Source organism: Miscanthus floridulus, chromosome 9, assembly GCF_019320115.1.
Source record: "Miscanthus floridulus cultivar M001 chromosome 9, ASM1932011v1, whole genome shotgun sequence".
NCBI lineage: Eukaryota > Viridiplantae > Streptophyta > Magnoliopsida > Poales > Poaceae > Miscanthus > Miscanthus floridulus.
In genome coordinates, this window is record NC_089588.1 from 78,017,652 (window position 1) to 78,089,740 (window position 72,089).

The following is a 72,089-nucleotide window of genomic DNA, read 5'->3' on the forward strand; positions in this document are numbered from 1 at the left end:
TTTGTCAATGGGTTGTCATCAATTACCAAAAAGAGAAGATTGAAAGCCCTAGTTTGGTTTTAGATAATTGATGAAACCTAGGGACTAATCATTGTGCCAAGTGCGTAGACATGAAATGATAAGTCCCATGCCAAGTGGTGGAGCCTAGAGAAGGATCATGGTGATGATGGTGTTGACCACAAGATGATCAAGGGCTCAACTTGGAAAAGAAGAAAGAAAAAAACAAAAATGGACTCAAGGCAAAGGTATATGTGATAGGGCCACTTTTGTTTTGCACTCAAGACACCATAGAGGGTTTGAGTGACTTAGGATCAATAGTCGTACTATGAAGAGGGGAATTTCACGGTTAAAACGGTTATCAAGTGCCACTAAGTGAATTCATATGAGCATATGCATTAGGACCTAGTGTGAGCTAACATAACCCTTGAAAATATTTGTGAAAATATGCTAATACGCGTGCACAAGGTGATACACTTGGTGGTTAGCATATTTGAGTAGGGTTTGAGAAGGTGGCGAAGTCGCGTAAGTGTTTTTCGCTGAAAAACACTGACTGGACGCTGGTCACGCTGTGACCGGACGCTAGGCGCGTCAGGTCACGTATGACCGGACGCGTCCGGTCACTATTTCTGTGTGAAAACCCCTTACTGGACTCGACCGGACCCTGGGTTGGCCGCGTCCGGTCATGTCTTCAGGCGCGTCCAGTCACGGCTTCGACTGCGCACTGACTAACTTCGCAACCGTTGAAGATCCACGCGCAGTATTCGAACAAGGACACGTAGCGCCCATCCGTGTGCTTGGCGCACAGCTTCCGGACGCTGAGGTTGCGTCCGATCCACCCGACCGACGTGTCTGGTCGCCCCGAGGCAGGCACATTGTTGGGCCTAACGGCTCTATTCTTTGCGGACACTTATAAATAGTTGGTGGCCGGCTCTTCGGGATCTCTCTTAACATTTTGATCATCTTGACATCCTCTTGAGCTGAGCATACTCCCTCCCACTCATCTCCCTTGCTTGGTTGCTATTTCAAAGTGAGATTGAGTGATTCCAAGTGCATTTGCTTGAGTGCTTGCATCTAGTGGCACTTGGGGATCGTTGTGCCTACTGATTTCTTGTTTCTCTTGGTGGTTGCCGCCACCTAGACGGCTTGGAGCAGCGGAGGAGTTGTGGCAAGAGTTGGTGAATGTTCTTGGCCACCTCCCGGTGATTGTGAGGGGTTCTTGTGCCTTTTCCGGCGGAGTGCCAAAGGCAACTCTAGTGGATTGCTCGTGTCTTTGAGCTACCTCACTTGCGGGTAGATTCTTGTGGTGTCCACGGGTTGGACGAGGTTCGTGCTACACCTCTTAGCTGCTAAACCACCAAATGTTGGTCGACACAACAGGGGCGTAGCGTGCCGGCAAGCATGTGAACCTCGGAAGAAAAATACTTATGTCTCTTGCTATTTGGTATTCTCCCGGTTTATTGATTGGTTATCATCTTGGTGATTGGTTCATCCTCTACGCGGCAGTATAACAATTTTGACTTCTCCATTATTTTCTCACAAACTAGTTATAGCAAGCTCTTTAGAGTAGCTAGTTTTGAGAGCTTGCTTTGTATCATAAGTTCTTCTAGTGAAGCTCTTTAGTGTAGAAATGTTGAGAGCTCTTAGTGAGTAGCAACTTAGCTCTTGTGTGTGCTTAGTGCTTATAGCAACTAGAATTATTTGGATAGGTGGCTTGCAACCCTTGTAGAGCTAGAGCAAAATTTCATTACGCTATTTGTCTTATTAATCAAATTGCTCTAGTAATTTTACAGATTTTTATTAGCCTTTTCAAACCCCACCTCCCACCGCCGGTCCGTCCGCACGTCGTCCTCACCTCTCACGTCCTCCCTCCTCCGTTCACCCTCCCCTTCATTCCCCCAGGCCACCGCGCGAGGGCGACGAGGCGCGGGAGCGGGGGCAAGCCCGTGGACGACCTCGCCGCGGGGCGCCTCGCGTTCTTCGCCGCCGTCACTGACTTCACAGACGACTCCGCTCCCGCTACCGCCGGGATGCCGCCTGTAGACGCTGGGCTAGACGACGTCACCTCGCCTCCGCTGGTCCTGTCCAGACTCCCGACTCTGGCTCGAGAGTGGGCTTGCGGCTCCGTGGGCTCGCCCGCGAGCTCCCCATCGGGGCCGCCGTCGCCATCGCCGGCGAGCCCCTTCCCCTGCAGCGAGACGTTGGCGACGGCGCCGCAGGCGTCGCACGCGACGTCCTCGAACCAGCCCGACTGCGGCGACGCGCAGGGGTCGAGGCCTGGCGCCCACGACGGGAGCAGGCGGCCCATCGGGTCCAGCACAGCCCCCAGCGCCAGCAGCGCGCGCACCTCGCCGTCGTCCGCCGCACGCGCCTCGTTCGGGCCTAGGGCGAGGACGAGGAGGAAGGCGGTGAGCACGACGAGGCGGGAGGAGGCCATCACCCCGGCCGGCGGCGCGCGCCCTGTTGCGCGTGTGAGAGCTGGGACAGGGACAGGCCGGCGCTCTCCGTCTCGACGGCGGCCTCCTCCTCCGGTGGGAGAGCGCAGTGGTGCGGACGGCCTGCTTCAGTGGGAGGTCGCGGAGGATGGCGTCCATCGGTGGGGAGAGGCTCCCGCTCCCGCGGCGTGCGCCAGCTGCGGTGTGGATGGCCGCGCCGAGGAAGGAGCACGGGCGGCGCGCCGTGGCGAGGAGGACGACGAGGGCGAGCGCCGGCAGCGACGGCGCGGTCGGGGTAGCGCGGGCCTCGAGCTCGGTGGCGGCCATGGCCGTGGTGGAGTACGCCACTGGGGTGTTCGATAAAAATGTAAGCCTACCGAATGACAGTGCAGAGTTGCCATATCCATTTGGGCTACGAACCAAATAAAATCTCAGTTGAACCGGGCTAGCATTGTAGCCGTGCTCGGGCTTGCCAGGGCCAGGACAGCGAGCCGTGCTAGGCAGGGGCACCCTCCCAAACAGACCCCAGGTTTCCCAAGAGCACACCAAGACTTCTTCCATGAACCGGAGCGTCAGGTTCTTGATTCTGCGTAAGCCACGCACAGACTCAAGCAGAGACTTGATGAGCCCTCCGGTATCCAAAAAAGAAATCTCGAGCATCCTCAGCTCCTTCAATTTGCCCAGCTCCACGGTGAACCATGGGGTCATGATCACTTCTTCCACCACCAGCTCTTGCAGGGACGTCAGGTTCTCCATCTCAGACCGCCACGGATCATTCGTGCCACGCAGGCTCATCAGCATGCTTAACTCGCCGACAGTCTCTGGTAGTTCCTCCAAGTCGGTGTCCCTGACGTCCAGTACCAACAGATGCATGAGATCCCCTATTTCAATTGGGAGCTCAGCAACACGGGTGCCTTTCAATCCTAGGTACCTCAGCTGACATAGCTTCCCCAAGTGCTTGAGGTAACATCCTCCTATGACATCACAGCCTTCCAGCGCTAGCACACGTAGAGTACGGATGCTCACAAGCTGTGCCATTATGCTAATAGGACATTTAGGGCTGTTTGGTTTGCCGCCGTAGCATGCCTCGATAGGTGTGGCGCCACCGAAGCTTTTCCCGTCTGCCCGTGGCTCGCCACAACAACAGCGCCGAAGGTGAGGCGATGAATTCCGGCGCCACAGTTGTGGCGTGTTTTTGTGCTGGGAGCAGTGGTGGCAGCCACACCTTTGACCGGAACCAAACACCAGCCGCAGTCTGTGGCGTAGCGCACTCAGCACGGAACCATACACCAGCCTAGCTCTCAGTGGCTGCCGCAGGTGTGGTGTGGCGGACGGCGGCGGGCAACCAAACAGCCCCTTAGTGACATTGAGTGACCTCAGTTTAGCCATGCCATCAACCAAGTCATTGTTTTTATCTTGGTTGCTGCCTTCGTGCAAGGCTAGCCGGCGGACACCACTGCTCCTTGGAGAAGAGCAATCTCGGTGCTCTCGATCCAATATTTTAACAAAAAGTTTTCTTCGGTTGCCAGGGTGCGGATGAGATCCAGCACCATATCATGGACACGGCAACCATCCATGGGGTCATCCTCATCGTCCTTCATTGGCTGGATCATGCTTTTATTTATTAGCTGGGTGAAGTATCTCTCACCAACCTCGAACGGGCATTTTCCATTCTCTTCATTGAGAAAACCTTCGGCTACCCACATCCATATCAAAGTATTCTTCTATCCAGTGATCTTCAGGAAATATGCTTAGGTGCAACAGGCAAGTCTTTAGGTATGAAGGTAGATCATAGTAACTAAATGATAGTATATTCCTTGTGTTCTGAACTGTTCCATTTTGATCTTTAGACCTAAATCCAATCTTCCACAGGCCTGCCAACCAACAAACTAGCTATTGTGATTATAGACAATGGTATGCCGCCACATTTCTTTAAGATCTTTTCAGTTGCCTCATCCAATAGACTATCAGCTGGACCTTTGTATTTGTCACCACTTATTCTCAATTTCTCATGAAGAATAACTTTTTTGAGTTGTCATCGGAAAGTGGTTTCATGACCTAAACATCGCCAACTTCATTGGCAACTTCAGAAATGCGAGTTGTTGTGATTACTCTGCTACCACAATTGTTATCCACCAAAGCACATTTAATTAATTCCCATGTTGATGTCTCCCATATGTCATCAATAACAATCAAATACCTATTGGCATGGAAATAAATGGTGCATAAATTAGCTAAACCATCTAGAGTATATTAAAAAAAAACATTGAAACATGCCAGAATTAGAAACCAAAAATGCATAATCGATCATTAGCTCAATGAAGGCAAACATATCCTGTGGGTCAAATTTATCATCTCTATGGTGCGCCCATACAACCTCACTTATAGTTTGAACCATAATATAATAGCATGAAAAATTCCTTCTTAATGCAATGTCGTGGGGGTGATCTTTCCCCCGACGTCTAGTTTTTTCTGAATTCTCAAAATAAATTATGTCTGTAAGACCATTCTGACATTTTTCTACTCCCAAATTATGTTTGTCGTTTCCGATTGGATTATAATTCTTTTTTATCTGTTCCCATGACTAGCGTGAAGACATATAGAAGGCCTTAAATAATACGAATAAAAATGATAAGACACTGACGCACTGTTAGTAACTGAAACAATTACTCATCAGCATAGCAGTCAGATCAATAAAAGCGTTCAAATTCGGTGCCAAAATTAGATGCGTACCTCCTTTTGCCAAGATATTCCCGGAGCTCATTGATGAGCTGCCAATCACTCAGTGATTCTATGTCAAGTCCCATGTACTTGTGCTTGTGAAGTCCAATTAGGATGTTCTTGAAAGCTTTCTTGATGTTAGATTCTCGACCCGCTCGAACAAACGCAGTACGCTGAAAGTCCTTTTCTAGTGTGTCAAATACAGCTTTGGCAAGAGTAGTCTTGCCTAATCCACCGAATCCAACAATAGAGACCATCTTGAGCTTCTTATATATTGATAGCATCATCTCGATTGAACAACCTCTTGATTAGATCATTACTTGTCTCGGCAATACCAATTAGATTAGTCACCTCCTGGTACAATGCAAAGATGCGAGGGTCGACAGTTGGGTGCTGAGCAGCAACATCGTCAATCTTGTACCTATCATGTCATTCCTTCACCTCCTTAACTTGGACCTTGACATCTTTGATTTCATTGGCTATGCTGTGGCAAATCTTTAGCTTGGACAATGATTTGCAGCATCTCAGGATGAGCCCCTTGAAATCATGTTTCTTTTTTGGCTCAAGAACATCGACACGAAGCATGAAGGTATCAACAATGTCCTCAATGTCATAGGACAGCTCCCTAACGTCCCTTGCCCAGATCTTGACAAGCTCATCACGCTGGGCTAGCGGCACGTTGGAGACTCTCTTAAGGCTAACTTGCATGCACTCGAACTCAGACAAAAGGAACCTGATTCCCTCCTTCACACTCTTCTGCAGATTGTCTCCTCCTTAAGAAGCATACCTAGCTTAGGGAGGAGCCTTGTGATCGCACCCGTGGCGAACTCCATGTCAAATGGACCACTGCTTCCCAATCTCTGTCTCCTCTCCTCTCTGGCACTTATATATAACAAAACCAGTATTGCTAGTTTGCTACCAGTGGTAGTAGCAAACGAGTTGACATAAGAAAATTTCCAAGTGCTCTGCTCCTCCTCTCTACCTCCCCTTCATCCCCTCCTCCCCGCCCCTGACAGAATCAACCTCATAGCATGCTCCCAGGCCAACGCATCTGTAGAACAATCAGAAGAAAAAAGTTCAAATAATCCAGAAAAACTTTGACTTATAAACATTGAATCTGGTTCTTAAAGAAAACAAATCTATTCCGAAGAAATCCGAAAAAACTTTACTTATAGCAGTCGAAATGGATCATCTTGGTGCGCTAACACTATTCTTGCTCCAGTTGCAGAAGTATATACAAACCTGATTAAGATTTGAGGGCACTCCTTGCTCCTTCCTAGCTCCTATGCCTGCTTCCCATCTGATCCCCTTTGCTCAGCGTACTCCAGCTGCTCCTCTGTTCTGCAACTCGTCTGGAAATGGACCACGGAGACGCAGCGGACCAGCGGTGGATCAGGGACAATCATGAACGGATCGCTTGAGAGGTGATGGGAATTAACGGTGGGATGGTTGGATGCATCGTCAGGTCAGTAGATGGTGCTGGATCTGGTGGCAGAATGCTAGACGTTGGCCAGCGGTGTTTATTGGTGCTGGAACAAATAAATAAACCAGATCACATCTGGTGCCATGAGAGCTAGTATTTCACATGAAACTTTGAACTTTCAACACAAGCCGGAAACTTAAAAGTGATCCAGAAACATGCACCCAATTCAGAAACTTTCAAATCAATCCACAGCGACGTTTGAGTCAATTTAATTACAGAAACTTTACCTGGGCTGTGGGCTCCGGCGCGGCTACGATCCACGACGACCTCCTGCTCGGCGCGTCGCAGTACGGCTTCACGGCGACTCAACGCCGCGCTCGCACCGTCGACTTCGCCGTCGTCGTCGTCGCTGCGGGTAGGAAAAGGGGTAGGGATCGCTGGGGTCGGATCCCGTTGCAGCTAAGCGCCGAAAGTTGAGTCAGAGGCAAAAAGGAAGTAAACTTGTATGGAGCACGTACGGCGGGCTAGAGCAGGTTGACTCGAGTACCTGGGGGCTTGAGCGGGTCATTATTACTCGCGGAGTACTTACCGTCTTCTAAATTATACTGTTTTGACTATTCATTTATTTCATATTGTAATAACAAAATTTATAATTATGGAATATATCTGATAATAGCAACTTTACACAATAGTTAAAAGTTATATCATCTTCCTATTACTAATTAGAGACCTCAACAGAGACACGGCACCATCTTAATCCTAACTGGACAGGACGTGTTAGGAAATAAACAAATTCTAAAAATTTTCACAATAAAACATCCGGCATTTAATTTGGTACACTCGAATCATCATCGTTGATAATAGCATGTGGATTTATTGCAATGTTAAAAAACTTATACACCTCTGTCATTATAAAAAAAAATACATAAAATAACCCCTAATTTTGCGTCTAAATGACCCATCTTTGTCATTACCGCATTATGTAAGATAATTCAATATAACCCCCTAAATTTGTATATAAATTACACAGATCTGCCATTATGATAAATAATTCAAAATAACCACTTACAATTGCATCTAAATCACACACTTTTGTCATTATAAAACATAATTTAAAATAACCTCATAATGTTGCATCTAAATTACCCATCTTTTCCATTATGACTTTGTATCTAAATTACCCACATCTACCATTACGGAAGATAATTTAAAATACCCCTAATGATTTTATAAATTACACACCTTTGTCATTAATAATATAAAGTAACCTTCTAAGTTTGCATTCAACCTACCCATATATGTCATTGTGTGTGAAAGTATTACTTTTATATTTGTATCTATACCTCAATTGTTATAAAAAAAATCCCTCAAATCTACATTAAAATATTAATATATGGTATTACTAAAAATAAATTATAATAATATTCACAAAGTATGGTACGTATATATATTTCTAAATCATAGACTTCTACAACCGCGAAATTAAATAACCATAATGCTATGTTTCATCATATATACCAAGTAAACATGTACATTCTTTTTAATAATAAAATACATCTTGAACAAAAGATTAAAAAAAATACGATTTTCTACTTAACATGTGCAAAAATTTGGAACAACTCCATTAAAAGTTGAAAGCCAAACTATAAATTCATGAAGTCACAGAAAGGGATACAACATGAGTTTATGTCTTAAGATTAGGTTTCAACTAAATACATATCACTCAAGAAAAAGACAATAACTTAAATTCTAACTAGAGGTCCCCAATGGAGCCTCCATGTCAATCCGCACGAGACTCAATAGGAAAATAATAGATAGATCCTAGAGAATCTCGTAAAAATCAGAAACATTTCACCCCTTCACGGCTCTGACGGTGGCTAAGCTCTATATGCACCATGTTCATCATCTTCGTGGCCTTCCTCAGTCGACAATATCGGACCGTGACCAGGTATTTACCAGTCACCTCTGGCAGTTCGTCTTGCTGGTGTGACTCCGGATGGACAGACTGAAAGGGTAAATCAGTGCATGGAAACCTTTATCAGATGCTTTGTCAGTGTGTCCTTCCAAATGGATCGAATGGATTTACTTAGCTGAATTATGGCACAATACTACCTGGCATTTAGCTCTGGGATTCTCTCCCTTTTATGTCTTGTATGGCCATCAGACAAGACGCTTTGGCATTTCTGATATCTCAGCGTGTACTTTGGTATTGCTGATATCTCAGCGTGTCAGCCTGCTCCTTTAGATGATTGGTTCTAGGAGAAGACTACGATTACGAAGACTACAATTACTGCTCTTATTCAGCAACATCAAGTTCACGCCCAGCAACGCATGAAGAAGGCCCAGGCAGATAAGTCACGCACTGAACGCCAATTTGCAGTTGGTGGTTGGGTCTATTTGAAGCTCCAACCATAAATTCAGACGTCATTAGCCCCTTGAGCAAACCAAAAGTTTGCCTTCAAGTTCTTTGGAGCGCTTTAGATCCTTTCCAAAATCGGTGTGGTTGCCTACAAACTGTAATTACCTGAGAACTCTCTAATCCATCCTGTGTTTCACGTGTCTCAACTGAAGCAAGCAGTGCCCACGTCTCACACAGTTAAGGCTGGACGAAAAACTCGAAGCTCGTTAGCTCGCTCGGCTTGTGGCTGGCTCGACTCGGCTTGGCTCGGCTCGTTAAGATAACGAGCCGAGCCGAGCCAAGATTTTAGCTCGTTAGCTATAACGAGCCAACTCGAGCCAGCTCGCGAGCTAAACGAGCCAAGCTTCCAGGAAAAAAAGTATTATTTAAGGTAGTTAGATGCATGAATACTATAGTATTTTATTATACTTGTATATATATTAGCGCATATTAATTTTTTTATTCGATTTAAGGTTGTTAGATTCATTTCTTTTGTATTATTATTATTCTCAAACTTTAGATAAATGCAAATATTATATTTTGTGTATTTTTTATACCTGGCTCGCGAGCTTAACGAGCCAGCTCAAGCTTTTAACGAGCCGAGCCGAGCTGGCTTTCTAGCTCGTTAGGATAACGAGCCGAGCCGAGCTAGCTCGTTATCTTAACGAGCCAGAACAAGCCGAGCCAAAACGAGCCGAGCCGGCTCGTTATCCAGCCTTACACACAGTGGTGCAATTACCTCCTCAACTCGATGGTCTGCAAGTTCCTGTCAAGATTCTGCAACGCCGTCTATTTACAATGGGGTGGATGTTTCTCGGCAGGTCTTGATTCAGTGGTCTGGGCTGCCCGTCTCCTTGGCCACATGGGAGGATGTCAAGGCGCTGAAGCAACGTCTTGGGAACAAGCAGCTTCTCTTCCAAGGGGGGGAGGGGGTCATCACTGATGGATATACAGCAACTGAAGATGGCGCGGCCACTGTAGCAGGTCCGGCAACTGGACAGGGCGTGACAGCTGCAGAATATGGTCCTCACGGCTCCAAGCGACCAGCTCAGCCCAGCGGCCCTTATGTGGGGCTCGATTGGCAGTAGAGCATGTATAGGATTGCTACCTTGTGCTGAGTAATACTTTTTCTTTTCTTTTTTTGAAACTTTGTGCTGAGTAATACTTTAAGAGAGGAGAGAGTTGGAGTGAAGGACAAGAAAAAACAGAAAAGACAACTCTACTCGAATCTGCCTTCCTCGGTTCTACCGCTCTCCTTTCAGTTCTTCCTGCGTTCTCTGATCTTCCCTCCGATATATTCTTCTAGCAGTGAGCCAGTCTTGGGTCCAGATCATTGTAATGCCGGTGTGATTGTATCAACCCATCGGGCCGCAATCTGTACCCGTGCATCTAGGGCGTAGCTACGTGCTCACATTGGGATCGGTTCAGTTGGCCCTGGTGGTTAATCCAATATAGTTCCTCTTTAACAGCAAATTATTTTTCTAAGTAGATATTACAGCATGATTGACCTCAATACGATCGTATGATTGACCCGAGACCCCGGTGACGAAAAACAATCATGTGGTATATAAACCAACGCCCCTGTAACTGAAGGGGTGTCGATGATGAACTGAATAACCACCTTCCTGGTTTCCTCTTCTTCAACCTCTGAATTCCCTTTTCTTCTCTGCGTCTCTCTGAAGTCCTTCACTCTACCAATTTCTATCATCTCAATCTGATCCGGATTGTGACAAAGGAGCACATAGGCTACAGGTTCATTGGTTCTTGTCCACCTCAGGGGACGTAAGGGTGCAGAGTTGCAGGAGCAAGTGGAGGCTACTAATGCTCACTGGTGGTTGGGGTGATAACCCCGCGTCAGGCTCCAAGTACCCAACTGATGCATGTCGACGGCACTCTGACGGCAGGTGTGAGTGCCCCGATAGTCGACAAGGAAGAGCGCCGGGTCCTCATCACTGCGCTGTACCTGCCTCGTCGCCGGGCATCCCTGAGAGTGGCGATGGGTGCACCGATAGTAGGCCCTGCAGTGTTTTTTACAATGCATATCAGGTCGAGTTTTTATGTTGTGACGAATCTTGCCTTGTAACGAAAATTAATTTTGGCTGCAAATTCAGAGCTACATTGGCAAAAAAAAAATTGCATCACCAATCCAACCCCTTACATCTGAAAAATTGTACCATATTGATCCCATTCCCTCCCATTATCCTATCTGTGAAGTGGAGGCTGGTCAACTTGGAATAAGCGAAGGCCATAATTTCACAAAGGACAGCCACGACCACGATATGAAAATCCCAGAGCAGAAGCAAATGACGTTGATCGACGTGTAATTTGGGCTATGAAAAGAAAAGAAAAACCAAAACCAACCTTGGGTGCTTCGCTCCAAGAATCTCCTTCTGGGCGTACTTCCTCCAGCTGTAGCCATCATCAAGGTCCCTCACCTGAAGCTTCTGGTGCTCCATAATCTTCCTGCAAATCACAGAATAAATTTTGCAAAGAAAACGTGAATAGCTCATCTACACTGCAATAGAAAATATGTGCCCATTGACTCTGTTGCAGGAAGGTCTCATGCATCTGATGGAAGGGAAATGACCCAATTCACACATTAGGGCCTGTTCGTTTGGTCCCAAAACCCAAGGGGATTGGGAGGGATTGAGGGAGATTAAATCCCCTATAAGTCAAAATCTTCCTCAACCCCCTTCAATTCCTCTGATTTTGAAAACAAACGAACAAAGGGTGCTCACCTTCTCTTCATGTGTCTGGTAGCCAGGTCGGCATAATCATTGAGCTCACTTGAAGTCAGGTGTGTGGCTTCGTAAACCTGGCCTTCCGTCGTTGTTGTCTCTGTCCTCTGAATGCAGGTGTGGGTGTTGTGGTAGATGACGTCAAAGAGTGTCAGGTCCCCATCGCTGGGCTGCATCTGCTTCGTCGCCATGCATCCCTCGGATTGGTGGTGCATACACCGGTAGTACAACCTGGAAATGTCCCACGATTCAGATTGGCCACAGCTTTTATGCTGTAACTGCAAACCTTATCACAAGAATAAGAGAGATTTTGATTGTGAATGTAGGGAAAAATCGTGTCCATTCCATCTGAAAAATTGTAGTACTGTTGGTATTATCCTTAGGCCAATCATTTGGGGATAGAACAAAATCTCAAAATTCACAAAAGCCGGCAACATTGGGACCCCAAAGTAGAAGCGAAATAGTTGGAACAAATGCGAAGAAGACATGTGCAGATTGAGCTCTGAAAAGAAAAGAAAAAAGGGCAGCCCTAGTGCACGTAGCTCCCGCTTGCGCAGGTCAGGGAAAGGGTCCGACCACTTGGGTCTTTTGTACGCAGCCTTTCCCTGCATTTCTGCAAGAGGCCGTTTCCAACCTCTGAAAAGAAAAGAAAAGAAAAACCAACCGTGGATACTTGGCCCCAGGAATCTCCTTCTGGCTATACATGTTCCAGATGTGGCCATCATCAACAAGGGTCTCCATGCTCCCTGCTGAACTCAACCGCACCATGCTGTATATACAGAGGTAGCGGAGCTCTGCCATCCTTGCAAGGACTTCCCAGTCCTGTGCTTCCACAGCTAGCAATTTAAGGCGTAGGTTGGAGAGATGCGGGACGTGCGCCGATTTCACCCACGCTGGCAGCCGAGCCATGCAGACGCCTTCCATCACAAACTGGGAGAGCTGCGGTGGTGGCACCCAGCCATCCCAGGAGCTCACCAAGACTTCTGGCCAGAACCGGAGCGTCAAATTCTGGATTCTGCGCAGTCCACGCAGAGAGTCGAGCAGAGAATCCATGCGCTCTCCAGTCTCCAAAAATGAAATCTCGAGCACCCTCAGCTCCGTCAGTTTTCCCAGATCGACAGTGAACCATGGAGGCATGACCACTTTTCCAAGCACCAGTTCTTGCAGGGCCGTTAGGTTCCCAAACCTGGGTAGCCGCAGATTATTTGTGCCATCATGGATGCGCAGGCTCATCAGCTTGCTGAGCTCGCCAATAGTCTCTGGCAGTTCTTCCAAGCCAGTATTCCTGACATCCAATGCTAACAGGTTTACGAGATCCCCTATCTCCCTTGGAAGCTCCGCAACATGTGTGTCTTTCAATCCTAGGTACCTCAACTGACGTAACTGCCCAAGATGATTGAGGTTGCAGCCTCCTGTGATATCACAGCCTTCCAGTGCAAGCACGCGTAGAATCTGGAAGTGCACAAGCTGTGGCATCATACTAATAGGGCATTTAATGGCATTGAATGACCTCAGCTTTGCCATGACGTCGGTCAAGTTTTTATCTGTATATTGTTTGCTCCCCTTGTGCAATGCTAGCCTACGGATAATACTACTGCGTGGAGAAGAGCAATCTTGAAACTCACCATCCAATACTTTTACAAAGTTTTGTTCGGTTGCCAAACTGCGGATGAGGTCCAGCACCATATCATGGATACGGCATCCATCCACAGCATTGTCCTCATCACCCTTCATTGGCTGGATCATGCTTTTGTTTATCAGTTCGGTGAAGTATCTCTCGCCAACCTCGAATGCATCCTTTCCTTGCTCCCCGTTGAGAAAACCTTCAGCTACCCACATCCATATCAAAGAATTCTTCTCAATCCAGTGATCTTCCGGAAATATGCTTAGGTGCAGCAGACAAGTCTTTAGGTACGAAGGTAGATCGTAGTAGCTAAATGACAATATAGTCCTTGTGTTCTGGACTGCTCCAGTTTGATCTTTAGGACCAAAACCAATAGAGTCATACACCATGGACCAATCCTCAATGGGTTTGTCAACCAACAAACTAGCTATTGTAATTATAGACAATGGTACGCCACCACATTTCTTTAGGATCTTTTTCATTGCTTCATCCAATTGAGTGTCTACTTGACCCTTGCGTTCATCACCTTGAGAAAGTGGGTCATCAAATATTCTTGTGTAGAATAACCTTTTCGAGTTGTCATCGGAAAGTGTATCCATGACATAAACATCACCGACTTCATTGGCAACATCAGAAATGCGAGTTGTTGTGATTACTCTACTTCCAAGATTACTATCGACCAAAGCACATTTAATCAGCTTCCATGTTGATGTCTCCCATATATCATCAATAACAATCAAATACCTATTGGCATGGAAATGAAAGGGTCATGGATTTATAAAAAAATGACAAGAGAGAGCTAGGAATGTGGTTGTGCAACCCCCCACACACACACACCCACCCCACCCCCACACTGTAGAAGGTCCCCGATATTTTCTAAGATTTTGTACAGGACACGTTCAGTGTTAAAGGGTGCGATGTGTTAAGTGTCCTACATCCCATGAACTCTGTAATAAGAAATACAATAATACAAAGGGAAAGGAAACAGAATGTTCATGCTTCTACTGTTAACATCAAGGGAGGTTTCCTCATCCTTTGATCATTCATTTATTTTATATTATATTATCTATGATTATAAACTTATGATTATTGTATACTACATTTGATTATAAATCTAATAGTATGAGGTTTGTATTACAATAGTTAAAAATTGTTGACCAGATTATTGGTCAAAGATTATAAAGTTTGACTCTTAACATATGCGAAATGTCTTATAAACTGGACCGGAGGGAGTACTTGAGAACAAATCATGGTTATTCCCTCTTTCGCGAACTCTCTTAAGCAAACTCTGGAATTGATCTGATTCCTTTCTCTCTTCCTAAATGATGTGCCATACATCTAAAATTGAGCATGGAACAAAATTCAGCAATGGATTTGGGCCTGAAGGTGTAGCAACGGGGGCTCAGTTCCGGCATTTGTGGTAGGTGCTCTGATGTCGTCACAGCAGGCATGGGAGTTGGGAGCCACCATAGAGGCAGGGGACACCATGGACTGGGGATCTCATGCCATACCAGCAAGGTGGAGCTCCTTCGATGCTCTTCTTGGGAATCGGTTCATGATTGGTCTGAGAAGTAGCTGGTTCTTGTTCCTTTTGAAATCTAATTTTATGAAGGTTCATGTATTCTGAAATCTGAAGAATGCTCTATGCCATTTCAATCCTAGGAGGATACGAGGACAGTGGAGGTTCATGGCAGCGATTTAGCGGTGCACCGTGCGCATGACAGCGGATACTAGGAACGCGGCAACGAAGATGAAGCAGAAGGACAAGTCGCCAGTGAGGCGATGGAGGAGCAAGGAAGCCATGGTGGTCTGGCTAATAGGCTGCAGTTGAACCATAAAATCCACTTAATCCACCTGATCCACACCCACGACCCATCTAGCAACTCCTTTCACGGGTGGGTTGAAAAATCCATCGGAACCATGTAAACCCACCCATGCACAGGCCTACAACTACCACAATAGCACAATTATCTTACAATAACTAATTGGATGCACTTAAAGGGCCACTGAGGTAATCTGCACAAGACACGATCATAAAATTTCTCATAAAAATAAGTTACCCACTTTAACTAACTCAAGATATACATTCAACATATGCGTAATATTGCAGACCATATATAAATGGATGCAAGAAACGTTGAGCATGTCAATTTCCATGTCAAACACATAGCTGAAGCTTATGTTTCAGCTAAACACATGTCAGACACATGGAGGCTCAATGCAAAGGGAAAAATTATGAATAAGGACAGAAAAGTATATAAAATAATCAGTAAGTGAAGTCTATTACAATCGGATGAAGATTGTGTTAGAATATGAGCAAAAAAAACTGATGAAACTGAATGCCAAGTAATTAATAATTAAGTCTATTGGAACCGGGTGAAGATAAGAAAGTATCCATATGGGCATTCGGTATTGTGTTAGAATTAATAAATAAGAGAGCAAAGACAATCAATTTTGACTAGTTGTCATCAGCCCATGGGCCGTGCTGCAGCACAAGTAGATGGACAAGTAGTAATTCAAACAAAACACTCGTCAACATAGTATACAATATCAATAATAGCATTTCAATTTGGTGGGTTTTGCATCCGTACCTCCTGTTGTCAAGATATTCCCTGAGCTCATTAATGAGCTGCCAATCACTCAGTGCTTCTGAGTCAAATCCCATGTACTTGTGCTTGTCAAGTCCAATTAGGATGTTCTTCAAGACTTTCTTGATGTCAGATTCTCGGCCCACTGGAACAAAAGCAGTACACTCAAATTGCTTTTCAAGTATGTCAAATACTGCTTTGGCAAGTGTAGTCTTGCCTAATCCTCCGAATCCAACAATGGAGACCATCTTGAGCTTTCTATTGGTAAAATCATCTCCATTGAACAACCTGTTGATTAGATTATTGGTTGTATTGGTAATGCCAACGAGAGTGGTTATCTCATCAAACAATGTAAAGATGCGAGGGTCGACAGTAGGGTGCTGAGCAACGACGCCGTCAATCCTGTACCTATCATGTCGATCCTTCACCTCCACAACTTGACTCTTGATATCTTTGATTTCATTGGCTAATGTGTGACGAAGCTTTACCTTGGACAATGATGTGCAGCACCACTGGATTAACCCCATGAAATCGTGTTTCGTTTTGGGCTCAAGGCCATAAATGCGAAGCATGAAGGTGTCGACGATGTCCTCTATGTCATAGGATAGCTCCCTAACGTCACTAGCCCAGATGTTGACAATCTCATCAAGCTGATCTTGTGGCACGCTAGAGACCTTCTTAAGGCTAACTTGCATGTACTTGAGCTCATCCATAAGGAACCTGATTCCCTCTTCAAATTCTTTTGTAGATCGTACTCCTCCTTGAGCAGCGTTCCTAGCTTGGGGAGGAGCATGCCGATTGCCCCCGTGGCAATATCCATGACAAATGAATTGCTCCCGCTCCCCTAGTAAATTTCTTTCCTCCTGCTAAGGACTACCAGTAGCAGCAAATGAGCTGCGATAACACAAAAACGAATCTGGAGCGCTCCTGCTCCTCCTCTCCACGTCCCCTTCATCCCCCTCCATGGCACCGCACGGCATGCTCCCAAGCCTGAAGCATCTGTGGAAAAATCAGAACAAAAAGTTTCAATAATTCATATAAACTTTTGATTCCAAGAAAAAAAAATCTGTCGATTCAATTTCTTTACAGAAAATTGCCCTAGTAGCACTCAAAATGGACTGTTTTGCTGCGCGAACATTATATTGATCAAATCCCCTCGTCCCACCAGTCTGCCACTCTGATATGTGATTCTTCAACCTCTAGCTCCTATGCTCTGCATCCCATCCGCTCCCCTTTCTACCCCGGGTGCTCGGTGCTCCTGTGCTGTTCCACTCCCGGCCCCCCTCCTCCGACTCAGATCTACCCATCCTCTTCATTCCCAACGTCAGTGCAACCCATCCTCTGCTAATTTCAGCCTGGATCTGGCGCATCGCACCATGAATAGCCGCCGTCCCCCCAAGCTCCTCCGCACATCGCTGACTTCATCGGGAGAGAGAGAAGTGATGGGGCTAAAGGTAGGATGATTCGGTGCATGGATCTGGTGGTATTTACGCAAACTTGAAAACAATAGTGGTCCCAAAAAAAACTTTAGATTCGCAAATTTCCAAATCAACAAAAACAGATTATTCAAATCCACCCACAAGAATGTCCATATCATTTTCCAAAAGAAAATAAAAAAAATTCAGGTCCACCCACCTTAGCTCCGCGGTGGCTACACGATGGCCTCCTTGCCGGAGGATGTTTGAGGAGGCCGAGGAGTGGAAAGTCTGGAGGAGTGGAGGGGAGCGGAGCGGTGGCGCAGGGTGGATTCAGCCTTGGACCTCGGGTCGCTGAGAGTGAAGTTGCGTTGACTATACATGGCCATGCAGCCGTGGCCCGTTGGCACGGCATGGTATTTTAGATTTTTAGCCCGCACGACCACGACACGGCCCGGTGTTGTGCGGGCCCGGGCCACCCGGGCTGTGCTGGGGCTGCACCCCACACGTGGACGGGCACGGCACAGCCCGTTAAAATCATCTAGGCCCGATAGAGGCCCGTAAGTATATATAAAAGTGCTTCTATGTTCTAACTGGCCCTAATTTCTAATTTCACATCCAGCCATCCACTCAAAAGCTTCAGTTTGATTTTGGTTAATTGATGAAACCTATTGGACTAACTCTTGGCTAAGTGTGTTGATTAGTAAAGGTAGTCCAAGCCAAGTTGTGAAGCAAAGTGATGATCATGATGGTGGATGGTGAAGGCTACAAGTAGATGAATCAAGTGCTCACACTTGGAAAAAGAAGAAAGAGAAAAACAAAAGAGATCAAGGCAAAGGTATAATTTGATAGGGCTCTTTTGTTTTGACACTCAAGACACCATAGAGGATGTGAGTGTGTTTAGGATAAATAGTCATACTATGGAGAGGGGAGAATCTCGGTTAAAGCGGTTATCAAGTGCCACTAGGTGGAATCATACATGCATTTACATTAGGACCTAGTGTGTTAACTTAACACCCTTGAAAACGCTTCTAAAAATATGCTAACACACATGCACAAAAAGTGATACACATTGTGTTAGCACTTGGGGGCAAGGGTGAAGAGCTTGGAGATGAAACTCCACCGGCGGAGCCACCGACGCCCTATACAGAAAAGACGGGGTTTTTCACAGAGTGCACCGGACGCTGGTCCCCGGAGGTGATCGGACGCGTCTGGTGCTTAACCCTAGTGAAAGGTCCTTGTTTAGTTTTGGTAATTGAGTGACAACTTAGGTGGACTAATTGTGTTTATATGAGATACACAGGTGATTAGTCCACAGGTACATGTGTGTGAGCAACATATGCCATGAAGGTGAAAATGGCTTGGAGATGTTGCAAAGCTCACACATGTGATGATGAAGGAGCTTAAATGCACATGAGACATGACATTGAGTCATGTGATCAAGGTGGAGAAGATCAAGACAAGACTTGGCTTGATGGACCGGTTGCAAGCGTGAAGGGCAAGTCGAAGGCTTTGGAGTGATGGACCGCGTGGCGGTGAAGCTTGAGCAAGACTTGGCGCCGATGGACGATGGCAACGGTGAAGAGCAAGTAAAGTCAAGATCGATGAACCAATATGATCATGTGATGATATGAAGTGGATCATATCATTGTTGATCGTGTTTGGTGCATGTGTTGCATCAACATTGGTGGAGATGGAATGGAATGCGCAAGGCAAAGGTATAACCTAGGGCATTTCATTTCACCGGTCATAGGTGTGTAGAGAAGTTTATGACCGGGTTTAGGATAGATGGTCGTACTATCAAGAGGGGCAAACTTGTTTGCATATCAGTCATCTAGTGCCACTCGAGTGATCTAACTTTGCATTGTCGCTAGGATCGAGTGGCGTGGCAAGTTGAGTGGCTAACATCCTTTGGGAAATGATTGTGAAAATGCTAACACACATACACATGGTGGTGTACACTTGGTGGTGTTGGCACATTTACAAAGGCGGTGGTGTTTGCAGGGGTGAGATGGGTTTGGGTTCGGCGCTTTCGGGAAAATGGAATGCCTATTTTCTATTGCGCCGGATGCAAATTCTTATGGTTAGCACACTTGAGCAAGGGTGAAGAGAATGGAGAAGATGCTGGCGTCGGTCAACTGACCGGACGCTGGATCTGAATGCACCGGACGCTGGCAGGCTGCGTCCGGTCGCGCTGACTTGGAGTGTAGCAGTAGCTGGAGAGTGACCGGACGCTGGCTGCGTCCGATCGCGTTCGACCGGACGCGTCCGGTCATGCTCGGGAGCTTACTGGAAACGACCGGACGCTGAGGGTCCAGCGTCCGGTCAGTTGAAGCTAGAGCGTCCGGTCAGGTCAAGTGACCATTGGAATCGGGACACGTGGTCGTCTGTGGGCGACCGGACGCTGAGGTCCAGCGTCCGGTCAACGCGACCGGAGCGTCCGGTCGGCCCGACCGTTGCCCAGTGAAGGGGTAACGGCTAGTTTAGCCCTTGGGGCTATAAATAGAAGTGGCCTTCGGCCATGGCCGGTGCTGAGCACCTCAAGGGACTTAGTGTCCATGCTTGTGAGTGCTTGGGAGCCCTTCATCACACATATACTTGATAGTGATCATTCGATTGTGTGAGTGAGCGATTCTAGTGCGATTGCATCGTGAGGTTGCATCGAGTGGCACTAGGTGATCGAGTTGCAAGCCGGTGGTGCTTGTTACTCTTGGAGGTTGCCACCTCCTAGACGGCTTGGTGGTGGTCTCCGTCGAAGCGCGCAAGAAGCTTGTGCGGCGCTCCGGAGAAGTGCTTGTGAGGGGCATTGTGCTCGCCCCGCGGGAGTCGCGAAGAGCAACTTTAGTAAAGCGTGTCATTGAGCTACCCTCACTCAAGGGGTAGGTTCTTGCGGCGCCCGACGTGCGGGCTTAGCGGGTGATGCTAATTAGCCGCCGAACCACCAAGTGAGCGGTCGACACAATGGGGACTAGCGTGTTGGCAAACACGTGAACCTCGGGAGAAAAATCATCGTGTCAACCTTGTTCTTCCCGTTGGTTTGCATCCCTATTACACAAGCTTGTCATTACTTTTATACATATTAAGCTTGTGTAGTTGCTCTTGTAATTAGATAGCTTGAGAAGCTTGCTAATTACCTTCTTGCTTGTGTAGCATAGAAGTAGCTCCCTTGCGTGGCTAATTTGGTTTTAGTAACCTTGTTAGTCACATTGCTTAGTTTGTGTAGCTAAGTATTTGCGCTCTCTAATTAGGCATTGGTTGCCTTGTTATTGAGCATTGCTAGTGAGCTTAGTTAGCTTTGTGCTTTTGCTTACTAGCATGTGTAGGAGCTCCCTTGTCGCTTAAAGTACTAGTGGCATAGGTTTGTGTAACCTTGCTCCTAGAATTGTTTAGGAGAGCTCTAGCTAGCCCGGCACCTTTGTTGTATAATTGTTATCTTTGCAAGGTGCTAGCGAACATATATAGTGGGGTATAGTCTTGGCTAGACCGATAGTTTTAATTCCGCATTTGTATCGGTTAGCCGACGCGATTAAGTTTTAGAAAAGACTATTCACCCCCCCCCCTCTAGTCCGCCATCTCGACCCTTCACCTAGGTGTGCGGACTCTGGGCGAGTCCGGTCTTGTGTGACCGGACGCGTCCGGTGCCTCGAGGAGCTCTCGAGGAGCCCTTTGAGTTGCACCGGACGTTGCCTGAGAAAACGGACCGGACGCGACTCTGGTGCGTCTGGTGCTAATGACGTGGCGCTCGGAGTTGAAGCAGAGAGAGCACCGGACGCTGTCCGGTGCGTGGTCAGTGAGCGCGCGTCCGGTCGATGAAGCAGACGCGTTCGGTGCGTGGTCAGTGAGCGCGTGTGGAAGGAGCCGTTGCGCGCCAACAGCTGATTTCAAACGGCTAGTACACGTGGCGTCGTGGAGGTGACCGGACGCTGGTGACCTGACACGTCCGGTGCACCTTGCGGCGCGTCCGGTCGACGCGCAGTCAGCCCACTAAAGGGGCCAACGAGTATATTGTGTGTGAGGGCTCTATAAATAGAAGTTGTCTGGCTTTAGCTCACCCTCTTGCACATTTTTATTGACATTGCATTCTTGTGAACTAGGGCAAACCTCTCCCACTCATCTCCTTGCTTGATATTACGAATCAAAGTGAGATTGAGTGATTCCAAGTGCATTTGCTTGAGTTGTTGCATCTAGTGGCACTTGGCGATCATTTTGCTACGGTTTTCTTGTTACTCTTGGTGGTTGCCGCCACCTAGACGGCTTGGAGTAGTGAAGGAGGATTGGCGCGAGTTGGTGATTGTTCGCGGGCATCTCCCGATGAATTGTGAGGGGCATTGCACCTTCCCCGGCGACGAAGCCATAAGGTAGCTCTAATGCATTGAGCGTGTCATTGATCTACCCTCACTTTCGGGGTAGGTTCTTGCGGTGCCCGACGTGCGGGCTTGGCAGGTGATGCCAATTAGCCGCCGAACCACCAAGTGAGCGATCGACACAACGGGGACGTAGCGTGCCGACAAGCACGTGAACCTCGGGAGAAAAATTATTTGTCTCTCACCATTAGATTTCTTCCGGTATTCTTATTGTGTTGATTAGTTAATTGGTTCATCACCTCTACACGGCGGTATAAACTTCTCTATTCTTTCTTTACTTCGTGTAAACTAGTTGTAACAAGCTCTTTAGTGTAATTAGTTTTGAGAGCTTATCTTACCCTTGCTAGTTTAGTTATTCACCTAGTTGAGCTCTTTAGTGTAGCTAGCTCTGAGAGCTCTTAGTGACTTAGCCATTGATTGTCTTAGAGATTATAGCAATTAGAATTGTTGGGATAGGAGGCTTGCAACACTTGTTAGAGCTAGTGCAAAAAAATTTATAGCCTTTTAATTGTCTAACAAGTTTGTCTAGTGGTTTGTAGCGTTTTTAAATTAGGCTATTCACCATTCTCTAGCCAATTAGGACCTTTCACCCACACCCCCGACTTCCCTCGTGGACGCCCCCTCCCTTCCCTTTGCATCGCGCGAGGCGTAGCGCGACGGACACCCCTTCCTTCCCTTAGTTCCCTCGAGCCGTCGTGAGCTCTTCCCCGAGCCGGTGCCGTCGCGTCTTGACGCTCGCCTGCTCCTCGTCTCCTTGCTTGCAGAGGAACCCGACAGTCGCGTTTGCCCCGAGCCGGCGCCGTCGCCGTTCGTTTTCCTCCGTGCTGGCTCGTGTCGCCACTCCTCTTCCTCCTTCCTTGCCCCTCCGTTGTGCCCGAGCACGTCGCCGGCCGACGCCATGACCAATCGCACAGCCGGATTCGAGCGCGCCGACAGCTGCCCTCGAGCGTCCGCTTCCCCTCTCTTGTCTCTCTGTTGGGCGCTGGAATTCTGTGGGCCGCGGGCCGGCACGGCCTGCTATTTTCGCCGTGCTTCACGGACCGGTCCTGCACGAAAAACGGCCCAGCAGGCCATGCCTGGGACGTAGGTCAGGCACGGTGCCCGCGTCGGCACGGCCCGGGAGGCACGACATGCCGTGCCAGCCCGTTTGACATCTATAGCGTTGACGAACTCGATGACTCGATGACTCGATGCGAGGACCTTGGGTCGCTGAGGGGCCGTTTGGTTTGGAGCCGGCAAGGCGGCTAGCTGCACGGTCGTTGGATTTTGGACGTGGCAGTATCTCTTAGGAATAGTATTTTTAAAGCAAACTCTTCAAATCATTAAAAATTATTTAAAGAAAAAACATTTATTATAAGCGTACAAGTTTTCACCATCTAACAACCTTCTGTATCCTGAGCTTTATTTGGCTGCAGCAGCTGCAGTTGCTGCTACAGTACTTTGTGGGCGGAGAATAAGCCGCAGCTGCTACAGGAGTCAAATTATTCTCGTCTCACGAAGTACTGTGTGAGAAATTTAAAAGCCAAAAAGATGGCCAGCTCCTCCGGCAGGACCGCCTTCCACGTCGCCCGAAATTGCCACCGCCGTCCGATCTGTCATCGTATGGCCGACAGTGCTTATAGCCGCTTCCGTTAGAATCCTCTACATCCTGCGCTTCTGATTCTCGCCGTGCAGCAGACCTCCACGGTAAAAAGGGGGGAAAAAACTAGCTTGGTCTTATCTCTGTCCTGTCCGTTTTCTCCTCTCGCGCCGTCGTCGTCTCCGCCTCGCTTCCCGCCATTCCCGCCGTTCCCACCAGCGCCGCCGGCTCCTCCCCTTCCTCCTGCACCTCGGGTGCTCCCTCTGCTTTGCTCCCTCTCTTTCTCTTCTTGCGCTTTCCTTGTTTCGGGTTTGTTCGCCGCCACCGCATTACCGCTCGGGGACACGCCGTCCACCTCCGCCTGTGTCTGCCCGCTGCCGTCCTTCGCCTGCCGGATCTGGCTCAGTGAGCCTCGATCTGGTGCGTGGGGTGCGGGGGTGGACCGCCTCCCCTGTGGTCAGCTCCCCGTCCGCCGCCCGGCCGTACGAACCCTAGCCTCGGCGGCCTCGCCGTCCTGCTCGGTTCCCGTCGTCTTCGCGCGGATCCTGCTTTTCGGCGTCGTCTGCTGCTTCGGTGCCTGACCAGCGCTCCCCTGCGTGTTTCACCTTCCCCTAGAACACCTCTGGTACGTTCTACCGTCGGTACCGCATCGCCCCGTTTCCCCCACGTGGGTGGCGCGCCGGCAGCCCCTCCTCCTCCGCCTCCTTCCTCCCTCTCTCTACTTGGCCTGGCCGCGCCCCAGCGCGGTGATGACGCCGGCCTAGGGTTTCGCGTCTCCATCGCTGGCCGTCCTCGGATTGACCATGACCCGGCGTCGGTGGTGCACTGGCGCCACTGCTCGCCTGCGCTGCACCCAGGTATGGCGGGGGCTCCAAATTGTTGGCGGGGGCTCCAAATTGTTGCTGCAGTTATCAATTTTTGGTGAGATTTTGTCTATATTCCCGGTGCAAATACAAAGCGAATCTGCTTCCAATTCTTTTCCCCAATTTGAGAGGCAATTTGCTCCTAATTTGATAGAGCTATTTCTAAATAAGGTTTGCTTTCGTAAGCCAGGCAGGTTGCAGCCTCACGGTTAGCTTGGCTCCAGATTGACCAGTTCAGATGTTGTGCTTACAGATTTAGTAACGCGCTACATGTTTCAAAGTCAATCTTTCTATTTGATTTTGTCATTGGGCTTCACTGTAACCTTGCTTCGCAATGTTCAGATTGATCTTATATATGCACTATGTGATCATAGCAGTCCAGTTTTCTTTTCTTTTCCCTCTTGTATAAACTGAATCCACCTATATATGCTTCCTTGCAGGACCTCAACAGCCATCCACGACAGAAACTCCGACAAAGAATAGAGAACTGTATACAAAAACATTAAACAATTATCTCTCAGACTAATAATCCCTGTAAGCACCCCACTCTGCTTGATTATTAAATTATTTCATCATTTTACAATATGTATGGTTAGCATCTTTCATGATCTAGGAAATGGAAACTTCCTTTCCTATGTAACCTTTGCTTCTTGGTCACATAGAAAAGGCATCTCTTCCTCGTATTTACCATGATGGGCTTGCTCTTTTGCGATCTCTTTGGTTTCTTTTCCCAATTTGTAAACAGCCTACTGTTGTTGGGTTTGGTCTCGCTAGCTGATAGATGAGTTCATGCAACCGTGTCATACATTTATGGTTTTGTGGGATGGGATAGAAATATTCTATGTTTTAGGATGTTGTGTTGCTGTTACCACGGTCTGCGGATTAAATAGGACTCATCTTTGGTCCCTGATTTTCTGCTACAAAGATGCAGTTCAAGCCCTTGTTCTCTTCTTTGCTTCTTTTATGTTGCTGTTGTAGATCCAAAGTCTACAGCTTTCACTGCGCCTTTTTTTCCCCTTAAATCCACACTCATCTCTTCTTTCCCATTTCCAGAAATGATCCTATTTTCAGCTGCTGTTTTTTATATGACCTAACTGTTCTTGTGTATTTCATAGTAAATAATTCTTTCAGGTTAATGAGTTCAGGAACGCAAGGAACAGCTGGTCCTCTCTCAATGTGTCTTCCTGTAACATGGTGACGCGATACTAATAAGAGTTCTTTGCCGCAAGGCATGTGCTTTCCGATCCACTTTCCCTTTTCTTTGGTACTTTCATCCTTAGTGTGAGCATTATTCCTCACTCTAACAGCCTCCCATGAACACCATTGAAATATTTGTACACCCGCAGTCAGTCAAGAGTAGGTTAATGAGACCCCACTGTTGTTGTTTTCCATTATCCTAATGTGATTATTCGGTAGTTCCTCTTCAAAATGTAGTTAACAACATCGAATATGTCCATCAACAGGTGACCTATCTGCCTCCTCCTCGGCTTCGTAAGTTCTTCCTTCCGCTATGCATTTTGAGATGGACAGAACAGCACATTGTTCTTCATGCATATCAGCGTGAATAAATCTCTTGCATATGGATTAGGTATAGAATTGTTGGTGCCTACCTATATCAAAGTTTTAAATTGTCCTTTCTTTGGCCCATTACTCCCTTTAGTTTTGGCCAATTGGAGAATTGTTGTTGCCTAACCGATGTATGCTGTCTCTTCATCGTACAGATCCTACTACGGATCAAAGTTCAGAACATGGACGAAGCCAATTCTTGTTGCATTGGTGTGCATAGATCTGGTATATTTTCCCTACATGCGAATTCTTTTTTGAATTCATATATAATGAGGATTTTTTATCAGCTAGCAATGGATCGCTTTACTACCAAATGTTTCAAACTCAGCTACCAAAGGATTGGTTTCCTACTCTTTCAGGGGATATATACTTATATAAGAGGTTATTATGTAGCGCCGTGTTTGCTGTTCCTCTAAAGATTGGTCATTCCATACAACGGAAACGCCAATATAAGTAGCGCTATTGCAGCTATGAATCAGGCAGTCCCATGAATGCACCCCTTCTAAACCTAGGTCTCCTTTGTGATACCGCCTAGGTACTTTTCCCCTCTCCAGTTTCCTTCAGTGTATTTCGAATGCTCATAAAAAAACAGGACTTCAGAGTCGACTTTTCTACTGTTATGGCTAGGTTTGCAAGCAGATTCTTCAGGCACAGGTATGTAACGAGGCAACATAGTATACTGTGCAGGTTACTAAAAAACTCATTCTAGATAAAAAAAAAGAATTACTTCATATCCTCCATTCGTTATTCTATGCCTTCAATACCTTGGGCCTAAAGAGAATTCAGGATCTAACTTTTCTAGAGCAAGGTGGTGGTGGAGATTTTCTCAGTATAAAATTGAAAATCCTGAAATGAAACATGTGTGTGCTTCTATGGAATAATTGCATTATGGTTCCGCTTCTGCTTTCTATTGAGTAACTAAAGGTGCTCATACAGATAAAAAGTGGTATGCATTTCCATTAGTTTTGTACCATTAAATGGTGATGTTATGACCGGCATCCATTATCAGCGCAGGAGGCCCAATCGTGGCTAAGAAGACGCCGGCATTAGAGGGCCCAAGGGCCATAGTTATATTATTTATAATATTAGGAAGGAGTTATTTATAAATTATTATTAGAAAGAGACTATAAATATTTGTAAGACAATTATTGTGGAATTAGGCAGAAACAATATAACTGTTTCCGGCTTCCCTCAGGGAGCCGGGAGTTTGCCCTAGCCGTAGCTTTTATTCTTCTCACGCGAGATCACGGCGCCCCGACGCCGTTCTTCCCTGTTCAGGCCACGACCTCCCATCTCCCACTCCAATAACCTACGCCCTAAGCAGGGAAGAGTCCGAGTTCCTATCAGGTGCATCAGCAGCTGACTAAATATAGTGGTCTCATCCTATTTATGCCTGCTGATATGCAGGTTCTTTTCCTTATCAGGGTCTCGGGTTGATGATATTTGTAGCCCATTCTAAGTTATCCGGTTTCTTTGATGTTAAATTCTTACCGTATATGCTCATTTCTTTTGATTAACCATACATATAGTGCCATGGTCCTTTTCATGGACAGGTGCTCTGCCAGTTTGAATTTTTCAATGGTTCTTCCAGAAACATACTCTGTCATAAGTTTTTTAATGGCTCGTCCAATAAGAGATTTGACACTAATATATCAATCAAACTTGGATCGAGAAACGTATCATGCTTTCTGTTAGGATTCGAATCCTATATTTATTAGATTCGACGCTTTTCCTCGTGTTCTATTTTTTTTAGATTTAAGAGGAATATATATCAACTAAGTTTAGGATAACAGGTACATTTAGCTCTGCCCAGCTTTACCTCAAAAAATGCACAAAATGAAATCAAAAGAGATTTGTTGTGTCATCATATTTTTCAACGCCAATTCTAATATGGCTCTATTTTCTAGGTTGGGCTCCCTTAATCATCCAGGGGGAACACCTATTCAATCCTCGGGAGGACACCTAGGGTTCAGTTCATCGTTTTGGTATGTTATCCTCTTCCTCTGCCTTCCTTAGATGTTAGTTTAGATTATTTCATAATAATAGATCGAAATGCTGCCTACTTATGTACTCATATATATGTCTTTTCCTTTGTTTTCTGTGTTCAAATAAGGTGTAATATGTGTTCAGATGGCATGAAGATATTCAGAATCAAATTCCAAATTGTTTTGGATATCTTATTGGATTTCGCAGTTTCCAGTTCCTCTAATTGAAGATGGTATCAAGTTTGAGCTGGTCCAAATATGCTTATTTAACTATCGTGCAGTACATGCTCCTTGCCGCTGCCGACCCACTTATGACTTATCTCAACATATACGCTGTATAAATAGTTGTACAACAATACCACTATTGTTTATTTATAGCTCACTGCTTTCCTGCAAATTTGCGTCAATGTGAGCTATAGGATTTTGACCATCTAGAATGAACCATGCTGCCATTAAGGGACCCACTATGCATCGTTGTTCTATTTGTCCTATAAAGTCAAACAGCTGTAAGGCCTTTTTCTTTTATCATGCATTATATTACCTTACAATCATTCCAGTTTATTACATCACACATGCTAGCCATTCCATGCAGGACAGAACCAACATCTACTTGGTTTTTCAGTTGCCATGCATAGCGTTTTTATTACATGATAATTGAATCAATGTTCTGTTGCGAGCGACAACATTTCCAAAAAATCGTCGGCTACTACAGCACATATGCTTCGAATTCAGTACTATAGTTGAAATGTTTAGAGTTTTCATAAATACAGGTCTAATGAGCTCCTGATTTTATTTTCTAGCTTCCTCCTCTATACCGCTCAAGGTTTGTTTAGCTGATCACAGATGTCAGCTGCTACTCTGCTGCCTAAAGGTTAATTTTCTTTATTGTTTTTAATTTACTTCAGTACATGTGTCTTTGGTTCTCCAAATAGGAGGTCTTTCGTTTGCTTCCATACGTCATGATTTCAACTTCCTATTTCTGGTCCCTATCCCAAAATGATGTACAACATAAATGAGTATGAGTTCCCTAGCTGAACTTATTTTCTAACTTATCTCTGTGTTTCGTTTTGCTTCACATGATGTTTGCAAACTACAGCCGAGCTGCACATGTTTTGTGGGCATAGTTTCTAAGAAAATATGCTAGATAAGGGGAAGTCAGCTGATGATCGATTCATCAGCAACATTAGTTGTTGCTCTAAATTTACGTACTCCATGTATTTCAGTTGAGTTGTTTGGTTATTAAATAATTGGGACATCAGAATCCATTGCCTTTGACTTTGATAGATCCTAGAACTCATGGATTAGTTTGTTTACGAATATTTGACACTCCTACAACATGTTGTATAGAATATGTGTGCATGTAGATAACTACCTCAGGAACCTTAGTTAGCTAAGTGGACTGAAAGGGCCACCAAGTTTGATAAACTCTGTTAAGTTTCAGCCATCAATCATGGGCTTGGTGCTAATAGGAAATCAAGCAGATCATCCTGCATATATAGCTTTGCCTGTAGTAATTACAGATATTGATAGAAGTTATTAGTTTAAAATTCAACTAATGATGATGATAGTGGACTCAACAGTTTATAGTTCGGTTTAGATAATAGTCATAAATGGAACTGCTGCTAGAAAACTGTTGTTGGTGACTGTTGGAAACAATACAGAATCTTTATAGTTTCAGTGATGCTGTTGTTGGTCACGGTTGGGGAAAAAGTAATAAATAATTTATTTTCCCATTTATTTCCTTATGAACTCGTGTTGACGAACTCACAGCACTACTATGCAAAAAGAGGTCTAATTGCAACAGCGTGACTCCTGCAAAATAGTTAGACCGAACCTGCAGCTTCCAGTTAATCTTAAATATAGTTGGTTATGAGCACCATTCAACTACACTGAACACTCTCACTTAAAATGTCCAACTGGTTAAAGAATGTGCTGCCATGTCTGCCTCTAAACTACAGTTAGAAAAGATTAGTAATGAAGCTACAAAGGAGGAACCTTGTCTATATCGAAGTAAGTTCCACTAAGGTTCAATGCAGTGTCCATAAAAAAAAGCTTTGCTTAGTGCTGTTTTGTTGCTTTACTGACCTCATCTTTGCCTTATTTTTCCTTCTCCATATTCTGGATGCACCAGTAGTTTGTTGATCCGTGCCTGATATGTTATATACAGTACACGTATCATAAGATAATATGGCTCAGTTAACTGATGATGTAACTGATTAGAGGAACATACTAAGAATTTCCGTAATGAAAACCTCTTGGATTCGAATGGAATTCATAGGAACTCTGACCTGTTGTTTAAGACTCTAAGGCGGTTAAGAAGACAAGTTTTTGACAAGCTATCCTTGCAGATAGAAAGGCAAATCAGATTGCCCACATGGGAAATTGATTTTTTTTAGCAGTGTTGTTTCATATACAATTCTAGGTTCTATTCATGACATAGGTATCTACTGCCATTTCTATTTACTTTTGTAGGGTATACATACAATATACATAGACAGCTAACACATTAAGGGTGCACTTCAATGGCGTTAACATCTCAGATTTGCTTGCTCTTCATTTTCAGATTGATGTCAATTTGTCCGGTTCGTCATATCGATCTTAAACAACGTCAACACTACACAGATTATGGACGTTGTAGTCATCCATTATTTATTGTTGTAGGACACAGGCTGCTCATTAAGAGGCCACACATTAAAGCCCGCAAACAAATGGCCTGCCATTGATCAACATCTGCGTTCAATTTTACCTATGTATAATTTGGCTCCTCAGCTTCTTCTATCCTTTTGTGCACTTAGCCAAGGGAGTCTTAAAGAAGATTACCATGAACTGATCCCAAAAAGGCTGAAGAGGAGACCACCATGATCTCCATAACCATAAGTGTAAGCGAGATATATGCTTGTGTAGCTGGTTGAACATATTCTGAGGGCCTTGTGTATGACCAGGATATTGTCTACTATTGTATAGACTCTTCTATGTAGATTAGCTAGCTTTACTTCATTGTACTGCTTTGTTGTGTCAAGGATGAGTAAAGGATAAATGATTCAGGGGTAGATGACTTTTTTCTAAGTCTTCAATTCATAATATACTAAATCAATGGAACAGTTCCGTTTCATACATGTATTGCACACTTGAACATTGAACTGCTTTCAACTTTATACTTCAGTTCACTCAGATTTCTAACGCGCCCATTGTTACACAAAATCTCCATTTACAGCCACACAGGCGCGCGGATGCGCGCGCCAATCTACTAGTGTAGTTATAGTTACAGCCACAGCAGCGAATAGGCTCCTTATGTGTACTTTAGTGAGTTAATCACGGAATCACACTTTTCATTCTTAGTTAGTGATTATTGATGATAACATATTTAGAAATCTAAGGATATCTTAATTCATTGATGGATTAATTATGATCATATTTGAAGAAATGAATACATCGAAATATGATCATATATATTTCCATACTATAATATATATACCACATTTAAAGGTATCGAAGTTTTGACGGTTCTTCCTCTTGCAGCCAGATCATGATATGATATACAAGTGAAATTGTTCTGAAGTCATTCTGAAAGAATGATTTATAAATGAAATAACTGAAATGTCCGTAGGACGGATAGATAAGGGTCTAGTGACCTAGTTAATTATTATTAATTAAAAAGATAAAATAACTTATTCTTAGAGATGTCGTCGAACAGATGGAGCGAACTGGGCCAAACATCTTTTAAGCACTGGACATTCAGAACAGAGTGTCGAGTGCTCCCAGAGCTAAAGACCAGAGATGCAATGGACATTCAGAACGAGACGGAGATGCCGAGGAGATCAATGACGCGAGCCACGAACTGCGCGAGGTCCGTCCATCTCGCCGCCGTGACGAGCTTGCAATCAACGACGGCCCCTTCGACCTCCACGGCCTCGGCGCCAGCCAGCCTCGAGACGACCCTCATGGGCACCCCGCTGGCGCACTTCTTGCCCCTGAGCAGCCCCGCCGCGGCGAGGAGCAGGTGGCCCTGCCCGATGCTGGCCACCACCTTCCCCTTGTCCGCGAACTCCTTCACGAGCGCCACGGCCTTGTCGTGCGTCACCAGCAGCTCCGGCGCCCGGCCGCCCGGCACGACGACGCAGTCGAAGTCGTCGGCGCTGGCGTCGGCCCAGTCGGCGGTCATGACGAAGTTGTGGCTCCGCCTCTCCTCGCTGACCGTGACCGTGGCGCCCGCGGCCGGCGCCGGCGCGGCGGCGTCGTAGATCGCCGTCACGACGGTCTCGCCCTTGCGCTTGGTCGGGCACGCGGATTCGACGTGGCAGCCCACGCCCGCCAGCGCCCGGAACGGCACGTTCGCCTCGTAGTCGTCCACGTAGTCCTGCACGGCGTGCCTCGAAAAAATCAGGAGCGCGTGGGAGCTACTAACAGAACGGCGGCGAGGAGGGAAATTAAAGGGCGCTCACGGCGCAGAGGACGAGGACGCGCTGGCCACCGCGGCCTGCGTGGACGCGCGCGCCCATGGCGGCGAGGAGCTTGGCGAGGATTTGGGCGTGCGCGGGCCACCCGATGGCGGAGAGCACGTGGCCGTCGGCGACGCAGAGCCCGAAGGGTTCCGGGTCGACCCACGCGCCCCCCGCCAGCTCCACGACGGGGCGCAAGCTGAAGAACGCCGTGCATCGCACCCCGGCGCTGAGCCCGCCGGCCGCGGCGAGCAGGAGCTGGCTGTGGCACGTGAGCACCAGGGGCCTCCGCAGCGCCGCGAACGCCGCGACGAGGCCCACGACGGCCGCGTCCGCGCTGAGCTGCTCCGTGAACCGCCCGCCCGGGATCACCAGCGCGTCGTAGCAAGACGGGTCCGCCGCCGCCGCCGCGAAGTCGGCGGTTATCGTGAACCGGTGGCCCGTGAGCTCCGTGTAGAGCTGCGGGCGGCGTGCGTGCGTGAGGATGGATGGATGAAGTGGGGGTGGCTGCTGGTTAGGAGTAGTACGTACGTACGTGACGTGACGTACCTCGAAGCCGAGAAGTCGTGGACTGCGGTGAGGCAGGAGTCGCCGGGGCGCTTGCCGGGCGCGGCGCAGTCGACGGCGATGCCGAGGGCGGCGAGGGCGTAGAGCGGGACGGCGGCCTCGTAGTCCTCCATGTAGTCGCCGCAGAGCATCAGGACCTTCCTGGGGGCCGCCATGGATGGACCTGATCGATCCTCGCTCGCTCTGGATCGGAGCTGCAAGCGTGCTAGTGAGTAGTAGTGACACTGGCAGCTAGCGTAGGAGTGGGCGGCGTGCTGGAATAGCTCTGAGTTTCTGATCGATCTGCTCACGTCGATCACGACTGGTGGATCGACCGCTGAAAAAAAATGGTCCAAACATTCATGGTAGATGGGGACAGGATTATGAGCGCAAAAAAAAAAAAAGATGGGGACAAGATTAGAAACGATATAGGATCAAATCTATGTTCCGGATCCCGAGTCCTGACGGGAAACAAACCACGAAATAAAACGCACGTGTTCAGGGCATGGGCATCGCATGCGTCACGCGTGATCTCCGGATGAGCCACGGCCACGGATCGAGACGGCCAGAAATGCAAGCCCTGTACTTACTATACACAGTAATTAGTATTAACATAACACGTGTCAGGAGAGGTTAAGTGACTACACACACGTGGATTGCTTATATTATCCGCCCGTGAATCGGTAGAGTAATTTTTGTGCATGGTGCTGGGCGCGCCACGCCGTGATGATGATTTAGGCCGGTAATTAAACAGTCCAGTTGACTGATGTTGAGGACATCCTGGTTTGGAGATGGTCGGAGGATGGAGTGTATTCTTGGCGATCTGCCTACATGGCGCTCCATTCAGCCTCTCTGGTTACAAGCGCATTTGGGGTGCATGGGCACCTCTGCAGGTGAACATCTTCCTCTGGCTCGCTGTCCGACGATGGCATTGGGCCGTAGACAGGAGACGCAGACAAGGATTGGACGCGGCCGAGCACTGCTTCCTATGCGACCAGGAACCTGAGACCATCGATCACAAAATAGCTTCCTGCTCGTTACCCCGTCAGGTATGGTCAACGGTGGAGCCACTAATTGGCTACAGAGGGCTCCGGCCCCTTTGCTCTGTAAAAAAAATGAGGATATATGCTGTGGATGTACGAGTCCGCTAGCTAATTTAGCCCACCAGATGATGGCCCACGTGCAAGCCTGCACTTGGGAGTTGGGACCCGGGCACCTAGCCCTGGCATCAGTGAACATGAGCAAAGTAATCCACGGAGTGACCGAGACGGCGGAGGCGACGAGCCGAAAGCCAAAGGTCGGAGCACCGGAGCTGTCGATGCCTCGAGCTGCAGCGGCGGCGGCCTTCTTGACCCGCTCGTCGGCGGTCGACCTTTTGTCCATTAGCACTACATTAATACCAAAAAAACAGATTTCCATCTTTCAGTGCTAGTGAGATATGCAAAGTGGTTGAGAAGTACTACCCAGCAGATTTCAACCAACAAGAGAAGCTTAGATTAGAGTATCAGTTGAAGCATTTTGTTGTTGATGCTTCCGACAGCGGAAAAATATTGCAACCATAGCTGAGCTATGTCGATGCCTTGTTGCCATAGGACGCCATAGGACTTCTAACATGATCGATAGATTGCTTCGGTTGCTGCTTACTATTCCAGTTTCAACAGCCAGTGCTGAGCGTGTTTTTCCTATCTTGAAGATCACTAAGACAAGACTACGAAACAAGATGGAAGACGAATTTCTTGCCAACAACTTGGTAGTACACATAGAAGGCAAGATCGCAAGAGACTACAGCTATGAAGATATAATTACTTATTTCCATAATTTGAAGAAAAGAAAAGTGGACTTTTAACGATTCTATGGGTTACTTGTCTTTTGGTATATATGTATATACTAATATGGTACTATAATGGGTATCCTATGGACAATAGACCATGGTCACCTGTGTTTTTTTTGTTAATTGTGACCTAATTATAGTAGTATAGAACTAAAACTTATTTTTATGGAACTTGTGTACATGTTAGTCAGTTAGTCTATATGGTCTGGATTTGACAAATGCCCCCCTGTATTTGGCTCCAAGCTCAGCCACTGGGTACAGTGGTACATCCTCACACATCTTGGCGCGAGAAAAAAAGCCGGTTAGGACATAGAGGACGCACATGAATGAATATTGAAATGTTCCACCGACCACACTAGACACTAGTGCTACAGTAGCCATGCGGCCGTGCCAAACAAAGGCACGGGCCTGCGAGGCCCATCTTATTATGATGTTTGGGCCCATCCGAAAAGGGAAGAGTCCCATGTGAGAAACGGCCCTCCAGGCCCATCTTTTTATGCTGTTCGGGCCCATCCGAAAAAGGCCAAAATGGCTCCTTATGGGGTTTCGCCGAGTGGGCTTCCAGGCAGCAGCCCACCCCCACTGCAATTTGCCATGCCGCTGTCTCGTCTCGTCCGCCTGATTTCCTGAATCGATGAAATAATGTATGCAAATGCTGCCATGGATGGACCTCATCAGAGACTCGGAGCTAGCAGTGTTTGCTAGTGAGTAGTGACACTGGCAGCGCGCGCGTAGCGAGGAGTAGCTCTGATGAGCATATGATCGATGATCGATCGCACGTCGACCGCTCAAAAAATGGTCCAAATAACATTCATGCTAGATGGGGACAGAAATAATGTCGACGTGTCTGGTGAGCTCTAGCTAGGTTCCAGTTGGGCAAGCTACCATGAACTAATAGTACCTACGACTGCTATTCGTTTCAAAAAAAAATAAACATACGTATCTACTGCTGGAGTATAGTTAGAGCTATAGTACAAACATACAATCTATTCCTGAATTCGTCGTGATAGTGCGGTAGTACCACCGTTTGTTTGGTAGATGAGATCGATTAGCTTATGATGATTGCCCTGTTTGTTTGAGCTGGTTTGGCTTATAAAATATGGCTGAAAGTACTATTAGTTAGTTTGATGTGAGAGAAAAATCATGTTCGTTGACTGATAAGCCATAACTTATCAGTCATCATCAAGACTCTCATGTGCTCCTTGGGAGCCGTTAGATTCATCAAATTCCACATAATATGTTTCTTCAACCAAGCCAGTGGCATAATTAAATACTCAATATGCTTTGGACTTTGATGAGTAACAAACAAGAAAGCCAATATCACAACGTCTTTAAAACTTCCCTAGGTGTTGCCACTTCTTGTAGATGTAGCATTTATAACCAAACACCCGGAAGAAAGAGACGTCCGGCTTCTTCCCATTGAGCAACTCATAAGGTGTTTTGCCAAGAAACTTTTGAAGGAATAGGCGGTTAGATGCATAATATGTGGTGTTGATAGGTTCCACTCATATAGCTTTGGGTGTATTGTACTCATTAAGCATTGTTCTTGCAAGTGTGATAAGTGTCTGTTTCTTTCTCTCAACTACACAATTTTGTTGACGAGTATATGTTGTGGAGACCTCATGCTTGATCCCAACTTCATCACAATAAGCTTCAATATTTGTGTTGTCAAACTCTTTTTCATTATCACTTCTTATCTTCTTGAGCTTTGCTTTAAACTCATTTTGTGCTCTATTGGCAAACTTCTTAAAACATGAAGCAACCTCGGTCTTGTCATGAAGGAAGAACACCCATGCATATCTAGAGTAGTCATCAACAATCACAAGGCAATAAAGATTTTCTCCCAAACTCTTGTAAGTTATTGGTCTAAATAAGTCCATATGAAGGAGCTCTAGCACTCTTGTTGTTGACATGAAAGCTTTTGTAGGATGAGTGTTTGCAACTTGCTTGCCAGCTTGACATGCACTACAAAGCTTGTCCTTCTCAAATTTTACATCCTTCATCCCCCTCACCAATTCATTCTTCATAAGCTTCTTGAGTGAACTCATTCCAACATGAGCAAGTCTTCTATTCCATAGCGACGCAAGTGATGCTTTGGTGAATAGGCATGTCTTCAAGTTAGCATCTTCAGAGGTGAAATCCAATAGATATAGGTTGTTGTATATAAATCCCTTGAATATAACTTAATCATCATCCTTCTTAGATACAACTACTTCCTTCTTGGTGAACAAGCATTGGAAGCCAAGATCATATAATTGTCTAACGGATAGCAAGTTGAAACTCAATGAAGCAACATATAGCACATTTGAGATTGAATGATCATTTGATATTGTCACTTTGCCCAATCCTTTGACTTTGCCCTTTGAATTATCACCAAATGTAATTCTTTCTTGACTATCAACTTCTTCATCTAGTGAGGTGAACATACGAGGATCACCGATCATATGTTGAGTGCAAGTACTATCAATTACCCAATGACTTCCACCGATCTTATAGTTCACCTACACACAAGAGATCAAGCTTGTTTAGGGACCCAAACTTGTTGAGGGCCCTTGACTTTCTCAACAAGTGACTTTGCAACCCAAATTTTTTTAGGCCTATTCTTGTTGGGAGGTCCTAAGAACATGACTTTCATTTTACCACTAGAATCCTTTCTAAGCATGTAATGAGCATTGAAAGCAAAATGTCTAGCATGCTAGGGCAAGGGTTCTGGTGGAGGAGTTTGACACTCATGGGCAAAGTGACCTTCTTGTCCATACTCAAAACACCTCTTTGGCTTTGGCTTTGACTTGTGTTGTTGTTGGTGTTGAGCTTGAACTTTCTTCTCTTGATATACCAAGTATCTAATTCCACTTCTATCCATCTTCATGACGGTGTTCATGAGTAGCTCACTTTGAAATTGTTGACCCCTTGTGAATTTGCTCAATCCGGTCTTGAGATGTTCTTTTTCTAACTTGAGCTTCTTATTCTCTTCTTTGAGCTCATCATGATTTTTCTCTTTTTTGAATCTCTTGCTCTCTTCTTTGAGCTTCTCATTCTCAAGAATTAGATCACTATCATGGCCAACATTTAGAGCTTCTAAGTACGCCTCCATGCAGATTTGCCAATAAGGAAAATCATCTTCCTCAAAGATAGGAGGAGGACCATCTCCGTGGGACATCTTTCTCTAGACGGTTAAGCCTAAATACGTAAACACGAGGCTCTGATACCAATTGAAAGGATCAAGATGTCCAAGAGGGGAGGTGAATTGAGCTAATTCTAAAAATCTTTGCAATAATTAAACCATACACTTAGCCCACTTCACCCTTTGTGTGTAGAATGTGATTCTAATGATCTACCGCATAAAAGTTTAGCACCCTAAGTTTCAATCCTACTCTAGCATGTCAATTCTAAGAATATAAAGACAAGAATTGAATTGCTCAAATGTAAATACTTAAAGTAAAGAGAGGAGAAGAAACGCGACGATGTTTTGCCGAGGTATCGGAGAGTCGCCACTCCCCACTAGTCCTCGTTGGAGTACCCGCGTAAGGGTGTACGCGGCTCTACGCGGTAAGGCCGCGTGCCTTTCTAGTATATACTACTATCTTATTATAATTGTCAAGGTGTAAAAGTTTAGTATATACTAGTATTCATGATGGAAAAGGAGGGCAACGTAGACTCGGAGCTAAAGGCATTTAGTTCGGAAAGGACTGGCTCATTGTCATTTGGTGGGCAAAGTACAGGTCCCAGTAGCTAATTTATCAGCAATTCCCTGGGCTAGGCTGGGATTACATAAGCAGGCACAATATAGTTAGGCAATCTACAATCTAACCTAATACATTCGAGCTGACCTAATACATATACCTACATGCATACAGAACTAGTAGTAATATATACATTATTCCGATCTCAACTAAGAAACTTAGCCCACTACTTGCTAAAATTGAGAACGTGCTGTCAGGAGATTAGCTGATGCCACCTGCAGCTGCTGCCTTGCTGGCTGCCGCCACCCGGCCCGGACGGCCAGACCCGCCGGGAGGCATACGTGCGTGTTGGTTGTCAGGTTGGAGATGAGCCGGTGGCCACCGCATCCGTTCGTTTGACCAACGTTAACAGTTAACTGCCCCGTCGTCCAAATACTTACTACGTCTCACTGATCTATTCGCGTGCATGCATATCTTGTTCCTCGATATTTGGTAGAGATTTAGATTGTTGTAGAAAATGTTTCGGATCTAAATTCTATTAAGAAAGACGCTGAATTAGAATCATTTTAGGAAACCATTTGGCTAGTAGGGTGGATTCTGAATTTCTGATTCACATATTGATGTATATTTTTTTTAAAAAATCATATCAATAAAAATATGCTTCAAAAAAATTAGTAACTTTTTGAAGACGAAGATCAACTTGATTAAACTCCTTTTAATTTGTTGCACTAAAAAAGGATTATAACTGAAAAATATACAATTACTAGAATATAGGTGAGGCAAAGAAATTAAAAACGCTTTTGTGTGAAACTACCTTTTCCCTATTTCCAAGTTTGCTAAAGGAAGTGCGGACTGATTATGTTCAGAATCCAGGCCCAAAAAATCGTTTGGAGACGTTTCTGGTGATTCACATTAGAAATGAAACCATTTCTCACGTCCAAACGAACCCTTAGTTAACTTACATCTCATCGATCCCTCCCCTCGATCTCATGAGAAAAAGGAACTACAATATATATTTGAGAAACGTATAGAATGAATTTAGATCGGATCCATATGGAATCAAATACATATAGTACCCATATACCACAATTTAATTCGAATTCGACTACGAATACAAAATAGATGTCCCGAATTCATATTCGCATTCGAATATCTACTAGATTTTGACTATAATAACATATATCTATTTGCTTATCGATAGTTTTAGTAGAACAAATCATTATGCAAATAGAGAATATGATTATATAACATATGTAGATAACGACAACTCATAAGATAACATATATAATAAATATTTTTATATTTTAATATATAAAAATAAATGGTACTATGAATAATTGTTAGCAATAAATACTTTAGAATATATAAAATAATTTTATGAATACTTGTGAAAGGATCAAGATGCCCAAGAGGAGATGAATTGAGCTAATTTTAAAAATCTTTGCAATAATTAAACCCTACACTTAGCCCACTTCACTCCTTTTGCCTATAATGTGATTCTAATGATCTACCGCACAAAAGTTTAGCACCCTAAGTTCCAATCCTACTCTAGCATGGCAATTCTAAGAATGTAAAGACAAGAATTGAATTGCTCAAATGTAAATGCTTAAAGTAAAGAGAGTAGAAGGAATATGGCGATGTTTTGCCGAGGTATCGAAGAGTCGTCACTTCCCACTAGTCCTCGTTGGAGCACCCACACAAGGGTGTAGCTCCCCATTGATCCACGTAAGGATAAGTGCTCTCTACGGGTTGATTCTTCGACACTCCATCGCGGTGAATCACCCACAACTGCTCACAACTTGAGTTGGGTCATCCACAAGTTTAGTCGGATGATCACCAAACTCCCGATCACTACCAAGCCGTCTAGGTGATGGCGATCACCAAGAGTAACAAGCACGAACTCTCACTTCACCACAACAAACCTAATGAGAAGGGTGGATGCACACTTGCTACTCTTCTTGCATTAATGAGGCCTTAATCTTGGATTCTCAAATCTCAATCATCTCACTAGGCTCTTGCTCTACAAAGCACTCTCAAGGGTGTTTCTCAACTGATCAAATGGGCAAGAGACCTCCCTTGGATAAATAGAGGAAGTATTTATACCTCCTCATTTAAAACGAACCGTTAGGAGGTTGCATCAGTGTTCTGCGGGGTGACCGGACACTCCGGTCAAGGTGACCGAACGCTCCGGTCAGTTCTCCCCGCTATAGAGCCATTAAGTTGTGACCGGACTCTGACCTGCGTCCAGTCAGCACTGATCGGATGCGTCCGGTCACAAAAACTACTCTCTGGACCCTTACTGATATTGACCGGACGCTGGCACCCAGAGTCCGATCACTTTGTTCTTCAGCGTCCGGTCAGTAACCGGAACTGGACCAACGTCCGGTCAACACTGACTGGACGCGTCCAATCAGGATTCTGCCTCTTTGGAACCTTACTAGAGTTGATCGGACTCTGGCACACAGCGTCCAGTCACTTTTCACTCAGCGTCCGGTCGCAACCAGATGACTTCTCCTTGATCAAATGAACTGACCGGACTCTACAGCCAATGTCTGGTCATAACCGGATCAGCATTCGGTCAATATTTGACCCTCCATTCACTTCCAACTCGAAATCATATGTGAATGAAGTTTGCTCTAATTAATCTTAGGGCTACTTCGGAGCTACCTAGTGCTAGATTTGACAAGTGTGCACCACACCTAACCCACTAGACTCACTTAGGTCAAGCTTCTAGTTCATACCCCCCTTAATAGTATGGCCAAAGGAAAAACAAAGTCCTAAACTACTCTTAGTGTCTCTTCAACACCATACGACACTTAGAACTAGTCCATCCTTAACCTTGTCGTCCATCATTTGAAAACCAAAATGATTTCCATCGTAGGGACATGACAACCATGATTGCCCAATCAATTGTCATTACCATGACCTAACTTAATTGCTTCTACAAAACACACGTTAGTCATAGTAATCTCGTATTATCATTAATCACTAAAATCCAACTAGGGGCCTAGATGCTTTCAATCTCCCCCTTTTTGGTGATTGATGACAATACAACCTCGAGTATGTAAAAGAGATGAGGTTTTCAACATGCTTGGTTCATATAAGCTTTTGACAATGAGAACAAAAGAGTCAGGCATGCTTATATGACCCAAGCCAACATGATGTACTCAATAGATATGAAATAAGCATGAGTACAAGAAATAAAGCTCATTTGAATCGGAGTAAAACGCGGAAACAAAGCAAATGAGCATAACCAAGTGACATGACATATAAATAGATCAAATTAGAGAGCACACATGTCACATATCACATAAATACACACATATCACTTAAATATCACAATCACACTTGTATAGTTCAATGCATGAAAGTAGACATGAATGCATAGTAATGTATCACACATAAAAAGCCAAAAGTAATAAATAAGCTCCCCTAGATATATCGCTCCCCCTAGATCTAATCATACCCGATCCCTCTCCCCCTTTGGCGTCGAGCACCAAAACCTAAGGGTCGGTCGGTAGGGCTGGAGCAGACGAGTCGAGCGTTGAGGTGCGGTGAGCGATCTAAAACTGGGTAGCATCATCCTCTGATCCGAAGCTCTGAGCAGTCTGACCCTCTGTCACTGGAACTAAAGCTAAAGCGGTCTGGGTCAGATCTAGGACTGGTGTGGCCTATGACTCTGCAGATATCATGGAAGCAGGTGGCTTTGATAATGCAATAGATGAAGGGAGCATCTCTGTAGTTGAAAGGTCCTAATATGGCTAGAGGGGGGATGAATAGCCTATTTAAAATTCTACAAATCAACTAGAGCAATTTGATTAGTAAGACAAATAGCGAATTGCAAACTTGCTCTAGCTCTACGAGGGTTGCAAGCCACCTATCAAATAATTCTAGTTGCAATGATTACTAGACACACAACTTGCTATGAAAATACTCACTAAGAGCTCTCAAACTTGCTACTCTAAAGACCTCCACTAGATGAACTTAAAAATAACAAAGCAAGCTCTCAATTCTAATTACACTAAAGAGTTTGCCACAACTAGTTTGCAAGAATATAAATGAGTGAGTAGGGTGATTATACCACCGTGTAGAGGAGTGAACCAATCATAAGATGAATACTAAATCAATCACCGGGAGAATATCAAAGGGCAAGAGACAACTAATTTTCTCCCGAGGTTCACGTGCTTGCCAACACGCTACGTCCCCGTTGTGTCGACCTACAAAAGAGGATTAATTCCTTTTAGGTACCCAAACTTGCTTGGGTCCTTGAAGGTTAGTTACCAAGGTCTTTGGTACCCAAATGGCCTTCTTCTTTAGGCCCATAATTGGTGTACCAATGAACTTAGCCTTCACACCATGGGCACCCTTAAAAAGCATGTAACAAGAATTAAATTTAATTGAGGATATATTAGGTAGCTTGTTCTTGTTAATCTTGCAACTTTGCTCTATATGCCCAACTTGCTTGCATCTATTGCAAAACCGACCATTGCCCTTCACAAAGCTAACTTTGGAAGTGGCAAAGGCCGCCTTGCCTTTCTTAGGGGTATAGCCTAATCCCTCTTTGTTGAGAGAAAACCTTTGGCTACCCAAGCACTTTAGCAAGCGGGCATCTCCACCATAGGCATTGCCTAAGGCACGAGTGAGCTCATTCACCTCCTTCTTAAGGGTCTCATTTTCCAATTTTAGTGAGTTTTCACAAGTGAGACCATCACTCAAGGGTGAAGTGGAAGTGGTAGTGCTACAAGAAGTGTTAGTGGGAGCAACAAAAATAGATTCATCAATAAGATCACATGTTAGTCCCACATCACATGATATGATCACTTCCTCCTTCTTGGCTTCCTCCACTTTGACTTGCTCAATGAGAGAGGAGTGAGCCTTTTCAAGCTTAGAGTGAGCTTTGCCAAGCTTCTCATGGGCTTCCATTAGCCTCTCATGAGTGGCATTGAGCTCATCAAAGGATTGCTCAAGAAGTTTTACTTTCTTGCGCAATTCTTTGCACTCCTTTCTCTTCATCTCATTGCAAGCGTGCACTTGCTCACACATGTCCAAGAGCTCCTCCTTGGTGTACTCCTCATCCTCATCATCATCATTATCATTCCTACAAGAGTCACTTTCACATTCATCATCATCACTCTCATCATAATTTACCTTGGTAGGCTTTGCCATGAGACATGTCGATGGAGTGTCGAAGATGGAGAGCTTCTTGTTGATGGCGATACTTGCTAGTGCTCTCTTGATAGATTTCTTGTCATCATCACTAGAGCTATCACCATCCAAGGAACCATCACTATCCCAAGTGACTACATAGCCTCCACCCTTCTTCTTCTTTTGGAAGGTCATTCTCTTCTCCTTCTTCTCCTTCTTTTCATTTTTATCTTTCTTATGCTTCTTCTTCTCATCTTCATCATTATCACTATTGTAGGGACAATTTGCTACAACATGATCGGGGCTCTTGCAATTGTAGCATCTTCTCACATACTCTTTGCTCTTGGTGTGATCTCTTCTCTTTCTTGCACCATAGCCCTTCTTCTTCATGAATTTGCCCATCTTGTGCACAAATAGAGCCATGGCTTCATCATCAATGTCACTAAGATCATCATCATCACTTGATTCTTTCTTTGACTTGCCCTTGCTCTTGGATGATGATGAGCTAGCCTTAAATGCTACACTCTTCTTCGTCTTGTCCTCTTCTTCCTTCTTGTCCTCCTTATCATCCCCCTCCCTTTCCATACGGTATGTCTCTTAGGTCATGACATCACCTAGTACTTGGTTGGGGGTAATCTCTTTCAATCCTCCTCTTATGATGAGCAATCTCAACATCTCAAATCTTGGAGGTAGGCACACCAAGAACCGATGAGAGACATCATCATCCTTGATCTTCTTTCCCAATGCCTTCAAATCAATGACAATCACTTGCAAACGATGGAATAGCTCTGGAATGCTCTCATCTTCCTTCATTTTGAAGCTTGTCAATTTATCCTTGAGGATATACAATTTGGCACTCTTCACCGCCGGTGTACCCTCATATGTTTCCTCCAATCTCTTTCCACACCTCATTTGCTCTTTCACAATCCTTGATTTGCTCAAACACTTTGGAATCAATGGCATTGTATATGGTGTTGAGAGCCATTGTATTGCATTGCTTGTTGATCTTATCTTGGTTGGTGGGATCATCTGGATCAATAATAGCCTAGTCACTCTCGGTCACTTCCCATACTTGATCATTGATTGAACAAAGATACATCCTCATCCTTCTCTTTCAATAATTATAGCATGTGCCATCAAAGAACGGTGGTTTGCCCCCCCCCACATGGTTGAACACAACTTGAGCCATAATTTGACACAGAGGTTGTTAAGCCTTCAATCAAACGGTGACCATGGCTCTGATACCACTTGAAAGGTCCTAATATGGCTAGAGGAGGGATGAATAGCCTATTTAAAATTCTACAAATCAACTAGAGCAATTTGATTAGTAAGACAAATAACGAATTGCAAACTTGCTCTAGCTCTACGAGGGTTGCAAGCCACCTATCAAACAATTCTAGTTGCAATGATTACTAGACACACAACTTGCTATGAAACTACTCACTAAGAGCTCTCAAACTTGCTACTCTAAAGACCTCCACTAGATGAACTTAAAATAACAAAGCAAGCTCTCAATTCTAATTACACTAAAGAGCTTGCCACAACTAGTTTGCAAGAATATAAATAAGTGAGTAGGGTGATTATACCGCCGTGTAGAGGAGTGAACCAATCATAAGATGAATACTAAATCAATCACCGGGAGAATACCAAAGGGCAAGAGACAACTGATTTTCTCCCGAGGTTCACGTGCTTGCCAACACGCTACGTCCCCGTTGTGTCGACCAACACTTGGTGGTTCGGCGGCTAAGAGGTGTTGCACAAACCTCGTCCACACGATTGGACACCGCAAGAACCTACCCACAAGTGAGGTAACTCAATGACACGAGCAATCCACTAGAGTTACCTTTCGGCGCTCCGCCGGGGAAGGTACAAATCCCCTCACAATCACCATGATCAGAGCCGGAGACAATCACCAACCTCCCCTCAATGATCCTCACTGCTCCAAGCCATCTAGGTGGCAGCAACCACCAAGAGTAACAAGTGAATCTCGCAGCGAAACACGAATACCAAGTGCCTCTAGATGCAATCACTCAAGCAATGCACTTGGATTCTCTCCCAATCTCACAAAGATGATGAATCAATGATGGAGATGAGTGGGAGGGCTTTGGCTAAGCTCACAAAGTTGCTATGTCAATGCAAATGGCCAAGAGGGTGCGCTTGAGCCAGCCATGGGGCTTAAATAGAAGCCCCCACGAAATAGAGCCGTTGGGCTCCTCACTGCACTGAACACGGGCCGACCGGACGCTCCAGTCATATTGACCGGATGCTGGACCTCAGCGTCCGGTCGTGCGATGTGCACCACATGTCATCGGCTTCAAACGCGATCGCCCGATTTCAACGGTCAAGTGATGACCGGACGCGTCTGTTAGAAAGTGACCGGACGCTGGACCTCAGCGTCCAGTCATTTCTAGTAAGGATTCAAACGCGGATTTTGCCGACCGGACTTGTCCGGTCATGCTTGACCAGACCCTGCCAGCATCCAGTCAGACGATGTCTCCTCTGTGTGCCTCATTTCAGCGTACGTCAGCACTAAACGGACACACCCTGCCAGCGTCCGATCGTAGAGCGACCCAGCATCCGGTTGTTTGATCAACGCTAGTATCTTCGCTGATACATCTGACCGGACGCGCCGGTCCAACCGTGGCCAGCGTTCGGTCACTCCCAGTGACCTCTGTCTTTTCTGTCTAGGGCGCCGGTGGCACCGTCGGACACTCCACCGGTGGAGTTTCGTGCCCTTGCTCCCAAACTTTAACACCCTTGATCAAATGTGCCAACCACCAAGTGTATCACCTTGTGCACATGTGTTAGCATATTTTCAGAAACATTTTTAAGGGTGTTAGCACTCCACTAGATCCTAAATGCATATGCAATGAGTTAGAGCATCTAGTGGCACTTTGATAACCGTATTCCAATACAAGTTTCACCCCTCTTAATAGTACGGCTATCAATCCTAAATGTAATCACACTCTCTAAGTGTCTTGATCACCAAAACAAAATAGCTCCTCTGGTTTATACCTTTGCCTTGAGCTTTTTGTTTTTCTCTTTCTTCTTTTCCAAGTTTAAGCATTTGATCATCACCATGCTATCACCATCTTCATGATCTTTGCCATTGCTTCATCACTTGGAGTGGTGCTACCTGTCTCATAATTACTTTGATAAACTAGGTTAGCACTTAGGGTTTCATCAATTAACCAAAACCAAACTAGAGCTTTCAATCTCCCCCTTTTTGGTAATTGATGACAACCCTTTTACAAAGATATGAATTGAGATTTAATTGAATCCACGTTGCTTGCCCAAGCATATTTGCCATGTGTAAAAGAATATGGACAAGTTTCATGAACTCCAAATGGTAGTAATTGCTCCCCCTACATATGTGCTAAGAGTTTGGATTGTAGCTTGAACATATGCTTAGATAGGAAATATAGGAGTCAATTTCTACCAAATGATGCTAAGGTATAAGAGATGGACCTTTGAAGCGTGATACCAATCGAAGTGCACCAATATACCATCCTTAGCACCATTAGTAACTAGACATACACAAAAACTAGAATACCCCATGAGGTCAACATTACAAGCAATGGTCTAGTTTCCATAGAATGAACATAAGTCTAGTTACTTTAGCCTATTCATGCTAGTTTTTTATTTTATCATTCAAGCCTATAACTAGCATACACCACACAAGCATGGATATAGAAATTTAGAGCTTGTGCTTGCAAGCAAATATATGAAATGCACATCAAAATGCAACATACAAGTTTATGAGCTTGCTCCCCCTATTTGTGTGCATTTTTGATTGATCCCCTTACAATGTCATTTCATTTGTTTGCTCCTCCTATCTTATTATCTTTGTGAATTTCTCTCCCCCTTTGTCAATAATTAGCACAAAAGGTGAGCTTAAATTATAGATAGGTTGGGGTGAAACCATGTGAAATGAGGATCATTTTCCCAATTTGGTTCAATCTAGATTACTTTGCAAAAGATATTTAACTCGGTTTGATCCAAGAACAAGCTTCTTCACACCTCCAAATAAGGGTTATCTTGTACCATGTTGAGTTAAACACGTATAGCTCATTTTATAGATCAAACACTAGGTTTACAAGCCCACAAACATGTCATATGCTACCACTAGATCATTTCAAACATACAAGCAATAGTGGTACCATACAAGCATCAAATTCATTTGATTTTCATGAATGAGCCTATTCAAATGTGAAATATGTCTAGATGCACTAATCATGTCCTTAGCAAGGATGTATGCCATGACAATCAACTTTACCTTGGATTGCTTGAAGGAGAGGCATGTCGTATAAATTGGGGGGGGGGTGCATCAACACATATTAGAGAAGTCAAGTATATTCAATTCATTCCTTAGCTTGCAAAATCTCTTCTCATCAAGTGGCTTGGTGAAGATATCGGTAAGTTGATCTTCGGTGCCCACACTCTCAATGCAAATGTCCCTTTTTTGTTGGTGATCTCTTATGAAATGATGGCGAACATCAATATACTTTGTTCTTGAATGTTGAACCAGGTTGTTGGTGAGCTTTACGGTACTCTCATTGTCACATAGCAATGGCACTTAATTGAATCTAATTCCAAAGTCACTCAAAGTAGCCTTCATCCAAAGTAATTGAGCACAACAACCTACCGGCCGAAATATACTCTGCTTCGACGGTTGAAAGTGCTATACTATTTTGCTTCTTTGATGACCAAGATAAAAGTGATCTTCCCAATAATTGACATGTGCCTGATGTGCTCTTTCTCTCAACTTTGTATCCCGCATAATCGGAGTCCGAATATCCAATCAACTCAAATCTTGCTCCTTTGGGATACCACAATCCAACATTTTATGTATGCTTCAAGTACCTTAATATTCTCTTTGTTGCTTTGAATGACTTTCTCTTGGTGAGGCTTGGAATCTAGCACACATGCATACACTAAACATCACATCCGGCCTTGATGCGGTCACATAAAGTAGGCTTCCACTCATAGACCGATACATCTTTTGATCCACCATGTTGCCACTAGCATCACTATCCAAGCTTCCACTTGTCCCCATTGGTGTACTAATAGCTTTAGCATCATCCATTCTAAACTTCTTGAGCATGTCCTTGATATACTTGCCTTGACTCACAAATGTGCCATTCTTCATTTACTTGATTTGAAGACTAAGGAAGTAGCTAAGCTCTCCAATCATGGACATTTCAAACTCACTAGACATCATCTTGCCAAACTCCTCACAAAAATCTTGATTTGTTGACCCAAAAATGATATCATCAATATAGATTTGCATTACAAACAAGTCATTTCCAAGCTTCTTGGTGAAGAGAGTGGTGTCAACCTTTCCCATCTTGAATCCCTTAGAGAGTAGGAAATTCCTCAATCTCTCATACCATGCTCTAGGTGCTTGTTTTAATCCATACAAAGCATTTCTCAACTTGTAAACATGGTTGGGTTTCTTCTCATCTTCAAAACCGGGAGGTTGCTCAACATACACAAGCTCATTGATGTACCCATTGAGAAATGCACTCTTCACATCCATTTGGTACAACTTGATGTTGTGGGCACAAGCATAGGCTAACAAGATCCTAATTGCTTCCAATCTTGCAACCGGGGCATATGTTTCTCCAAAGTCAAGACCTTCAACTTGAGTGTAACCTTGAGCCACTAATCTTGCTTTGTTCCTTATTACTATCCCATCTTGATCTTGCTTATTCCGAAAGGCCCACTTGGTTCCTATCACATTATGATCCTTAGGCCTCTCAACCAACTCCTATACTTGTTTCTTGTGAAGTTGTTTAGCTCTTCATGCATAGCATTTACCCAATCAACATTCTTCAAAGCTTCATCTATCTTCTTTGGTTCAATGGATGACACAAATAAGAAATGCTCACAAAATGAAGCCAATCTTGATCTAGTTTGCACACCTCTTGAAATATCACCAATGATAGTGTCCAATGGATGATCTCTTGCAACATTGGTTGGTTGAAGCACTTGCACTTGATTGCTAGCATTTGATTGATCACTTGGTTGAGATGATGAACTAGCCATTTGTTGATCTTGCACATTGCCATCACTAGTGCTTGCTTGGATTTGATCATGAGAACCACTAGCTTGCACATTTGAGTTAGAGATTACTTGATTCTTGTCATCTTCAACATCAATCACCACTCTAGGCCTTAACTAACCAATGTCCATGCTTCTCATTGCCTTGACCAATTGAGTGCCTTTCACATCATCTAGATTCTCATCTTCCTCTTGGGAACCATTTGTTTCATCAAACTCCACATCATGAACCTCTTCAAGAGTACCACTAGTCAAATTCCAAACTCTATAAGGCTTGCTAGTAGTAGAGTAGCCAAGCAAGAAACCTTCATCACATTTCTTTTCAAACTTGCTCAATCTAGTGCCTTTCTTCAACATGTAGCATTTACAACCAAAAACCCGAAAGTATGCTATATTGGGCTTTCTTCCATTCAAAAGCTCATAAGGTGTCTTCTCCATCATGGGGTGACAATAGAGTCGGTTGCTATAATAGCAAGCCGTGTTGATTGCTTTGGCCCAAAATGAAGGACTCACATTGTACTCACTCAACATTGATCTTGCCATGTCAATTAAAGTTCTATTCTTCCTTTCAACTAAGCCATTTGATTGAGGAGTGTACTTGGCCGAGAATTGATGTCTAATTCCAAATTCATCACACAACTCATCAATTCTAGTATTCTTGAATTCACTTCCATTGTCACTTCTCACTTTCTTTATGGTTGTTTCAAATTTATTGTGAATGCCCTTGACAAATGATTTAAATATTGCAAACACATCACTCTTGTCCACTAGAAAGAATACCCATGTGTATCTAGTGAAATCATCCACAATCACAAATCTATATTTGTTTCCACCAATGCTAGTGTATGTGGTTGGTCCAAACAAGTCCATGTGCATCAACTCAAATGCCTTAGATGTGTTCATCATGCTCTTTTTAGGATGTGTGTTACCAACTTGCTTTCTGGCTTGACATGCACTACATAGCTTATCTTTTTCAAATGTGACATCTTTCAAGCCTCTAACTAAGTCATGCTTAATCAACTTATTCAATTGTTTTATTCCAACATGACCAAGCCTTCTATGCCATAACCAACCCATGCTAGACTTAGTGATCAAACATGTTGTCAATTGAGCTTCTCTAGCATTGAAATCAACTAAGTATAGATTCTCATATCTAAATCCTTTGAATATCAAGTTAGAGCCATCTACACTTATGATCTCTACATCATCCACACCAAATATGCACTTGAAACCAAGATCACATAATTGAGCTACCGACAATAAGTTGAAGTTCAAGCTCTCTACTAGTAGCACATTAGAAATGCTCAAATCATTCGATATTGTAATCTTACCATGCCCTTTGACCTTGCCTTTGCCATTGTCACCAAATGTGATACTATCAATTCCATTGCTCTTGTTTTCATTGATTGAATTGAACATTCTTGGATCACTGGTCATATGTTGTGTGCACCCACTATCAAGCACCCAATGCCTTCCTCCGGCTTTATAATTGACCTACAAAAGAGGATTAATTCCTTTTAGGTACCCAAACTTGCTTGGGTCCTTGAAGGTTAGTTACCAAGGTCTTTGATACCCAAATGGCCTTCTTCTTTAGGCCCATAATTGGTGTACCAATGAACTTAGCCTTCACACCATGGGCACCCTTAAAAAGCATGTAACAAGAATTAAATTTAATTGAGGATATATTAGGTAGCTTGTTCTTGTTAATCTTGCAACTTTGCTCTATATGCCCAACTTGCTTGCATCTATTGTAAAACCGACCATTGCCCTTCACAAAGCTAACTTTAGAAGTGGCAAAGGCCGCCTTGCCTTTCTTAGGGGTATAGCCTAATCCCTCTTTGTTGAGAGAAAACCTTTGGCTACCCAAGCACTTTAGCAAGCGGGCATCTCCACCATAGGCATTGCCTAAGGCACGAGTGAGCTCATTCACCTCCTTCTTAAGGGTCTCATTTTCCAATTTTAGTGAGTTTTCACAAGTGAGACCATCACTCAAGGGTGAAGTGGAAGTGGTAGTGCTACAAGAAGTGTTAGTGGGAGCAACAAAAATAGATTCATCAATAAGATCACATGTTAGTCCCACATCACATGATATGATCACTTCCTCCTTCTTGGCTTCCTCCACTTTGACTTGCTCAATGAGAGAGGAGTGAGCCTTTTCAAGCTTAGAGTGAGCTTTGCCAAGCTTCTCATGGGCTTCCATTAGCCTCTCATGAGTGGCATTGAGCTCATCAAAGGATTGCTCAAGAAGTTTTACTTTCTTGCGCAATTCTTTGCACTCCTTTCTCTTCATCTCATTGCAAGCGTGCACTTGCTCACACATGTCCAAGAGCTCCTCCTTGGTGTACTCCTCATCCTCATCATCATCATTATCATTCCTACAAGAGTCACTTTCACATTCATCATCATCACTCTCATCATAATTTACCTTGGTAGGCTTTGCCATGAGACATGTCGATGGAGTGTCGAAGATGGAGAGCTTCTTGTTGATGGCGATACTTGCTAGTGCTCTCTTGATAGATTTCTTGTCATCATCACTAGAGCTATCACCATCCAAGGAACCATCACTATCCCAAGTGACTACATAGCCTCCACCCTTCTTCTTCTTTTGGAAGGTCATTCTCTTCTCCTTCTTCTCCTTCTTTTCATTTTTATCTTTCTTGTGCTTCTTCTTCTCATCTTCATCATTATCACTATTGTAGGGACAATTTGCTACAACATGATCGGGGCTCTTGCAATTGTAGCATCTTCTCACATACTCTTTGCTCTTGGTGTGATCTCTTCTCTTTCTTGCACCATAGCCCTTCTTCTTCATGAATTTGCCCATCTTGTGACAAATAGAGCCATGGCTTCATCATCAATGTCACTAAGATCATCATCATCAGTTGATTCTTTCTTTGACTTGCCCTTGCTCTTGGATGATGATGAGCTAGCCTTAAATGCTACACTCTTCTTCGTCTTGTCCTCTTCTTCCTTCTTGTCCTCCTTGTCATCCCTCTCCCTTTCCATACGGTATGTCTCTTGGGTTATGACATCACCTAGTACTTGGTTGGGGGTAATCTCTTTTAATCCTCCTCTTATGATGAGCAATCTCAACATCTCAAATCTTGGAGGTAGGCACATCAAGAACTGATGAGAGACATCATTATCCTTGATCTTCTTTCCCAATGCCTTCAAATCAATGACAATCACTTGCAAATGATGGAACAACTCTGGAATGCTCTCATCTTCCTTCATCTTGAAGCTTATCAATTTATCCTTAAGGATATACAATTTGGCACTCTTCACCGCCGGTGTACCCTCATATGTTTCCTCCAATCTCTTCCACACCTCATTTGCTCTTTCACAATCCTTGATTTGCTCAAACACCTTGGAATCAATGGCATTGTATATGGTGTTGAGAGCCATTGTATTGCATTGCTTGTTGATCTTATCTTGGTTGGTGGGATCATCTGGATCAATAATAGCCTAGTCACTCTCGGTCACTTCCCATACTTGATCATTGATTGAACCAAGATACATCCTCATCCTTCTCTTTCAATAATTATAGCATGTGCCATCAAAGAACGGTGGTTTGCCCCCCCACATGGTTGAACACAACTTGAGCCATAATTTGACACAGAGGTTGTTAAGCCTTTAATCAAACGGTGACCATGGCTCTGATACCACTTGAAAGGTCCTAATATGGCTAGAGGGGGGGTGAATAGCTTATTTAAAATTATACAAATCAACTAGAGCAATTTGATTAGTAAGACAAATAACGAATTGCAAACTTGCTCTAGCTCTACGAGGGTTGCAAGCCACCTATCAAACAATTCTAGTTGCAATGATTACTAGACACACAACTTGCTATGAAACTACTCACTAAGAGCTCTCAAACTTGCTACTCTAAAGACCTCTACTAGATGAACTTAAAATAACAAAGCAAGCTCTCAATTCTAATTACACTAAAGAGCTTGCCACAACTAGTTTGCAAGAATATAAATGAGTGAGTAGGGTGATTATACCGCCGTGTAGAGGAGTGAACCAATCATAAGATGAATACTAAATCAATCACCGGGAGAATACCAAAGGGCAAGAGACAACCGATTGTCTCTCGAGGTTCACGTGCTTGCCAACACGCTACGTCCCCGTTGTGTCGACCAACACTTGGTGGTTCGGTGGCTAAGAGGTGTTACACAAACCTCGTCCACACGATTGGACACCGCAAAAACCTATCCACAAGTGAGGTAACTCAATGACATGAGCAATCCACTAGAGTTACCTTTTGGTGCTCCGCCGAGGAAGGTACAAATCCCCTCACAATCACCATGATCAGAGCCGAAGACAATCACCAACCTCCCCTCAACGATCCTCACTGCTCCAAGACATCTAGGTGGCAGCAACCACCAAGAGTAACAAGTGAATCCTGCAGTGAAACACGAATACCAAGTGTCTCTAGATGCAATCACTCAAGCAATGCACTTGGATTCTCTCCCAATCTCACAAAGATGATGAATCAATGATGGAGATGAGTGGGAGGGCTTTGGCTAAGCTCACAAAGTTGCTATGTCAATGCAAATGGCCAAGAGGGTGCGCTTGAGCCGGCCATGGGGCTTAAATAGAAGCCCCCACAAAATAGAGCCATTGGGCTCCTCACTGCACTGAACACGGGCCGACTGGACGCTCCAGTCATATTGACCGGACGCTGGACCTCAGCGTCCGGTCGTGCGATGTGCGCCATGTGTCATCGGCTTCAAATGCCAATCGCCCGATTTCAATGGTCAAGTGATGACCGGACGCGTCAGTTAGAAAGTGACCGGACGCTGGACCTCAGTGTCCGATCGTTTCTAGTAAGGTTCTAAACGCGAATTTTGCCGACCGGACTTGTCTGGTCATGCTTGACCAGACCCTGCCAGCGTCCAGTCAGATGACATCTCCTCTGTGCGCCTCACGTCAGTGTACGTCAGCACTGATCGGACGCACCTTGCCAGCGTCCGATCGTAGAGCGACCCAGCATTCGGTCATTTGATCGACGCCAGTATCTTTGCTGATACATCTGACCGGATGCACCGGTCCAACCGTGGCCAGCGTTCGGTCACTCCTAGTGACCTCTGTCTTTTCTGTCTAGGGCGCCAGTGGCACCGTCGGTCTGTCCGCACTCTATGGGCGGACACTCCGCCGATGGAGTTTCTTGCCCTTGCTCCTAAACTTTATCACCCTTGATCAAATGTGCCAACCACCAAGTGTATCACCTTGTGCACATGTGTTAGCATATTTTCACAAACATTTTCAAGGATGTTAGCACTCCACTAGATCCTAAATGCATATGCAATGAGTTAGAGCATCTAGTGGCACTTTGATAACCGCATTTCGATACGAGTTTCATCCCTCTTAATAGTACGGCTATCAATCCTAAATGTGATCACACTCTCTAAGTGTCTTGATCACCAAAACAAAATAGCTCCTCTGTTTTATACCTTTGCCTTGAGCTTTTTGTTTTTCTCTTTCTTCTTTTCCAAGTTTAAGCATTTGATCATCACCATGCCATCACCATCTTCATGATCTTCGCCATTGCTTCATCACTTGGAGTGGTGCTACCTATCTCATAATCACTTTGATAAACTAGGTTAGCACTTAGGGTTTCATCAATTAACCAAAACCAAACTAGAGCTTTCAGTAGTCCTAGTGACTAGAGCAACAGTGGTAGGATCAGGGAATCAGGGATACATAGCTCTGGTGATGTAGGCTGCCCTGTCAACTCACTAAAAGTAGCACCAAGGCTCCTAGAAACTGGGGTGTCAGTCACAAGCACTGAGGAGCTCTGAGCTGGAGTGAAGCCCGTAACGATAGGTGTGAAGTGTGGGGCTATCACTGGCGAAGAAAACTACTAGGACACCTGCTCTGTCAGTGAAGCAAACTATGTTGCTGGTTGTCCCTGACTCTAAAGCCCACTGGGCTATATAGATGGAGTCACTATAGTGGTGACAGGTTGGCCAAGCTGAGGTGTAAGCTATGGCAGTACAGACCCAATAGCAGTAACGACATGCTACATGAACCCGAGTAACTACTGCTGGATAAGGAGCTGCTGCTGCTGCATGGCCTACTGCTATTGTTGTATGACCTGCTGCTGTCACTAGAACTCGTACTGTCTGGCTTGAACCTATGCAAGAGTAGCTGCGGTCTCCTAGGACTGGCGAGCCTAATCCTACCTCATTCGCTCAAGAATAGCAAGGAGAGCGGGGTCTGTCTATGGTGGCTATGGTGGAGCTAAGCTGGAGCCACCGGCCTCACTGTCATGTCGTCGATGAGGCATCTGAGGGATAGCCTAATAGTCATCATTTGAACTGTCGCTGGGGTCACTCTCAACCATACCCTCCTACTGAGCATCTAGTTGCTCCTCCTCTATTGCTGCAACACCCCTAATGATCTCATCCTGTTGGGTTGCAGTCTCTGGCACCTCTGGGCGATGGTGCGGCTAGCTAGGTGTCCTCGCTGCACTATGGTGGAGCATCTGAGTCATGTTATATGGTGGAAACTCTGTAGTAGCTCCTGTGTACTCAGCCATAGTCTCTGGGGACTTCACTGTAACTACCTTGCGAATCAAGAATATAACCCAGTGAGCATAAGGCAGCTGACGATGGCCTCTAAACCCCTCTGCAAGAGTGTCCTCCATCTCTAATAGAATAACATCCTAGATATCAAAAACTATCTGCTGGATCAGAGAGTTCACCAACCATAACTGAATGCGAGCCAATCCCTCACGATAGCCCATCCTCGGAAGTAGGGTCCTCCTCATGATAGCATCAAGCAACCTCACTATAGGAGTGAGATCTCTCGGTGTCCTACTTGACCCCTCACCAAAAGGCTCTATGAAGCAGGGTCTGACCAAGTCTGTGGGTGGCACAAGACCACTGTGAGGGCATCTGGGAGGCTCTATCTGACCGTAGCAAACCTCATGCAGGCGAATGGGTGCCTCTGGAATCCTGAGAATCTCTCTGACCCTGTAGCTCATCCGTATGTAGTCACGGCCTCTGAATACAAAGTGTATAAACCTGTGGCCCGGGTCAATCCAAAGTGAAGCATAGAACTCACGGACCCATGATGGAACATATCGGCCAGTCCATCCAAGTAAGTATGTCAGCCCTGGTAGATAAGATAGGTGAGGGCGGATCTGCTCTCCTACTGCTGCAATAACTGACTCAATGGAGCAAACCCTCTGAGATCTAAATGCAGCCCCACTGTTAAGATATGCATTGTAGAAGTCCTCCTGCAGTGGTGTATAGAATCCATCTGAAGCACGCTCATCCCTCCTCGGTGGGAATCAGTCCTCGAACTACACAAACCTGAGCTGCTGCACCTGCTTGGTTGTGGCTGCCCTCAAGTCTAGGTGAGTCACGGGAGGTGGACCCTATTGTCTGGGAGGCGGACAAGAACCCCTCCGCTATGTCTCTGGCCTCGGTGTCACCGGAGCACGAGTACGACTAGAGCGTCGTAACTATGGCTGAGGTGTCTGCTCTGTCTCCTCAACCTGCTCTGCCTCCTGAGTCTGTTGTGTCTGTTGGGTGCCCTCTAACTGCTCTGCTGGCTATGTCTGCTACTGTGGCTCCCCCTGAGGCTGACTCTCATCTGGACTACCATGATGACACTCAACCTGCTCGATGGTGGCCCCCTGAGCTGGTGAAAGCTGGTCTACAATGCGAACACCACTCTGAGCTCCTCCTCTCTCTGCACGCTCTATGGCGGCTGCAACTGCTACTGCTCTCTTAGTATTAGCATCTACAAACTTGCGCTTCTTCGTCGTAAGCTTCTTCGCCTTGCCTTTCGCGTCAGCAGACAAGTGAGGCGGAGGCCTCAGATCCTCATTACCTAGACCACCTCCGACGTTCTTGACACGTGCCATTGCTGGGGCTAAAAAGAACCACTGCCACTGACAAGAATCAACTGCCAACTATCACTTCCGAGGCTTGGCCTTGATCCATACTTGCGAGCTTGGCCCCGAGTTAACTGTCAACTGCCAAAGTGACCTCAAAAATACCGACTCGCTACACGATAGAATAGATCAGATATATGAATAATTACAATATACATCTAGAGATATGAAACCCTAAGAAGCAAGTAATAGATACGAAATTAGAGGCGATGGCTTGCTACCTGACGAACCGGTGAACCAAAGAGCAGAGGAGCGAATCGCGGGGAACCACCGGGAATCGCCTAGGGTTAGGGTTGCAATACGGTGGCCGATCAACGCAATGTGGTGGAGATGTGGTCATAGGCATGGCTAGGGCATGGCAGTGGATAATGATGGCGGCGGCAGCATTGGTGAGTGCTGATGCAGCGAGGAAGGCACATGAGGCAGCACTGGCGCTTGGCACGACGGCGCTGTTGCGAGCATGGTGGCATAGAGCAGAGGCGTGGGCACGGCTTGGGCATGGGATCATGTGGTGGCTCAGGAGCGGTGCGGGTAGGCGGCTTAGGCGCGGGAGCGTGCGGTGGCTTGAGAGCGGCGCGGGCAGACGGCACAGAGAGGGCGCGGCGGCTACGGTGGTGGCGCGGTGCGACTGTGCGGCGGTGGAGGTGTGCGATGTCAGCGCGGGTGTGGATGCGGCGGCTAGGGCACATGCGATGTCGGTGGAATCACGGCATGGAGATGGATGCAGACTTGGGTCAAATCACAGCGTGGTTATATGGTGGCCCCCAACGCGACGGATAAGGAAAGGAGAAAGAGTCCTGGAACTGCATGATTTCTACTAACCAGACGCTCCGGTGGCAATGACCGAACGCTGCCACCCAGAGTCCGGTCGACTCCAAAGAGGTCCAAATCCTCTCAAGTCATGACAGGACATGTTCGGTTGTCCTTGACCGGATGCAGCCAGAGTCCGGTCCATCATGTGTTCATCTTCTTCGATCGACTGGACGTAGGACCACCGTTTGACCGGACACAGGGAGAAAACTGTTTTAGCGTCCGGTCACTCCTTTTATGCTTCTGTTCACCTCCTGTGAACTGGCCGGACGCTAGACTCTAGAGTCCGGTACAGCGTCCGGTCACTCTTTTCAGCAAATCTTCAATGTTCCTTCGCACTGCCTGTTCCTAATCAAGTCCCAACTTCAATAAGACCCAAATAAACACCAATTAGGACTGATGTGAGTGACCTCTCTTAAACCCTCAAAGTTTTTTAAAGTATTTTGCCTTAAACTATAATTCTTTTTAAGAAAATAGGCAATAAAAGGGTGATTGAAGAGAAACAACAAAACAACATACATGCATATGCAATGTAATACTTAAAAGTAATTCTAGTTGCTTGTCAAGCTTGATACAAGATTAAGCTTCTTCATACGTTTTTCGACGGTTATCTTAACCATGTTAGACAAGCCCTAAATGCATTACCAAGAAGTAAACATGTTGTATATTACAATGCAATGCAAGGGACAACACAAGCTTGTTTTCTAGTGAAGTTACTAAAATCAAGCACATTGAGCTTATTCCTCAACCGACAAAATGTAGTCTCATCTAGCGGTTTAGTGGAGATATCCGCCAATTGATCCTCGGTCCTTATACCTTCTAGTGAAATATCATTCTTAGCCACATGATCTCTAAGAAAGTGATGGTAGATATCTATGTGCTTAGTGCGAGAGTGTTGAACCAGATTATTAGCAAGCTTTACTGCACTCTCATTGTCACACAAAAGAGGTACCTTTTCTAGAACCACACTATTTTGTTTCTTTGAGGACCAAGACACAAGTGATCTACCAAGCAAATGGCACCCTCCGGATGTGCTTTTCCTATCAACTTTGTAACCGGCATAGTTCGAATCGGAATAGCCAACTAGTTCAAATCTAGCTCCTTTGGGATACCAAAGGCCAATGCTTGGTGTGTACTTAAGGTACCTAAGGATTCTTTTAACGGTGACCAAATGAGCTTCCTTAGGATTAGCTTGAAATCTAGCACACATACACACACTAAACATGATGTTGGGCCTAGATGCGGTTAAATATAATAAGCTACCTATCATAGAGCGGTAGAGAGTTTAATCAACCATTTTACCTCGCTCATCTAGGTCGAGATGTTCATTTGATGGCATTGGTGTCTTGATTGGCTTACATTCATCCATATTGAACCTCTTAAAAAGATCCTTGGTATACTTTTCTTGAGAGATGAAAATCCCTTCTCTCATTTGCTTGACTTGAAAACCAAGAAAGAATGTAAGCTCTCCAATCATAGACATCTTGAACTCCTTCAACATCATTTCACCAAACTCTTTGCAATAATCTTCATTTGATGATCCAAAGATGATATCATCAACATATACTTGACAAATGAAGATTTCTCCATCAAGCTTCTTGGTGAATAGTGTGGTGTCAACCGTCCCAATGGTGAATCCCTTCTTAATAAGGAAATCCCAAAGGTGTTCATACCAAGCTCTTGGGGCTTGCTTAAGCCCATATAGCGCCTTGGACAACCTCTAAACATGATTAGGATATATAGGGTCTTCAAACTCAGGAGGTTGATCAACATAGACTAGTTCATTTATGAAGCCATTTAAAAATGCACTTTTAACATCCATTTGATATAATTTCATTTCATGATGCGATGCATATGCAAGGAGGATACGTATGGCTTCGAGTCTTGCAACCGATGCAAAGGTCTCTCCAAAATCCAACCCTTCAACTTGAGAGAACCCCTTTGCAACTAGTCTTGCCTTGTTCCTCACTACAATGCCTTGATCATCTTGCTTGTTGTGGAACACCCACTTTGTTCCAATGACTCTTGCACCTTATGGTCGCTCTTCAAGAGTCCAAACTTCATTGCGAGTGAAGTTATTCAACTCTTCATGCATGGCATTTATCCAATCTGAATCTTAAAGAGTTTCCTCTACATTCTTAGGTTTAACACAAGAGACAAAAGAGTGATGTTCAATGAATGAAGCAAGTTTTTGAGATCAAGTCATTACACCCTTTGAAGGACTCCCTATGATGAGATCTTGTGGATGAGCTTGTAGTAGAGGTGAGTTTCTTCTATCAATCACTTGAGGGGGAGGTTCTGGAGCTTCAACATCTTGTGCTTGTGCCACTATTTGATCATGAGAGACATGAGTATCTTCATTTTCTACTCTCCCATCTTTATCACCATCTTGTGGCACATTTGATGAAGAAGGTGGATAAATCACTTGTACATCATCTTTAGGCTTGATGTCTCCAACCAGAATGTTCTTCATAGTTTCCCTCAATGGTTCATCACCTACATCATCAAGATTCTCATGTGCTCCTTGGGAGCCGTTAGATTCATCAAATTCCACATCATATGTTTCTTCAACCAAGCCAGTGGTATAATTAAATACTCAATATGCTTTGGACTTTGATGAGTAACAAACAAGAAAGCCAATATCACAACATCTTTAAAACTTCCCTAGGTGTTACCACTTCTTGTAGATGTAGCATTTGTAACCAAACACTCGGAAGAAAGAGACGTCGGGCTTCTTCCCATTGAGCAACTCATAAGGTGTTTTGCCAAGAAACTTTTGAAGGAATAGGCGGTTAGATGCATAACATGCGGTGTTGATAGGTTCCACTCATATAGCTTTGGGTGTATTGTACTCATTAAGCATTGTTCTTGCAAGTGTGATAAGTGTCTGGTTCTTTCTCTCAACTACACCATTTTGTTGAGGAGTATATGTTGTGGAGACCTCATGCTTGATCCCAACTTCATCACAATAAGCTTCAATATTTGTGTTGTCAAACTCTTTTTCATTATCACTTCTTATCATCTTGAGCTTTGCTTTAAACTCATTTTATGCTCTCTTGGCAAACTTCTTAAAACATGAAGCAACCTCGGTCTTGTCATGAAGGAAGAACACCCATGTATATCTAGAGTAGTCATCAATAATCACAAGACAATAAAGATTTCCTCCCAAACTCTTGTAAGTTATTGGTCTAAATAAGTCCATATGAAGGAGCTCTAGCACTCTTATTGTTGACATGAAAGCTTTTGTAGGATGAGTGTTTGCAACTTGCTTGCCAGCTTGACATGCACTACAAAGCTTGTCCTTCTCAAATTTCACATCCTTCATCCCCCTCACCAATTCATTCTTCATAAGCTTCTTGAGTGAACTCATTCCAACATGAGCAAGTCTTCTATTCCATAGCGACCCAAGTGATGTTTTGGTGAATAGGTATATCTTCAAGTTAGCATCTTCAGAGGTGAAATCCAATAGATATAGGTTGTTGTATATAAATCCCTTGAATATAACTTAATCATCACCCTTCTTAGATACAACTACTTCCTTCTTGGTGAACAAGCATTGGAAGCCAAGATCATATAATTGTCTAACGGATAGCAAGTTGAAACTTAATGAAGCAACATATAGCACATTTGAGATTGAATGATCATTTCATATTGTCATTTTGCCCAATCCTTTGACTTTGCCCTTTGAATTATCACCAAATGTAATTCTTTCTTGACTATCAACTTCTTCATCTAGTGAGGTGAACATACGAGGATCACCGATCATATGTTGAGTGCAAGTACTATCAATTATCCAATGACTTCCACCGATCTTATAGTTCACCTACACACAAGAGATCAAGCTTGTTTAGGGACCCAAACTTGTTGAGGGCCCTTGACTTTCTCAACAAGTGACTTTGCAACCCAAATTTTCTTAGGCCTATTCTTGTTGGGAGGTCCTAAGAACATGACTTTCATTTTACCACTAGAATCCTTTCTAAGCATGTAATGAGCATTGAAAGCAAAATGTCTAGCATGCTAGGGCAAGGGTTCTGGTGGAGGAGTTTGACACTCATGGGCAAAGTGACCTTCTTGTCCATATTCAAAACACCTCTTTGGCTTTGGCTTTGACTTGTGTTGTTGTTGGTGTTGAGCTTGAACTTTCTTCTCTTGATATACCAAGTATCTAATTCCACTTCTATCCATCTTCATGACGGTGTTCATGAGTAGCTCACTTTGAAATTGTTGACCCCTTGTGAATTTGCTCAATCCGGTCTTGAGATGTTCTTTTTCTAACTTGAGCTTCTTATTCTCTTCTTTGAGCTCATCATGATTTTTCTCTTTTTTGAATCTCTTGCTCTCTTCTTTGAGCTTCTCATTCTCAAGAATTAGATCACTATCATGGCCAACATTTAGAGCTTCTAAGTACGCCTCCATGCAGATTTGCCAATAAGGAAAATCATCTTCCTCAAAGATAGGAGGAGGACCATCTCCATGGGACATCTTTCTCTAGACGGTTAAGCCTAAATACGTAAACACGAGGCTCTGATACCAATTGAAAGGATCAAGATGTCCAAGAGGGGAGGTGAATTGGGCTAATTCTAAAAATCTTTGTAATAATTAAACCATACACTTAGCCCACTTCACCCTTTGTGTGTAGAATGTGATTCTAATGATCTACCGCATAAAAGTTTAGCACCCTAAGTTTCAATCCTACTCTAGCATGACAATTCTAAGAATATAAAGACAAGAATTGAATTGCTCAAATGTAAATGCTTAAAGTAAAGAGAGGAGAAGAAACGCGGCGATGTTTTACCGAGGTATCGGAGAGTCGCCACTCCCCACTAGTCCTCGTTGGAGTACCCGCGTAAGGGTGTACGCGGCTCTACGCGGTAAGGCCGCGTGCCTTTCTAGTATATACTACTATCTTATTATAATTGTCAAGGTGTAAAAGTTTAGTATATACTAGTATTCATGATGGAAAAGGAGGGCAACGTAGACTCGGAGCTGAAGGCATTTAGTTCGGAAAGGACTGGCTCATTGTCATTTGGTGGGCAAAGTACAGGTCCCAGTAGCTAATTTATCAGCAATTCCCTGGGCTAGGCTGGGATTACATAAGCAGGCACAATATAGTTAGGCAATCTACAATCTAACCTAATACATTCGAGCTGACCTAATACATACACCTACATGCATACAGAACTAGTAGTAATATATACATTATTCCGATCTCAACTAAGAAACTTAGCCCACTACTTGCTAAAATTGAGAACGTGCTGTCAGGAGATTAGCTGATGCCACCTGCAGCTGCTGCCTTGCTGGCTGCCGCCACCCGGCCCGGACGGCCAGACCCGCCGGGAGGCATACGTGCGTGTTGGTTGTCAGGTTGGAGATGAGCCGGTGGCCACCGCATCCGTTCGTTTGACCAACGTTAACAGTTAACTGCCCCGTCGTCCAAATACTTACTACGTCTCACTGATCTATTCGCGTGCATGCATATCTTGTTCCTCGATATTTGGTAGAGATTTAGATTGTTGTAGAAAATGTTTCGGATCTAAATTCTATTAAGAAAGACGCTGAATTAGAATCATTTTAGGAAACCATTTGGCTAGTAGGGTGGATTCTGAATTTCTGATTCACATATTGATGTATATTTTTTTTAAAAAATCATATCAATAAAAATATGCTTCAAAAAAATTAGTAACTTTTTGAAGACGAAGATCAACTTGATTAAACTCCTTTTAATTTGTTGCACTAAAAAAGGATTATAACTGAAAAATATACAATTACTAGAATATAGGTGAGGCAAAGAAATTAAAAACGCTTTTGTGTGAAACTACCTTTTCCCTATTTCCAAGTTTGCTAAAGGAAGTGCGGACTGATTATGTTCAGAATCCAGGCCCAAAAAATCGTTTGGAGACGTTTCTGGTGATTCACATTAGAAATGAAACCATTTCTCACGTCCAAACGAACCCTTAGTTAACTTACATCTCATCGATCCCTCCCCTCGATCTCATGAGAAAAAGGAACTACAATATATATTTGAGAAACGTATAGAATGAATTTAGATCGGATCCATATGGAATCAAATACATATAGTACCCATATACCACAATTTAATTCGAATTCGACTACGAATACAAAATAGATGTCCCGAATTCATATTCGCATTCGAATATCTACTAGATTTTGACTATAATAACATATATCTATTTGCTTATCGATAGTTTTAGCAGAACAAATCATTATGCAAATAGAGAATATGATTATATAACATATGTAGATAACGACAACTCATAAGATAACATATATAATAAATATTTTTATATTTTAATATATAAAAATAAATGGTACTATGAATAATATTTAGCAATAAATACTTTAGAATATATAAAATAATTTTATGAATACTTGTGAAAGGATCAAGATGCCCAAGAGGGGGTGAATTGGGCTAATTCTAAAAATCTTTGCAATAATTAAACCCTACACTTAGCCCACTTCACTCCTTTTGCCTAGAATGTGATTCTAATGATCTACCGCACAAAAGTTTAGCACCCTAAGTTCCAATCCTACTCTAGCATGGCAATTCTAAGAATGTAAAGACAAGAATTGAATTGCTCAAATGTAAATGCTTAAAGTAAAGAGAGTAGAAGGAATATGACGATGTTTTACCGAGGTATCGGAGAGTCGCCACTCCCCACTAGTCCTCGTTGGAGCACCCACTAGCCATTGATTGATTTTAATTTCTTTCTCACTGTATGTAGTATGGTATGTATATAGTCATAATACTATACTCCCGCCCCATAAAAAAGATTCGTCATGGGACTCAAGCTGATCAAACTTTTTTTTAAAATTTGACTAGATTTGTACAAAAATATTAGGAGAGTGACTTGTGAAAGACTTCATGGCTTTATTTGCTAATTTTATCCCTTTGGAAGACAAACGGATCTATCATTCCGCATGAAGTGAGTTGTTTCCTCTCAATGGTACTGAAGGCATATGTGTTTTGGTTTATTATGAAAATATATTCAAAGATCTATCCAATAATACCTATTATGTATCATAAATATTAATATTTTGTTATATATATTTGGTCAAAGCTAAACATAACTGACTTCTTGGAAAGCGAAAATGATTTTTTTATGAGACGGAGGGAGTATCTCACTAGTACACATAATAATAATAATAATAATAATAATAATAATAATAATAATAATAATAATAATAATAATAATAATAATAATAATAATAATAATAATAATAATAATAATAATAATAATAATAATAATAATAGTAATAATAATAATTATATAAAAGTATACTAGTATTCAGTTATCTGCACATGTTTTTTTTGTTTCTATATATTGTAGCTAATAAATATTTGACATATATACTATTATCTTATTAATTGTCAAGGTGTAAAAGTTTTGGTTGAGTTCTTGTCAAATTGTCAAGTATTCATGATGGAAAAGGAGGGCAACGTAGACTCGGAGCTAAAGCCATTTAGTTCGGAAGGACTGGCTCATTGTCATTTGGTGGGCAAAGTAAAGGTCCCAGTAGCTAATTTATCAGCAATTGCCTGGGCTAGGCTGGGATTAAATAAGCAGGCACAATACAGTTAGGCAATCTACAATCTAACCTAATACATTCGAGCTGACCTAATACATATACCTACACGCATACAGAGCTGACCTACCACATAGGTCATGTTTGGCTTACCCCATATTTAATTTGTTTGGTTTTTTTCAGCTGGAACAGTAATTTTTTCTCACAACAATTCAGCCGAAATGGTGTTTTCAGTCAGTTTCAGCTAAGTTTCAGCGAACGGGACCCATGTATACTGACCGAGACGTACAAGTATTAGCCTGGCCTACCGTGCCATGGCATCAGCTGTGCCTCTGCGCGTGAGTTCCCACTGCAACTAGCTTGACATAGCTTTTGTCGTAATTTTTATTAGACGAGAAAAGGAAAATAAAAAAACAGAGGACAAGAAAAAACAACAACTGCAGCCTCAGCCCGTCAGCCGGGGAACACGCTTCGCCTCCCAGGCGACGCCTGGCCAGGCCAGCAATCCTAGGCGTAGAATTTCGTCTGCCTCAAGTCACGATCGTTGCCCGGACCTGGACGAGAATCTGCCTGCCAGTCATAATCCAAACACGTTCACCGGATCGATCCGTCACGTAATCTGACGGCAAACGCTCTGGATGCCTCCTGCGCATCAACCTGATGGCTGACGGGTGCCCATCCAAGGCCTTGTTTAGATTACAAGTTTTTTCACTCTCTCTTCATCACATCAAATCTTTGGACACATGCATTGAGTATTAAATGTAGATAAAAAAAATTGCAGGTCGTTTTACAGTCTCATCAGCATTTCCAGCCCCGTGTAGCCGTGTAGCTAGGGGCTCAACACACCTTGTACATTCTTTTTCCACTCTTTTTTTTCATTCCTTTAATTATGGATGATGATGCGACAGGCGACCCAACATTCGAGTTTTGCCAAATAAGTCAGCACCCTCAGCTTTCGTACCGGCCGTGCTTTGGCCATGCATGCGCCCATGCATCCCAAAAGTATCGTGCTTTCGAAGCCCAAAAAATAACGTGGTCCAAGTGTCAGTTCTGTGTGCCTGATAATTCACTCTAGAAGCCTGCATATCAATGATTCAATGGCCAGATCAGATTATTGCTAGGATATATATGAGAAAAAATTCATCCACTCCCGCTCGCCCTTAATCAGGCGTATCAAAAGACAAGGCCAGGAGCCCAGGAAGAAGTAAAGCCTAATAGAGCACACCATTTTATTTGGGCACAATGGATCGGGCATGTTCGGCTGATATTAAAGTTGGCTAATAAGCCGGCTGAAGCTGTTTTATTGTAAGAGAAAAATACTCTAGATTTTAGCTGATAAGCCGGCTGATAAGTTCAAACGAACAGCCCTATCACCCAACGAATCCATCCAATCGTACACGAAGATGTACTTTTCCAACTCAAACGCATGGATCTACATAAGCCATGGTTAGCCTCCGCAGCTATTGATACACTTGTCAAACTTAATAGGCTTTGACTCTAAAAAAAAAAGTTAAAATAACTTATAATTTGGGATAGAGTTAGTATCTAATTCACTACGTGAAAAACGGTTTGTAGCATGGGACAAATTTTTTTTTGTAGAGGCGGCTGGTGATGGAGCCGCCCCTACAGTGGTGTGCTCGGAAGCCCAGAGACCAGCCGTCCCTACAAATGGAACAGCAGGGGCGGCTGGTGATACGAGCCGCCCCTACAAATAGGTCTGATTTGTAGGGGCGGCTCACTCACTAGCCGCCTCCAGTATTATGATTTGTAGAGGTGGCTTAATCACCGGCCGCCTCTACGAACACTGCATGTACAAAAGGCCGCAGACTCCTTTCTCCTCCTCGGGTCGCTCACTCGCACGGTCGCACCCCGCCTCCACCTGCTCGCTCCCTCCCTCCCTCCCACACCGCGACGCCCTCCTCGCCTCCGCCGCCCTCCTCCTCGCCTTCCCCGCGCAGATCCGGCCTCCCCCGCCCTCCTCCTCGCCTTCCCCGCGCAGATCTGGCCTCCTCCCCACCTCCCCCGCCGTCCTCCTTGCCTCCACTATGGCGGCACGGAGCCCCGGCCGAGGCAGCGCACGGGTGCTGGCTGGTGGCCGGCGGTAGATCCGGCATCTTCCTCACCTCCCCCGCCCTCCTCGCCTTCCCCGCGTAGAGCCGGCCTCCTCCTTACCTCCCCTGCCCTCCTCCTTGCCTCCACTGCGGCGGCGTGGAGCCCCGGCCGAGGCAGCGCACGGGTGCTGGCTGGTGGCCGGCAGTAGATCCGGCCATGGCGGGCCTAGATCCGGTCCCACCCCCACGCAGTGAGCGGAGGCTCGGAGAGGGACCCGCCCGAAGCGACGGGATGCAGCCGAGGCCTGTAGCGGAGCGCCCGGAGAGAGACAGTCGCACCAGCATAGGTGGGACCCGACGGCCGCTGGTGGCCACTGGTGCGGTGCGAGCGCGGCGCACCCGCACGGGCAGGACCCGACGTTGGGCGCGGGTATAGGGTGAGCACCCACTCCCCCGGCGCGTCGTCGCAGCGGCACGGATGGATGTCGCTCTGGTGAATCCCGTCCTTGGCCGGATTCGTCTGCTGGGTGGCCGGATCTATTGCCTGGTTGGCCGGATCCGTCGTTGTCTGGGCCCCTCTGTCCGCCTCGGTCGTGGACAGCGACACGCGCGGGAGCGCTAGGGTTACCGCTTCCACGCCATCTCTGGTACCCACCGCCGCTGCTCTCCCTGTTCGTCCTCTTTCGATTATCTTTTCCGCTCGTCCACTCCCGATACTTGCTGGTGAGGCTCCATTCCTCTCCCTCCCCTCGTCCTCTTCCCACCTCTGTCCCTTTTCCTCTTCGGTTTTGGGGGATTCGAGTTCAATCCTGTTAGATTTTGGTTTTGAATACATCTAGATGACTGATTTATTTTTCATGGAGGCTATTCTAATCCACCGGCCTGATGATTAGCATTGTTTGCACAAAGAATGGAGATCTTAATGCACTTCCCGTTGAACCGTGCTTGACCGCTGTGGTGGATCATGTGATCCGTGGTACACAAGCTGGCTTGAGCTCAGCTCGTTGGCAGACATATTACTCCCTCTGTTCTAAAATATTTGAGTAGTTCTCTCTGTGAGAGGGAAACTAAAACCGCACACATATTTATCTATTTATTTATCTATGTGTGTGTATTATCTATGTGAGAGGGAAACTAAAACCGCACACACTTAGGTGGCTGAGCATGCTCCGAAAAATGCGTCTGTACATACAGAGGTTATGAAGGCTACCCCAAATTGGAAGAATGCCCTACCAAAATTCACAGCTTATTTATCGAGTTCTTTAGCACTATTTTTTAGAAGGTCAATTCTTTATCACTAAAGGAAAAGCTGTTCCAGTTATAAAGCACTGCATTGCAACCTGGGCTGCTTGTGACGTGGTCAGCGTCATGTTAATTATTACGCTTTAGCTTAACTGATATTTGAGTTACAAACATGCAGACATTTTGTCCTTTCTACATAAATTACTTTTGTCATGTATCTACTATCTATGTATCTAAAAAGCCAAAACGTCTTACAACTTGCAATGGAGAGAGTAGCTTACAAGGTGGATACACTGATTTCCAAATTATTTTTACATATCTCTCTATTGAAATCAGCATGCCTAATCACTTAGAACAGGACATGGCTATTATCCTATTGATGATTTGCTATTTATGCTATGTACAGTTCTGCTTGCAGGTGTATGATTTGCTACGACGCAGAGCCCGAAGGGTTCCGGGTCGACCCACGCGCCCCCCGCCAGCTCCACGACGGGGCGCAAGCTGAAGAACGCCGTGCAGCGCACCCCGCCGCTGAGCCCGCCGGCCGCGGCGAGCAGGAGCTGGCTGTGGCACGTGAGCACCAGGGGCCTCCGCAGCGCCGCGAACGCCGCGACGAGGTCCACGACGGCCGCGTCCGCGCTGAGCTGCTCCGTGAACCGCCCACCCGGGATCACCAGCGCGTCGTAGCAAGACGGGTCCGCTGACGCCGCCGCGAAGTCGGCGGTTATCGTGAACCGGTGGCCCGTGAGCTCCGTGTAGAGCTGCGGGCGGCGTGCGTGCGTGAGGATGGATGGATGGGATGGGGTGGGGTGGCTGCTGGTTAGGAGTAGTACGTGACGTGACGTACCTCGAAGCCGAGGAAGTCGTGGACGGCGGTGAGGCAGGAGTCGCCGGGGCTCTTGCCGGGCGCGGCGCAGTCGACGGTGATGCCGAGGGCGGCGAGGGCGTAGAGCGGGACGGCGGCCTCGTAGTCCTCCATGTAGTCGCCGCAGAGCATGAGGACCTTCCTGGGGGCCGCCATGGATGGACCTGATCGATCCTTGCTCGCTCTGGACCTGCAAGCGTGCTAGTGAGTAGTAGTGACACTGGCAGCTAGCGTAGGAGTGGGCGCGCTGGAGTAGCTCTGAGTTTCTGAAAGATCTGCTCACGTCGATCACGACTGGTGGATCGAAAGCTGAAAAAATGGTCCAAACATTCATGGTAGATGGGAACAGGATTCTGAGCGCAAAAAAAAAAAAAAAAGATAAGGACAGTCCAAGTAGTTTCTATACATATTAATTTTCATAGGTACTTCCTCCGTACCTAGAAAACATGTCGTTTAGGACACGATTGTGCTTATCAATGAGTGATTAATTAGAGGGTATTTTTCTGTATCCGTCCCTATTAAATATGGTTGCGGGTGCATTCTATACGAGAAAGTTTATCAGTTTAGATGGCTAGTGCATCGAGGTGTTGGTCCTGAGGACCTGGGTTCGATACGCGGGCACCCTTCTTTTTTTTTTTTTGTTACTGGCTTGATTTTGCATGGCACTGTGGCCCTGCGTGGCGCGAGCGCTGTGGCTACATGGCATGCAAATTTGATTCGGCTGGGCGTGGCGCACGCGTTTGGGCGCTTTTGGTGGCGTGTTGGGCGCCATTTTTCGTTGTTTTTTTTTCACAGGCAAACGTTTTTTTGCGGTGGCGCCACGGGATTTAAATTTTAGCGCTCACCAGCTCCGTTGTTTGAGTTCCACGGTGCCTATTAAAACGCAGTCTTTCCCTGGACTCTTCTCTTTCTATTACCGTGCCTCATCTCCTCACTTCCCTCTCTTCTCTTTGCTTGTTCCGCATGCAATGGCGGCTGATCCAAGAGTTGCTGCATTTGATCTGAACGTTCGCTTAGAAGATGATGACAACGGCTTTGATCTCAACGTTGGCTTAGAAGAAAACGACAATGGTAATGTGTTTCCTTGTTTGAGTTTTTTGTTTCCTTCAAGCTCCATCTTTCCTTAGTTTGGTTTGTTTCCTTTTTGGACATGATTTGATTTGAACTTGCCATTATATGAATATGGTGCGGTTGATTTCGATTTCGTATAAAACCTACATGGTAAACCTGCATGACGTGCCTATTATTCTGATACAACATCTACCATACAAAATCTGCATGCCATGGCTGATCCTTTGAATGCGCTTGTTTTTTTTTCTTTTAATAGAATATGCTGTCCAGGCTAGAAGTAAGCAGGGACGTAGCCAGCGGTGGGGCTAGGGGGGCTTCAGCCCCCCCCCCTACCCATCCTGAGCACGTGACGTTTTCCTAAGTCCTTCCTTAAAATTTTATGCATACATGTATTAGGTAGGAGGGGCTAAGGTTAAGAGAAAATAAAAAAACCTCTATTCTTTTGTTCAGCCCCACCTAATTTTTTTTCTGGCTTTGTCACTGGAAGTAAGGACATGACAGAAGAAGAAACAAGGCAAGTGTACCAAGCATTGTTGGCTAGAAGCAAGAATGAGAAACTAGGCAAGAAGGATACAACAATCGTTGCTACTCAATTTGGTATACACATCCAGTCCGTTCAGCGCTTATGGAAGCGAGGTAAAACCCAACTTGCTCATAACATTCCAGTTGTGGTTGCTAGTACCAAGAAGGGTAGGAGTGGACGCAAGGCAGTACCTCCTAATTTGGAACTATTGCGCAACATCCCTCTCAAGCAAAGAATGACCATAGAAGATGTGTCTAGTAAACTTGGTATGAGCAAATCTAAGATACAAAGGTATTTGAAAAAAAGGTTTACTTAGGCGCCACTCTAGTAGCATCAAACCATATCTCACACATGCTAACAAGAAGACTAGGTTGAAGTGGTGTGTTGATATGATTGAGCAGGGTTTGGTTGATGATCAAGGTTTAAGGATTCTTTTGACTTTGTGTTCATTAATGAAAAAATGGTTCTACCTCTCTCAAAAATCTGAAAAATATTACTTGCTACCCGAGGAAGATGAACCACACCGTACTTGTAAGAACAAGAATTACATCCTTAGGCTCATGTTCTTGTGTGTTTGTGCTCGGCCAAGGTTTAGGAATGGAGAGTGTGTTTTTGATGGGAAAATTGGTTGTTTTCCACTTGTCACTTATGAACATGCTGTTAGAAGTCG

The 72,089-nt window shown here is 44.9% G+C and overlaps 2 protein-coding genes, 1 long non-coding RNA gene and 2 pseudogenes across 21 annotated transcripts; 1 reads left to right on the plus strand and 4 right to left on the minus strand.

Moving 5' to 3' along the window:
• Positions 1-1,867: 1,867 nt before the first annotated feature.
• Positions 1,868-7,069, minus strand: LOC136482208 (disease resistance protein Pik-2-like; annotated as a pseudogene).
• Positions 7,070-10,419: 3,350 nt separating this feature from the next.
• Positions 10,420-17,712, minus strand: LOC136483816 (disease resistance protein RGA5-like; annotated as a pseudogene).
• A 5,517-nt stretch (positions 17,713-23,229) lies between these two features.
• Positions 23,230-30,693, plus strand: LOC136483817 (uncharacterized). Of its 19 annotated transcripts, none has more exons than XR_010765674.1 (10): positions 23,230-24,203; positions 24,586-24,679; positions 25,277-25,374; positions 25,609-25,733; positions 25,867-25,936; positions 26,071-27,696; positions 27,825-27,929; positions 28,497-28,567; positions 30,260-30,278; positions 30,358-30,693. It is a non-coding gene; the product is annotated as an uncharacterized lncRNA (long non-coding RNA). The 19 variants fall into 19 exon arrangements; XR_010765667.1 differs by having other exon boundaries at positions 23,231-24,203; positions 26,071-26,246; positions 26,339-26,365; ... (1 more) ...; positions 27,825-28,567; positions 30,169-30,693; XR_010765660.1 differs by having other exon boundaries at positions 30,169-30,693.
• Positions 30,694-31,271: 578 nt separating this feature from the next.
• Positions 31,272-34,064, minus strand: LOC136480120 (DJ-1 protein homolog E-like). The gene is made up of 4 exons (XM_066477767.1): positions 33,898-34,064; positions 32,671-32,809; positions 32,139-32,594; positions 31,272-32,053 (listed from the first exon to the last, which is right to left on the minus strand). Exons 1-4 carry the CDS (start codon positions 34,062-34,064, stop codon positions 31,487-31,489), a joined length of 1,329 nt encoding a protein of 442 aa, XP_066333864.1. The 3' UTR covers positions 31,272-31,486.
• Positions 34,065-69,178: 35,114 nt separating this feature from the next.
• Positions 69,179-70,087, minus strand: LOC136482209 (DJ-1 protein homolog F-like). The gene is made up of 2 exons (XM_066479445.1): positions 69,808-70,087; positions 69,179-69,721 (listed from the first exon to the last, which is right to left on the minus strand). The coding sequence occupies exons 1-2, from the start codon at positions 69,979-69,981 to the stop codon at positions 69,329-69,331; spliced, it is 567 nt and encodes a 188-aa protein (XP_066335542.1). The 5' UTR covers positions 69,982-70,087; the 3' UTR covers positions 69,179-69,328.
• Between the last annotated feature and the right edge of the window lie 2,002 nt (positions 70,088-72,089).

What these genes read in the sequence shown, in the direction of transcription:
- LOC136482209 (XM_066479445.1), bottom strand. Translation starts at nt 69,981, where the DNA reads ATGGCGGCCCCCAGGAAGGTCCTCATGCTCTGCGGCGACTACATGGAG. An exon ending in ACGACTTCCTCGGCTTCGAG is followed by an intron (nt 69,722 to 69,807) that starts GTACGTCACGTC and finishes CGCCGCCCGCAG; the next exon opens with CTCTACACGGAGCTCACGGG.
- LOC136480120 (XM_066477767.1), bottom strand. Translation starts at nt 34,064, where the DNA reads ATGGACAAAAGGTCGACCGCCGACGAGCGGGTCAAGAAGGCCGCCGCC. An exon ending in TTCACTGATGCCAGGGCTAG is followed by an intron (nt 32,810 to 33,897) that starts GTGCCCGGGTCC and finishes GACTACATGGAG; the next exon opens with GACTACGAGGCCGCCGTCCC. An exon ending in TTCGAGGTACGTCACGTCAC is followed by an intron (nt 32,595 to 32,670) that starts GTACGTACGTAC and finishes CGCCGCCCGCAG; the next exon opens with CTCTACACGGAGCTCACGGG.